General features: G+C 44.0%; 1 protein-coding gene across 3 annotated transcripts; it reads right to left on the bottom strand.

Annotated features, from left to right (window-relative positions):
* Positions 1-12031: 12031 nt before the first annotated feature.
* Positions 12032-66720, bottom strand: ONECUT2 (one cut homeobox 2). 3 transcript variants are annotated; one of them, XR_004273564.1, is made up of 3 exons: positions 65143-66398; positions 21479-26948; positions 12032-19415 (listed from the first exon to the last, which is right to left on the bottom strand). XR_004273564.1 is itself a non-coding variant. In XM_032293575.1 (2 exons), the coding sequence occupies exons 1-2, from the start codon at positions 66368-66370 to the stop codon at positions 26662-26664; spliced, it is 1515 nt and encodes a 504-aa protein (XP_032149466.1). In that variant the 5' UTR covers positions 66371-66720; the 3' UTR covers positions 12032-26661. The 3 variants fall into 3 exon arrangements, 1 of the variants encoding a protein (XP_032149466.1); XR_004273563.1 differs by having other exon boundaries at positions 12032-23865; positions 24512-26948; XM_032293575.1 differs by having other exon boundaries at positions 12032-26948; positions 65143-66720.
* Positions 66721-72089: the final 5369 nt, after the last annotated feature.

Raw genomic sequence — 72089 nt, 5'->3', positions numbered from 1 at the left:
TATTCGATGATGACTGCATTTTCTATAGGTTGAAAGCACAGGGGTAGGAAAGTTTCAAAGTTCTCAAGAAATAACAGGTGAATGAATTAAAAATCATTGCTTTTGCCAACCCACACTCCCTGGCCTTTTTCTTCTGCTGAAGTTTGGTGTCTCCATCCTGCCCTGCCTCTCCTGGACATAGTTTGCAATCCCAGCTACTAATTTGCTTGCTATTGTTTCCCGGTTTAGGAGGGAAAAGAGGCAAAGAGATCCAGGGCTACTGGAGAACAGGCCAGGATGGGAGATTTCATGGGGGACCTCTAGGGAGAGCCCAAAAAGGCAAGTGAGAGGACATCAAAGATAAATTCCTTCTGCTTCAGAATTTTGCTGAGGGTCTGCTCTACATCACACTTTCTGTGTGTGTGTGTGTGTGTGTGTGTGTGTGTGTGTGTGCATGCACATTATTGATCTGATGAATCTTTTTTTTTTTCTTCCTGAGTTCAGGTTTGAAGCATATTTAGGGAATGCTGAACCAAACTACTGAGATTGGGACTTTTGTAGGAACTCTGAGACTATTGTCTCCATTGGAACAGGAGATGTGTAGAGACAGGTAACGTCCCACAAAGGTGTGGCTGTTCCTCCTGAGTCCAAGCTTGGCAAGGCCCAAGTGAGGAAGGGAAGCAGCTTGCAGCTCTGTGTCCTGCAAATGAACTCTTCGCCCTCAGTCAAGATTGAGCTGAGCTGAAGATTTTGAAAGATGGGAAACTCAGGGCAGAAAGTGGGGAAGAAGAAAGATATCCCACCCTTTTTTTTTTTTTTTTTTCAGATGGAGTCTTGCTCTGTCACCAGGTTGGAGTACAGTGGTGCGATCTCAGCTCACTGCAATCTTCGCCTCCTGGGCTTAAGCGATTCTCCTGCCTCAGCCTCCCGAGTAGCTGGGACTATAGGCGCAGGCCACCAAATCCAGCTAATTTCTGTATTTTTAGTAGACACAAGGTTTCACCATGTTGGCCAGGATGGTCTTGATTCCTTGACCTCATTATCTGCCCACCTCAGCCTCCCAAAGTGCTGAGACTATAGGCATGAGCCATCGTGCCAGGCCAGATATCCCACTCTTTAAGTATGGGCTACATATAGTGCCTTCCTTCCAAAGAGGACATTATGGAAGGGGATGGGGGATGAGTAATTTCACAGTGGAGGAAACTGACAAACACTACCTCAGCCAGGTGACCCAGGTCAACGTCAACAATGGAAAGCTATGTCAATAGTGTCTGCCCCTGATATGATGTGGTAAGAATGGGACTTTACTTCTGTGGTCACCCCCAAACCCACAGCCTTACTCTAATCATGAGAAAAACATCAGATAAATCCCAATAGGAGGACAGTCTGTGAAATACCCGAGTGGTACACCTCAAAACTGCCAAGAGTGTCACAAATAAGGCAAGTCTGAAAACTTGTCTCAGCCTAGAGGGGCCTAAGGAGATAGGATGCCTAAATGTAATGTGGAATGAATGAATCCTGGAACAGGAAGAGACATTAAGTAAAAACAAAGGAAATCTGAATAAAATTTGGACTTTAATTAATAATAATGTGTCATTATTGGTTCATTAATTGTAACAAATGTACTGTGCTAATGTGAAATGCTAATTATAGTGGAAAGTGGTTATAAGGTAAGTGTGAACTCTCAGTACAATCTTTGCAATTTTTCTGTAAACCTAAAACTTTTTTTTTTTTTTTTAAAGACAGAATTTCAATCTGTTGCCCAGGCTGGAGTGCAATGGTGGAATCTCAGCTGACTGCAACCTCTGTCTCCCAGGTTCAAGTGATTACCTTGTCTCAGCCTCTGAGTAGCTGGGATTACAGGTGCGTACCACCACACCCAACTATTTTTTTGTGTGCTTTTAGTAAAAATGAGGTTTTACCATGTTGGCTAGGCTGGTCTTGAACTCCTGACCTGAAGTGATGCACCTGCCTCAGCCTCCCAAAGTGCTGGGATTACAGCTGTGAGCCACCTCACCCGGCCAAACCTAAAACTGTTCTAAAATCTAAAGTATATTTTAAAAATCAGTGTCCACATGAAAATATGCTCCACATTATCAGTGCAAATCCAAAAGAGAATGAGATACGGCTTCACACACACTTAGGATGCCTATAATCAGAGAGACAGACAATAACAAATGTTGGCAAAGATGTGGAGAAATTGGAATCCCCCAGCATTACTTGTGGGAATGTAAAATAGTGTGGCCTCCTCTCCTCTCCCTTCCCTTCCCCTCCCTTCCCTTCCCTCCCCTCCCCTCCCCTTCTCTCCTCTCCTCTCCTCTTTTTTTCTTACAAGATCTCACTCTGTCACCCAGGCTAGAATGCAGTGGTGCAAGCATAGCTTACTGTACCTTGAACTCCTGGGTTTAAGCGATCCTCCTGCCTTCACCTCCTAAAGTGCTGGGATTACAGGTATGAACCACTGTGCCCAGCAGCATTTTCTCTTTTCCACAGCTTAATTCCATTTAAAATTCCCTGCATCATCCTAATTCTCTCTTCCAGGCCTTTGTTGCTTCCACTGCACTTATTATAACTTTCAATTATTATTCTGCATGCTTATTCTTTAATGGTTTCTTATATGCCTCTGCACTACTTATCTATAAACTCCCTGAAAGAAAGGACTTTGTCTTATGTACACTTGAATCCTCAGGATCTAATAATCATGATGACAGTTGTGATGATAAACAATAATAGCAATCACTTGCAGAGCTCACACCATGTGTGGGGCCCAGTTGTAGTGGTTTATGTATATTACCTTTTGCCTTATTGAACATCAAGTACTTGGCAGAGAGCAGGTGTTCTGCCTCTGGCCTGAAACCCCCAGGGGGATGATGCTCGTTGGGATCTTCAGGACTCAGCTCAGTTGCCTAATGACCCATGGGAATGGATGAAAGGGATTTCCTAGTGGCTACTCCTTATTCTGAGGTTAAAAAAAAACATATTAGAGGCTGGGTGCAGTGGCTCACACCTGTAATACCAACACTTTGAGAGGCTGAGGCAGGTGGGTTAGTTGAGGTCAGGAGTTCGAAACCAGCCTGGCCAACATGGTGAAACCTAGTCTCTACTAAAAATACAAAAATTATTTGGCATCGTGGCACATGCCTGTAGTCCCAGCTACTTGGAAAACTGAGGCAGGAGAATCGCTTGAACCCAGGAGATGGAGGTTGCAGTGATCTGAGATCACGGCACTACACTCCAGCCTGGGTGACAGAGCGAGACTGTCTAAAGAAGAAAAAAGTATTAGAAAGTAATGGGGCTTTGCAAGGTCCCTTTTCTTACCTGAAGGCGCTGTTTGTTCTAGAGATTTTGTCCTGACCCACCTCTGAGGACATTTGGACCTCAAAAGCACTGCCACTGAGAGCATAAGACCCTCCCAGGGGGGCTCCCTGCTGTCGGTCCAGATTTTCTGACACCCTAAATGGCCTTCCCAGCAGCCCAAGCCCATCTGTCTGACAGTCAGGCTCATTGTCCATCATTTGCTAGCTCAGTAGGAATGAACTTGAGCTTCAGGACATTGGAGCCAACTTCGGAGTCGAATGTTATTGAATCTTCTTTAAAAGTTGCTTTTAAACACTCTTTGCTAATATATTGCTGATAGGCTTGTGTTATTTGTGGTTCTATCTCTTTATTGATCCCTGTGTCCCGCGGGCAAGCTGAATGACTGAGGAAGCAGGAGCAGTGCCACAATGAGCACGCACGCCTCTCACAAGAGTCTGAGCCCTGCGTGCTTCTGTTTCTCTAGGTTGTTCCTCTTGATTTAGGCTGAAACTGTTTATGGGAAAAGAAAACACCCTTCAAGCTGACGTTATAAAAGTTAAAAGAAGTTTAATAATGGAAGACATCAAACAATCCATTAAAATGGATGGCAGCAAATTCAGAAGTGAAGAAAATTTTCCCAAAGGGCAGGAGAGAGTCTGTCTTTGGGCCCACCCACTTTTCTTTCTACTTACACCCCCTACCTGAAGCCTTTCTAGTCTAGCCACCCAGGCCACTGAAGCTACTTCCTGTGACAAAGATGGTCTGATGGATTCTTCTGGAAGGTAATGGTGATTTAATATGCTAATCTTAGCATAGGTTATGTGCATTTTCAAGAAGACTACCTTTTAAATGAGGGATGTAAGAAGCGTCATGGCCTACTGGTTTGAGTGTGGACTGGGAGAGTCTTTTTGGGGAACTGTTTGTCAATACCTGGTCAAGTTTACAATATACCTGCCTGTATGGCCCCCATGCATGGACATACAGGAACATGCACAAGGATGTTCTCTGCAGCAAAGTTTATGATAGTAGACAGTAGGAAGCAACCTGGGGATCCCTTTCTGGAGTTGATGGACGGGAACAATGTGGTGATGCAATGTAGTAATTTGTGGATTACTATGTAGAACTCAGAAGCAATGCATCAGAGTACACACAGTCATATAATATAAATGGACCTCGAAAACAGGGTGATGAGTAGAAACCATAAGGTAGAGTGAGATAATCTAATGCTAGTTACATAAATTAAAAATATATGCACCCAACAATGACGATTTTATGTGAACACATACAAACAAAATGATAACATGGCTATGAGAGAAGGAAATGGGCATGGTGCACTGTCTTATTCTTGGACTACTGACACTCAGAGTTGGAGAATCTTTGTAGTGGGTGGCCATCCTGTGCCTTATAGGATGTTTAGCAGCCTCCCTGACCTCTACCCTCTAGATGCCAGCAACACTTCAGCTGTGACAACAAAAATGTCTCTGGGAGAAATGCCTATTGTCCCCTTGGGAGAAAATCACCCCTGGTTGATAACTACCTATGTAAAGAACAAGGATATATATATGTATATGTATATACACACACACACACACACACATACACACACACACGTACATATATATGAATGAACTTGGGCTTCAGTTCATTCACACATATGAATGAATATATATATGTATATGTGTATGCGTGTGTGTATATATATATATATATATATATACACACACACATATGCAAGAGATGTACTTTAAAGGAAAGATAAACAAAAATGAATACCCAAAGAGGACAACGTTTAATGCCCCTCCCCCAATACACTGTGAATGGTGGGGTTTTAGATCAGAGCAGGCAGCACTTTTATCTCATATCCCATAAAGGCTACTGTCCACTCTCTGTGTAAGGTTTTCCACTGTGCATGCAGGAGTTACAAAGTCATTCTTTGTTCTTAGACTTGTGGTGTTGTGAAAGCTGTCCCTGAAAGGAATGTCTGAGTGTAGCTCAGTCCAGAGTGGCTAGATGGCCAGATTGGGTTTGGAAGATGCAGCTGCTTCTCTGAAGGGACTAGTTGCCTCTCTGATACAGTGGACCATGAATGTCCTTCTTCAGCCCATCAAGGAAGAAGGACCTGGGGCCTCCTGTCTCCTGTTCTGCTCTTCCCTGTGGGTAGAGGAGAGCCTGAGGGGCTGCTCTAATCCTGCTGACCAGAAACATCACATGACCCACTCTTGACTGCTGTTCCTTCTCTGCTGGACCTGCTATAGAACACTGAACAAGAAGAAGCCCAGCCAGAGAAAGGCAGCTGAGGAGCAGCAGGCAGTCATTGAGCGTGGGAAGGAGGATGGTTTCTGAGGCTGTCCATGGTTCTGATTTGACCTTCCCACAGCAGATGTTAGAGAACGTTGATATTTTATATTGCACATTTTTCCTTAGGAAAGGAATGTCTCTAATTGAAGAATAGGCCAGTTTTGGAGAGAGGTGTAGTAAGGGGAGGCATACAAATGGGTGTCTTAGGTTAGGTTCCCTAGGAAACAGACCCTGAGAGGCCAATATTTACATGTGGAGGTTTATTGGAAATGTTCTTGGGAGTAACTCCTCCCCACCTCCCCACGATGGGTGAGGAAACAGTTGGCCTGCAGGTTTGGGGGAAGTTCAACTCGGGGGGAATATATTAGGAAGACTCTTTGGTCACAAATCCAGTCCATATTCTCCAGCTCAGCTTTAACATGAAGCTGATTTTTAAAAAAGACTCTCATTTTTGTGTCTTATTTCTATTTGATATAAACTCAGAAAGAAAAGGCAGTAGTGTTATTTACTGGTCTCCAGAAAATTCAGCCAGAGTGGTGAAGGTGAAGATGATAATGACAACACTGGCAATGATGATTTTTGAGACCATTTAACGCTCACATGAGGTTACCCAAAGTGCCTCTGTTCAGAGACATATTTGTAGCCACTAGTTCATGCTCATACCAGGCTCTGTCTAGTTTCATGATGACAGCTCTTGCAATCCTGTGAATATGCACAGCCAACAATGATATCTTACCTGCACTTCTGTATGCTTCTGTATGGTTTGGGACATCCGAAATCATTGGTTGTAAGCCCCATGGAGTTCCACACACATGTCCTGAATGGAGTTTCCCAAGGGTGAAATGAAAACTTGGAAATGTGAGCAAATTCTGAGCAGCCATAAACCACAGCATCACAGCTCTGAATGCATTTAGAGGAGATGTTGGAAGGGTGTTAGCACTAGTTATCTTCACTTCTACCCATCCCAGCTGCTTAGCAATCAGAATTCTGTTGAAAGAACACAGGAGTCATCGTCCTAAGCAGTGAGTACTAATATAAACTCTGCCATTGGCTGAAGGAAAACTCGACATTAGTAACAGCTTAGCCTCGGAGTCAGCATGTCTAGTGTGTGAAGCAAGTTACTTTATTTCTCTAAAGAGCAGTTCCTTCATGTGTATTGTGGGGATAATTACAGTACTTATCTCACAAGGCAGTAGAACAAGATGAGATAAATCATGAAAAGTTTAGCACACAATACCTAGCACATAGAAAATATCTATACACGTAAGCTGTCATTATTAGATGAGGCAATGGAAACTGATTTAGACCTCTAGCACTTAATTATTCAATGGGAATAATAATGATAATACCTGCACTGTAGGTTACAGGGAAAATGAGATGAATAAATGCACACAAAGTGTCATTATGTTAGAATTAACGTAGAGTCTTTAATCTTTTCTAATATAGGATGGGGCTACGTTTTTTCTTTGTTGCAATGACTGTGACTTATTTTAATAAACTTTGGCACAGATAGCTTGGTGTTACTCATGTGTCTGTTTGTTTAAGCTTCAATTTGGGGGCAGTAAACCACCCTAGCCAAGAAGAGGGAATTGGTGAGCATCATTTCAGAGTGGTCTCACTGCAGGGTGGTCACTAAGAGTGCTTCAGCCATCTGTATCTCAGTCCACTCCAAGACACTCGCCTATCACTGTATAATGGAAAATGTTGCAAATGATTCTGCTAACTGGTAAAATTAAAGGTATTTGAGATAGGTGGGTTGGGGAAGCCCTAACTCTGCTCTCTTGCATGCACAAAGTATGACTTCAGTAAAACCTTTTGCTTCTTTAGGGAATACAGGAGGCGTTTGATCCCTAAAAGTTCCTGTGTTCCATTCTCAGTCTAGAATATCACCTGCTGTCTGATGCTGCCCAAGGACGAACAAAAGCCTGCCTCCAGAATGTTCCTAGGTCTATCTGGAGTATGGTTAGGACTCCCAGTAATACAGAGACCTCACACTTCACAGAACTCCCGCAGGGGGTGGTTTATGTGGTTCTGTGCCTAATTTGCTAAATAAAATGTGTTAAGTAAATGCCTACCTGTGGCAATATTTGGTCTCAGGCTCACTTTCTTCAAATAGGACAGGAAGTTGTGGGAAAGCAGCTGACTTGCCAATCTCAAAACTTTTGGGTGGGTACCATTAGCTACCACATGAACCTAAATGTTGTGCATAACCAAATTGGCTTAGTCGGCTCATGACAATTTTTATGAATAGTCATTTCAGGGCAAAACAAGCAAGTTTATAAATTATTCTACTAGTTGCACTTCCATTGTCAAAGCTAATTGTTAAGTGATGGCTTAGGTCTTGTGGCATGTATCACCACAGTGCCATGATGCAGCTCTCTCCTGTCACTAGGGGGATTCATATTTAGTTGACACTTTCAGGTGGGCTTTGAAGCTGATGATCCTGGGCTCAAGTCCTGGCTCCACTGCTGTGTTACCTAGGCCAAGTACCCTAATCTCTCTGAGCCTCAAATTTCTCTTTTATAAAATGGTGGGTGTCTTTCATAGTGGTATATTCATATATATCACACTGCTTGATTCACACAATAACTTTGTGAACCAGGCAGGACAGTAATACAGTTTTATATTCTTGTCCCCAATTAATCGATGGGAATTTAAATGACTTTCCCAGGGCCACATATTAGTAAGAGGTAGGCCTAGGACATGAATGGACATCTTCTGACTCAAACCGTTGGTTTCTCTCTCAAGTGGGAGTGAGAAGTATTACTGGAGGCACGATTGAAACATTTACACATTGATAATCTGAGGAAAATACTCCTTGGAGTAGTCAGGTTAGTTACCTGGGAGCAGCCACCTGGGGGCAGAAACTAATCTACTCCCACAAAGCTAGATTACTTGGCCACACACTGAGTTATGCTCAGTTTAAATTTAGTAATAAAACTGTAGTACTCGGAAATCTTAATGAAATGAGAGAGGCCTTTTCGGACTAGATCTGTTTAGCATGATCCCTGTTGTTTCTGAACTTGGCATTTTCTTTTTTTGTATGTGTGACTTATTTGCACTATAGCTGACATGGCTCCACAGCAGGGATGACTTAGTAAGACATGCTTTATCACTGCAACCGGAGGAAGCATGCCTTACTAATTTCCAGGTCTCCATGGTGCAGCTCCGAGTGACCCGTTGCCTGGGGTCACTCTGTGCTGACATCTGACAAAACCAGAGGTCAGCTCTGATATCTGAGTTTGAATGCCAGTTCTGCCTCTCAGTCCCGGTGTTGTTGCGTCCTGCCCTAGCCTATGTTTCCTGCATGACTGCTGTGCAGATCAAGGAAAGGGGATTCTAGAGGTGACAGCATAGTGGCTGCCTCTGAGGTTGGCAAGCAACATCATTAATTGTAGAAATAGTTGTGCTCAGTGAACCACTGTGGACTGATCAACGCTTCCTCATGCTTAATGCGTCCACATGGATTTATTCCTCCTTTTAATTTTCTTTTTGCAAGTGATTTCCCCCCTCCTAGTCCCACTTAAGGAGGGAAGAATCCAGGGAGAAGTGAGAGAAGGGATTTGCAAAGGCGGTTACCAATAACTTAAAGCATTTTGACTAAAGGATACTTCACACCATCAAATGGCTTTAACCAGACTCTAAACAAATGGTCTCATGCCAATGAGCTTCTAAAGTGTGGAAGTATTTTACTTCAGTGAGCCTAATCTCTCATTCAAAGGTCCCACATAGGCTTTTACATTTCTCTTAGTTTAGCTATCCTGATGTGGCTAAGCTGAGACCAGAGATCCGTAGCATTGAAATTGGCCAGCTTTAGCTACTGTCTCCTTCTCTGAGTAACAGTGATAGATCATTAGAGGCAAGAAATAGCAAGGTGGACGAGGTTTTGGTGATTATCTAGTTTTGCCTTGGCATAAGCTGAGACTGTTTATGCTACTGTTCTCTTAAGATGCTCCTTTCGGTCAAAAGGTCTGCAAATACATAAGGGCATGACATTCGGGGAAGAATGATGCAAAAACACATTATGGTAAGAAGGATTTCATCGTAGAACCAAAGGCCATGCTGCTTTTTATCCAAGATTTCCATGATGGACCCCAAGGTGGTACTAGGCCCAGTAATGTTCTCAGCATATGCCTGAGACAGCCCAAGATTCCTCCAACAGAAAACCGTGGCTCCTCCCTTCCCGCAGCTTCCCACCCGCCCTGGACATGGGATGGCTTAGTGAGTGGTTGCAGCCACCAGCAGCTGAGGCTGCGAGTTTACCTGCCAATAAAACCAGTGTCTAAATCCCTCTGGTTTGTGGAAGACTTTTTCAACTGTATACATTCAGCCTGTAATGATACCTACTCTACACGTTTGAAAGTTGTAAATTGTTTTTTTCGTAAAATGAGTTCAAGCGACCCAATAAAGACATTTGAGGGAGTTAACACAGATAAGCATTGAGTTGTGAGAAAAAAAAATAGGAAAACAGTAGGTTTTGAAATAATATTTTGCAAACTTGGCTGCACATTAGAATTTCTGGCAGAGCTTTTAAAAATACAGATTGTGGTAGATTGTAAAAAATGGCTACGGTCTTTCACTTCTCGGTATGTGCTTTTTCAGCTTTTCCCATCAAGAAGTGAAATCTCTTTCCACTCCCACCCCTGTGAGGTTGGACTTACGGTGTCCTTCAATCAGTAAGATGCAGCAGAAGTGATTGTACCAGTTCCATGCCTTGGTCTTAAGGGGCCTTGTGTGATTCACTTGATCTCCTGGAACCCTCCCCAGGCCAGTCTGCTGGATGATAAAGGACAGTAGAGCTCAGCTGATTAAACTAAGGCCATCCTAGATTGGCCAGCCCCCACCCAACTGGAGAGCTGACCACTGAGCCCAGTCTAATCAGAACTACTCGTTGAGACCAACCCAAATTGACAACCAACAGAATTGTGAGTTATACAGTTGTTTTTTAAGCCACTATGCTTTACAGTGGTTTGTTCCCACTCACTCACTCTAGCAAAAGCTGACTGATACACCAATGTTTGAGGCCCATCCTTGTGGAATTGGATGAATTGGTCTGAGATGGACCTTAGACACAGCATATTTTAAAAGCTCTGGGTGATTCTCATATGCACCCGGTGTTGAAAACCACCAGTCTAGATGAAGACACTTAATGCTTCATGGGCTGAGTTATAGGTTGAGTTAGACCAAGGGTTAACCCAATGGGACTCCTTTGAAGCTTGTGGATATCTCAATTTTTCCTCTTAAGTTATTGGGGTATAGGTGGTATTTGATTACATGAGTTAAGTTCTTTAGTGGTGATTTGTGAGATTTTGGTACATCCATTACCCAAGCAGTATACACTGCACTATATTTGTAGCTTTTATAACTTGTCCCCCTCCCACCCTTGCCCCCAAGTCCCCAAAATCCATTCCTTGTATCATTCTTATGCCTTTGCGTCCTCATAGCTTAGCTCCCACATATCAGTGAGAACATACAATATTTGGTTTTCCACTCTGAGTTACCTCACTTAGAATAATAGTCTCCAATCGCAGACATCTAAATTTAAAATGAATAAAAAGTCTGGGTGAGAATCCCAGCACTTTGGGAGGCCAAGTGGGGCAGGTCACTTGAGGTCAGGGGTTCAAGATCAGCCTGGCCAACATGGTGAAACTCCACCTCTACTAAAATAAAATAAAAATTAAGCTGAGCATACGCCTGTAATCCTAGCTACTTGGAGACTGAGACGGTGGGAGGACTGCTGGAACCCAGGAGGCAGAGGTTGCAGTGAGCCTTTCATTGTGACACTGCACTCCAGCCTGGGTGACAGAGCGAGACTCCATCTCGGAAAATAAAATAATAAAATAAAATGAATAAACAAACTCATTAACTTAGAGAAAATAATAAGCTAAGATATAATCTGTACAAAAATGTTAATATTTTTAAAAATCTAGGGCAAATGCAAAGATGTAAGGGACTTTTGATAAAAACCATGTTTAACCTTGACCTTGTACAGGTGGAGAAATGGAAGCCCAGAGGGTTTCAACGACTTGCTCAAAGCCATACAACTAATTTGTGGCAGGGTTTAGATTCAGTATGAGGCCTTATTATTTTTTTTCCGTCTATTTTTCTTGATTCTTCCATAGGGTGACAATAAAATGATCCTTCTTTTGACTTACCATATGCGACCTCATATAGAATCTGTGCAAAGATAAGTCTGGGACAGGCTATCTCTAAAGTGTTAACAGGTTAAGGAAAAGGTAGTTTTTATGGAGCATCTCTCCTCTCCTGTGATTTATAACAAGGATGACAGGTTTGCTGAATATAAGATGTGTCTTGTCTGCTGTCAGAGATAGAGCTTGTAGTCTCACTAAGAAGAGCAACTTTTTTTTTTTTTTTTATGAAACCACAATGGGATGTAGTAGGAGGAAGAGTGCTTAATTTCTTCCATGAAAAGAGAAAGAAGGTAACTGAGCCATAGTCAATGAATTAAAGCAGTTTATTTAACATTAATTGCAGAATTTACAGCACTACCATTTAATGATAGGAATAAAAATAGAAATAATCCAGTGTAAGCGATGTCACAGACAAAACATCGGGGTAGGAAATGAGCAAAATTGAAAATGCAATTAACATTCAAAGAAATCTTGCAAAAGGACTGGGAGCTTATCAGGGGGTGGGCATCCCCTTGATGATGAAGTGTGATCCTCATCCCCACCAGGATTTCAGGGCAGCCACTGAACATATACCCTGTTGACTGTCCCTGGAAAGTCTTTCAGCACAGTCTGACTTAACATGTTTGAGATGGGGCAAAATCTGGAATATGCTTTGGAAATATAGCTCAGGGTTAAAAGACAGTAATAGGATTTGTGTATGGGTTTTCTCTTTCAAAACAGAAGGGAGTGCAAATTTTAGGGGTGTGTTTTCCTGATTTTAAACATGAGAGGTGATGTCAAAGGGATCAACTGAAAAGAATAGTTTACAGTTTTCTCCTATGATTTTCTTGGAGATAACATCTGTGAAAGCAAGAAAATAAAACAAGAGGCGTATATGTGCCTCTCTGATCTCTTGTCCTTTTGGAATCCGGAAAGAGACCTATAAAAGGTAGTTGGGTTTCTACTAAAGGGCCGAGTTTCTAGAATAGCTACCTAGAAGGCAGGTGGCAGAGTATGGTCTTTGAGCATATGGTCAAAGGAGGCTCACACTTTATAGCCCCATTTTCCCATAATTTAATGGGTCCCATTTTAAATTTTAAAACTTTAAACAGACCTGGGACAAATTCTTCTCTCTTTACTCCTCCTTTATTCCCTCATTATAGTCACCTTTCAATACCATCACGCAGTCAACAGTATAGAAGAGAGGATGCAAATCCTGCAGGCCAGCAGGTGAAACTTAAAGGTATTTTAAATAGCAAAAGTAAACACATCTGAGGCCAGGGCCTAAAGTGGGAAAAGAGCCAGGACTGACGGATTCTGAGAACAAAACTCGATGGAAGAAAAGACACTAAAACTTGTTTTCACTCACTTTGGTAGAAGGATAGTTTCTCTTGTAATAATTCACTGACCAAGGAAAGATCTACAGTACCTGTGTTAATAAAGTATTATCTTGGTGGAAATATTTGAATAGAAAGAATGAAAAAAAAATGGACAGGCTCTTTCTCTCTGGTTCAGGATAACACTTTTAAGAAATGCAAAGGATGAAGACGAAAACTAATTGAAATGCTGGTCAATCCCTAATTATCTTTTTTCATGAAGCTCTTTGGCATCCTAGACCTGGGGAGAAACGACTGAACTGCTCTTGAATTGAGGGAAGATTAGGTGATTGGAAATATGAATTAGAAGAGAAACCAACACCAAGAATTTGCCTGTATCATCTCAGTCCCTGCATCTAAACTTCAGTGATTATGTGTCAAGTTATCAATGTGAAGCTTGTGTTTTTATTTCAGAAATTTCAGTATGCCAGGTGTTTTCCAACCTTTCATGGTAAGAAGTCTGCTGGCACCACTGGACTTGTGCAACACAAAACAGCGCAGTAAAGAAAGGAAATAATATCCTACCTTCAAGGAAGTATCTGTAATGATATGACTACCCATCCAATCGCCAGAGAGTCTTTGGATTTCTTTTCTTCCCAGATGGCAGGATCCTTATCATAATCTGCAAAAACTTTCCTAGAGAGTAAGCTGACTCTTAAGCTAAAGGCCAAATTGGACCAAAGCAAAGGATATAGGGAAAAAAGCCACAAACTCTACAACTGTTTGAATAGGACTTTCAAGCAGAGATAAAGTAGGCATGGATAAGCCATGTTTTTGGCTGGGACAATAGCTGTGGTTCAGCCAGTCCCCTAAGACACATCAACAGCACAGGCAATGTGCACTGCCCCTGCCCCCTGAGATGGGAGCAAGGCACAGGGAGACAGTGGGGTCTCCTTTTCCCTCTTGTGTTTTCCAGATCAAAGAATTGAGAATAATTAAAATATAACCTAGAAACAAAACAATAGAAAACCCCATTCCATACGTTGCTTTGTTTTCTAAATAATCATCTCCAAAAGGTACAGATGGGAGAGCTAAACAAGATGCAAGTCTGGTGGGAAGGAGACTTCTGATCTGGAAGAGCCTCACTGGATGAGGGGACCTGGACCCTTTGCAGCCCCAAGATGAAGGAAGAAGCCTTCAGTAATGTCCCAGGTGAAGCCACCAGATGGGCTGCAACAGCCTTGACTGGGTAGAGTGCAAGGTGGGAAAGGTGAGTGCCTGGTGAGCCCAGAAGATTCAAGTTACTATTTTCTTTTTCTTGCCTTTCATGTGTGAATTGGAGTCTGCCTTTGTGCTGACACATGCTCAAGACCAGGGGATTGCAGGGAAGTGTTGGTGTCCAGAGAGAGTAAGGTTAGAGAGTTTTGGCCCAGTTCTCTTTAAAGCTGATGGACATTGAGGTCTCTTCCCAGTACCAAAACCTACCTTCCAGCCCATGATCTGCCTTTTCCCAGGCCAGGCCCATGTTTCCCCAAAAGGGCAGAGAGGAAAACCAGGCCAAGCTGAGGTAATTTTGTAGTTTTGTGTCTCCAAGGAAAAGGACATCCACTGGCACAAAGCATTGAGTAAAAACCCTTTAATAACAAAATAACATTCACCATGTAGCTACTTCAGTTGTCTGGAAAACTCAGCTTACACTTGATTCAACATACCACTTTCCACAATGTTAAAAAAAAAAAAAAGGACATAAAATGGCATAACAAAATATACCTTGGATTTCATAAGACAAGTCTTATTGGCAAAGTGTAACGAGCCAGACCCATGCATTGCCTGCGATTAAAAAAAAGCCGGGGGGGGGGGTGGCTGGGTACACTCATGTCTCAAACACCCCTCTGTTTTCTTTGGATCAAAAATGCATTTGAACTTGGTAGATTCTACAATATCTGCACTAAGAGGAACAGTTTGTGGGTTTGTGGGTTTTAGGAAAACTTTGCTGAAACAAGTATCAGTTTTATTGTGGAAGAACACATAAAGCTTTCTGAAGATTAAACACTAGTACAATCATTAACTGTCTTACAGAAGCCGATTTAAAAAATTCGTGTATCTGTTCCCATCTTTGGCAGATTAATAAGGGAAAAAATAAAAAGACTATATGTCAAAGTTTACATTACCACAATCTACTTCATAAGGCCAAATAAAAATATGTTTCTTTGTATTATTCATGACGGTATGTTCCTGATATATCCTCATTGACAGATAATATGAATGCTGTACTGTCAGTGATTTCCAATATTTTGCATAGGAGACTGCTGCTTTTCTACCAGGGGTTCCTAGCCTGTATGCTCCTATGCAAAATAAAGTGTGCTTGGCAGTTGATTTGGCTTTATGTCAAGCATTTTGGTTTGGGAAATATGAAACTTGGGACTGGGTCTCCGAACCCAATTATAAGAAAGAACAAGTTTGCCCAGACGCCCTGCAACTGAAAAATACATTTGACATATAGAGACCTCAGATAACTGGAGGATTTAAAGAAGATAGTTTTCCTAAAGTGGGTTTCAAAACTTCTTCTTATAGTCCCTGGTAGAAGGTAGATAGAACATTGTCAGGTAGGTAAAAATTAAGTTACAGTCACCTCCAAGTCTAGGGAGGGAGAGCCATGAGAGCTGCGCATGTGAAGTTTTGGGAAATGGCTGTGTGTTTTTGTCCAAATCACTGGAACAGTTGGTGGGAATGTCCAGGAGAGTGGACAAAAAAGCCAGAGAAGAATGCCATTTGAGTTTCTACTGGGAACTGACCTGATGACAAAATACTAGAAGAAACCACGCACAGTCAAAAATAGCCATTCCCAAGCAGAGATCAAACAGGGCCAGAGCTGGATTATTTGCACCTCCATATACAGGGCCAGTTAGGTCTAAGTTCATGAGCATAAAGCCAAAATAACTCCTTTTCGTGGAAATTAAATATGCAAAGGTGAGTTTTTCAATACTTGCTCTCAAACCCCTCTCTGATATGGTGATATATCTGGGTTATGAGGATCCCAATTTGTGGAATGCAAATTGGCTAACTCAAAAATTTGGAATAACCTTTCTCATTATAAAGTCTGAAGCCAATTCAATGCGATTCATTTTCAGATCCCAACAGATGTAAAGGGTATTTTCGAGGTGAGACATCTCCCAATAAAACCAATATTACCACCGTCTGGGGCTGAACTGTGTACATTTTCACAGTTTAATGTATACACAACTGTTTCACAACTGCTAACAAACAATAGGCGCCCATGCATAAATAAAGTCCACTGAACCAAAGGGGAAGATCTAGCTCAAAATGAAAAATGTTGCTATTAAGACCACAATGCATCACACTGCTAAATTTTTAGCCTCATGCATAAAATTAGAGCACTGATTGGCAGTTGCTAATTATAATACTACACTGTTAACACAGAACAATTAATTGTTCAGACCAAGTAGCACAAATGTAGAAAATAATTATTCTTTTCAACAGAGCAAATGAACACAGATTGTTTCTTCAGCAAAATATGAAACTGTAAACTTTGGGCTCATTCTGCAACTTTCCCCAATCCAGCATAAACAAAATCCAAAGGGGTGAAAAAACATACATTTTTCTTTTTAAGCGCACCTTTTTCGTCTATTACAAAAGCACAACCTAAAACGTATAAAGCTTTTTTTTTTCTTTTTTCTTTTTTTAAATCACAGTTACCAAAAGAAACAGTGAATTATTTATTACATACGCTATAATAACATTACTCTAAACACTATTGTCTATGAGGTATATCTGAGAAAATTCGGTAAGGAATTGCGCGGTCTGCATTGCCAACGTGCCCGGGTTCATAGTAAAGCTTTGGAACCATGAAGAACTAGAAAAAAGGGAAGAACGAGGGAGGCAGAGGAGGAGACATAGAGAAAGAACCTTTGGTATTAGTACAAATCTTGTTCTTTGCAGGGTTGCATTGCAAAGCACCACAGTACAATAAGCCCACCAATTGACTGTATGGAGGCCCAGTTGAAGCTGAGGTATTCACAGGAAGAATTAAAAAAAGCACAGAGAGGTCCAGACTGGCTAAATCGTTGCTTTGGTTCAAGCAAGGCACTCGTCCCGTGGTTATGTCACACTTTGCAAGTGAAGCATGAGGCTGGGGGGGGGGGGTTGCTGAGGAGGTGTCTGCCAAGTGGGGATGTTTTCTGTGTTCAGGCTGCCATGGCTCTTCCTAGATCCTCTCTCATATGGGTGTGGCAGTAGGAAGATTGGGGAAGGTGATGTTCGCTTATAGGGGAGCTCTGCTGCTCAGTGAATCAAGTCATTTTTGCTCTGTCTCCCAGGGATTCTGAGAGTTCTATTTCCAATAGGAATTTGGGAAGAAAACCAAAACAATGTGTTCTTTGGAAGGAAGGCCTTACAGGTCTGCCTTGTATAGGGGGAAGATGGGGCTTTGAGCTTGTTTAGACAGGAGGGAACTTTCACATCAGGTGGCAATTGAAAACTTCAGAAAGAGGATAACAGTGTTTCCTACAGTTTGTCAATCTATCATCTATATTCCTTTACTAGCTATGCTTTGTTGAGGCATGGAACTGTTGAGTTGATTGGTCTTTTCCTCTCTTTGCTTCTTTGTCTAAATGGTCTCTTTAAAAGCTCAAAGATAACTACATTATGTGAAATGCAAAAGAGTAGCACTCAAAAAGAGCTATATGGACTAGAGGTGGATCTTTGCATGTGTCTAAAACCCATTTGGTCAAAAGCTGAGAGACAGATTCATTGGCTAACACACAAATCATGTTGATGAATGGATCTTAATACTGATTTAATCATTTAATGGAATCTAAAGAAACTTGAAGAAGACCAATTAATTTCATGAGTAAGAAGGAAAGAGAGAAGCCACTTTAAGTAGCCATTTCTTAAACTGGCATATCCATTCCTCTGTAATTTTGGGGTCATTTTTTATTTACCATGAATAACGCTTTGTTATCAAATGATGTAAGGCTTAAACTTCTCTCATAAATACAGAGTTGGCTTACAAATGAAATGTCAACACCTATAACGGGAAAGGAAAAGGCTGAAGAGATTAAATGTCACATGTGCCAATGGTGGTCAAATTCCCTTTCTTGATAAATACTGACTTTAAAATACCCATAATAATCAAATCCAACAAGCCAAGAATGAACTTTCTTCTCCGTCTGAATTAAAAACTTATTTATACAATGCTTTGCAATGGAAAATTTCAAAAGTGATCACACTATTGGGATCAACATGTATTTCCTAGGGCAAAAAGTCTTTGTATTGCAAGGCATGCCACCTTCACAAAGCCACTCATCATATGCGACTACGTTGAGATACTAACGGGACACTGAAAATGCTAGTGACTATTTTTACAGGCTGAAAATGTTAAGAGATAAACCCCAGTCCCTGTTCATTGCTAAAGGATTGCCACTGTTCTATTTGTCCATGTGGGACCCGTCTCATGCATAGGCAGCACTGCACAATAGGTGGAGTGCTGGGACAGGAACCAGGAGGCGTGTTTGGCTTTCACTCTCGAGAGTTATTTGATTCGGATAACTATTTCATTTCTCCAGGCCACCGGGGCTTGGACTAAATGATTCCTAAGGTCTCTTCCAGCTCAACTACTCAATGGTCAGAGCTTCTGAGGTTCAGTAACTGGCAATCTTCACTGTGATAGCTCCCAGCAGGGACAGAGGCCATGGCTAGGACTGAAGGCCATTTCCAAACAGTTTCCTTTCCCAATTTGGAATCAGAATTTAAGGAATCCAATTACAGCAGCATCTGAACTCACATCCTGAACATGCGGAGGGGACAGCAAACAAATAAGACAAACACAGAAAATATCCCTTTCCAAATTAGCAGCCACCGTCACATAGATAATTATTTCTTTGGGGTATCTGAGCTGTGGCTGTACATACCATATGTCAGAGAAAATCGTTCAAATTGTAAAAGAGCACAAGCAAAATGCAGACCGCACAGAGAAAGAAATCTTTGGTATCTTTGGTGTGTCATCAACACGATTAAAATTACAAATGGAAAAAGTCAGTGAGGTAGCCTTCTTTGGTTCTCACTAGAAATAGAAAGTTTTTCCTTTTTTTTTCTTTTTTTCTGCTTTTTTTTTTTTTTCCTTTTTTGTTTTGTTGCTTTACATACACACAGAGTTCATTCTTGGAAGCAGCTAGTGTAAGGGTTTCTCTCTTTTTGCTTAACGATTTTTTTTTAAATTTATTTTTCCAGTTTCTGTATAGAAGCCCCGAAATCCAGGCTGGTGAAGCAGGGTCTCGGCTTATGTTTTCTGAATGCACAGGTTCAGGTTGAATAGTCATTGCTTGTCCACAAAATTTGCTCTGTTGTTCTGACAGCAAACAAACTGCAGTGCTCTCTGTTGTTTTAAATAAAAAATATAAACTATATAGTGCACCTTTCACAGATGCTGAATAAGTTAAATAAATAAGTTACAATATGAAGGCTCTGAGGGCCACAATAATTAAGAGGTGAAGTTCACCTGGTACCAGGTGGGGCTGCGAACTTAAGTTAAATAATTTAATAATTGTTACTTAGATTATTTTAAAAGCTAATTTAAGAGGGAAGAATATTCCAAATTCTCTTTTTGTAACCTGTATTTCTTCCCTGTCTGTAACAGAATTTCACTGCTTTATAAAGCAAACTAAACTTCAAGAGTATTCCAAGTAGAATTTTGCATCTCTGATGCACCATCGGTCTAGGTTTTGATAAATAAGCACAAGGACTAAAATCAAACTAAGAGAGGATGGTCAAATAATTACCCAAATCCTATACATTTATGTACTAGAAACTAATTTAAATAAGTTAATTACATTAATTATACTCAGATTGTTGGGTCATAACCCAAAGAGTCAAGATAAAAAACATTCTGTGGGGCGAGGTGGGGTGGTGTCTCCATTTTTTGACTGACAACATGTATAACCTCTTTTGATAGTCTAAATAAAAATAGAGCAGGAAATTATAACCTCTGAAGCTTTCTCATGTTAAAAGACCACTTAGATGTGACAAGCATGAAAAATATCACCACTCCCAACTAGCTAATGCAGCCTCCCCAGGACCGCAGTACCACTGTCTCAACCCTGGAAACCAGAGCCCACTGTCTCCCCATTGGTTTGCGCTTGACTTTACTATTTTTTCTTCTTTTTCTTTGTTTTTTCTTTTTTTTTCCTTTTTGTCCTTTTTCAGGTCTTTGGATTTAGCTTTAGTTATGAAAGATCCAGAATAAAGCTATTCAACCGAAGTCTTCAAGCATAGGTGTCATCCTAACACAGATGATTAAACAATATAAAAGATTTTTTGAAAGTTGAGTTTATCTTGGATGGGCCCAAATGAAATTAATTCCAAGTGTACAAGATGAAGATGCTGGGATACTTTTGTTTTCCTTGCCCTTTGGTTTTCAATGTCACAATAAATAATGAAAACAATGTACATTGTAAAAGTACCACATAAATGTTAAATGATGATTTAAAATCTATTTATTGTAACAGATTACAGTTTATATGTATGAAGCATGTCTGCACACACTTGTATGTACACAGTCTAGACACCTATAGGTAACGCTTATTGTTGTAAAGATGTCTATGAGAATACATGTTAAAATATGTATCTAAATTTGTATACATCCAAGCCGACAGACTGTATAAGCTTTAGGCAGACTTATCTGCCAAGGTTTATGCGATGATGCGAAATGCCTGCTGCTAAAAATGGAGCAGAGTGGAAGACTTCCATAGGATGAACAAACTGGTAACAATGTGTTTTTTTCTTACACACATTTTCTCCACTAAAAAAAAAGTATTAGCTGGTTAATTCCAAACAACTAACTCCAAAACCTCTAAGGAAAGCTTGGGCTCTAGCAATAACTGCTTCTGGCTGTCAGTCATTTTGGTATCTGAGAATAACGAGCCTCATTTAAGGTCCTGTGTGATTCACAAAACAGCCCATTAGCCTCAGTGGTAAGTTCTGCATCTACCTATGTGAGGTCCTATATATTTTAATAATGACTTTTGTATTTTATAAGTATTCTGAGACTTTCTAAAACAGATAAACCCTCCCCTCTTTCCCTCCCTTACCTTGGAAACAAACAAATCATTGATAGAAAATAGGCATTGAGACATCCATATTTAAAGCCAACATCATTATCCTATAAGACTTATACAACCAACTGGGGTGCCATTCTTTATTCAGTAAGGATTTTTGTGGCCTTATTTTAAAATTAGAATCTCCTGTTGTTTCAGAGGTGACTTGGTCTTAGCTAAAGATACAAAATTACTAATCTATCAAGTTTGGCAGACAAGTATCAGAAAGTTATAGGTACATCAGCTCTATCACTTCTTCTACCATTTCCACTTACTCTTCCTGGTTAGGCTAAGAAGTCCGAGTCACACAGCATCAGCAACAACAAAAACAAAAAGTCACTCTAACCTGTTACGAATCTAGAAGGTTATCGCCAAGGTAGTTGTGTCTGGACCTTGTGGGCAACCTCCACCACATGTATCATCTTTTTCTCCACTTTTTGATAAGAGTCCATTATTCTTCAACAACATTGTAAACAGGCCTTTTCTTCTTAGATTTTAAAATATCCAACTAGTCAAACTCCTGAAAATCCGAGTTCACTACAAAGGCATACTGTCATGACACTTTGGTAATGATAATCAAACAGACATTCCTATAATCCTATAAACATTTTCAAAAGTGGGGAAGTTTCCCCCTCTACCCAGGTAACAGTGATTTTAAAATCTGTTCAACTTTAATTTACTGGCACTAGTAGGTGGATGCCCAGTATAGACAAGGGAAAATAACTGATTATCTAAAAGTATTTATTTTTGGCTTTGAAATACGTTGGTTGACTTAGAAAAGTAAGTGTGTGTGTGTGTATCAGATTGACATTCCAAATTTTTATTTTATTTTAGCTTGAATTCAAAATTATTTTGGACTTCCTAAAGCCTACAACTGCCAAGAGCCTGCAGGGGGAAAAGGCAGCTTAGAGGCAATTCTTTCCGGATTTCTCCAGAGGAATTGCCATGCTTTCTGGCTCAACTAGCCTGTACCTTTATACATGGTGCAAGCTAAACACTTCTTTTACATTTTGGAAAAGCTTTTAAATATTGGTGTTGAGTTTTTATTGTTGTTACTGTTTCCTTTTAAAAAAGAACTGTACTCTTTTTATTATTATTATTTCCTGGAATGAAATAACTACATCCCCAGTACCAAAATCACACTAAAACAAAAACAATGCAAGCCTATTTGTGTAAAGGAATGAAGGCAAGTATTTTTCCACTCAATTTCTGTGAGAGTTTGCATTTCTGTTGCCTCAAGAATGTGAAATTTGGTTAACTGTTCCTTCACACCATCCCTTTTGCTGATGGCTGAGGAATGCCTGGAATTTTCCTTGGATTGAGGTAATGGATCCTAAACTATGACCAAATCCAAATGAGTATTTTCTCTGAAATTATTAACTTAAAATAAAATTTAAAAATCCTTGAGTAAACTCACTGGGTTAAATTCTATTACCTTTCAATATAGCATCTTTTTCTGTTAGATTTCTAACACATTGAAATTCTGCAGGGCTTAAAATTTTGACACATAACTGTATAGATACACACATATATTTATATATGTATGTAAATAATTTTTTAAAAGCAAGCACTTCTCTCTGGTATGACATTATCTGGTATGAGACATTTATTAAAGCTCCTGGGGAAAAATTCTTGCCTTTTTTTTTTTTTTTTTAAATATTATGACATGTTCTTCTGATCACCAGAGGACTGGTTTGACCAGTGTTGAAATATCAGGTCACAAAGGCAGCCTCTATTGGTCTAGACATCTTCAGAGGATGCCGGAGACCCAAATGCTGAGATTAGAGTGCCAAAGGATCCCTAACCAAATCAAGCAGGCTCCATTCCTCAATCCAGTCTGGAAAAGAGCAATCATTTCCATTGGCTACATGTTATAAGGACTCGTTTAGAAATACCCAAGTTGAAATCAACCCACCTGGGAACATTACTCTGTTGAAATATGCTCTTTTCTTAGTCCTTTGACAAAGGAAACATGGAGGATGAGCAAGGGACAAAGGGACACAAGGGAAAAGCCAAGGAACAATCTCCCAGGCAGGATGAATTATAAAAATTGTGGAGAGTTGTGTTCTCTCACAGCACAGGGAGACCTACATAGTGAGAATCAGGAGGTGGCACAAAGATCAACAATGGGGCTCCCCAGGGGCAGGACTCTGGGAGTCTCCCCAAAACCTGCTTCATATTTTCTCTCCAGGATTGAGACACTCTCTCCCACCCCACCCAACACCACTGCCCACCCCAGTGCCAGCTGTGGTTGCACATAGGCTTGTCAAAATACAAATTGGTAATTACCACCCTGAGGAAATCTATCAACCCATTGCAACAGAAGCTGGACTTCCCCTATGAGAAGTCCCTTTGATGGATCTGCTCACCGAGGGGGTCTGGCACACCTAGATGGGACAGGGAAGCTCCTGGACAACAGATTTCTGGGCTGGTCTCATATTCTATAACTGGTGAAAATGGATCAGTGAGCCTTCCCAGCAGTTACAGAAGATGAGCACCCCACTGTCAGGGCCCAGTTCTGGGCCGAGTCTGGCGGATGTACCTCACTCACCACCTTGTCAAGGCTGAGGCATAGAATAGAGATGACTCCGAATACAAATAAAACTCATTTACACCATGGATCCATTTATCAACAGGTTAAATGCTGAAATGCTTGATCTTGACTTTAAACCTTTCCCAGAAACTTCCATAGAGATCTGAATACTTCAAATCATCCACAGTGGCAAATTAACTCTGAAATGGCATGAGAAATGAGAAAAATTCTGAACCGAATACTTAGCAAATGAAGCACTGGACAAAAACAAGACATGAATTTGGACAGCAATAATTTTGGGTTATCACCAATGTCAAGTTGATCTATATATGTATTTATATATTATATATATCTTTCTTTAGAAATGCAACTTTACAGCTGATTTTTAAAAAGCTAATAGAAAAGTAGAAACTGGCAATTATTTTTACATGTTTCCCCCCACCCCCAAATGAAGCCCTGTTAGGATGTAGCAATCACGTGAAAACGAGGCTGTAAATTCCTCTATAAACTCTTTGGTTCTGTGGCTCAGGAGAGGATGCATCACCAAGACCCCTATCCCTGACCCTTACTCCCTTTCCCTCCCCTGATGATGAGACTCTGAACATAGAAGGAACCAAGTCTAAGGGTTAAGCAAAGAACATTCAAGTGATAATGTTATTCCCTACCCTCTGCTGAGCAGAGAGACAAGAACTGTTCAATATCCCAACATCTTAAACTTGGAGTGCATGGAAACTTCTGAGAGATTCCACGTTGGGGTAAAAAGCTATAAAACAAAATTAAAGGGAAACAATAAAATCAAATAAATGGCCCTTTCCTTTTGTTGCTCAGAGAAACATAATTGATTACCTTTATACAGATCAATGGCGCTATTAGTATTTTAGCCAGGCAAGAGGAGATAATGAACTGAAACAAAAGGTGTGAGAAATCCTCATCTTTGGTATTGTAGCTGTTGAGGTTTCTGTTGCTCTGTTCCGTGTTCTTTTGAAAAACTGCATAGGCACAAATTAAAGACAATCTTCAACTTTAAGATTACCGTGTGAGTTGTCAAATGAAGCAGCAGCCACTGAGGCTCTTCCTTATTTCTATCTTTGTCTCAACCCTTTCTTTAAAATCTGCTTCCAAAAAATGTCCCAAGAGGTCTGTTTGAACAGTATGTCTCGCTGTTTCTTTGTTTTTGTTTCTGTTTTTTTTTTTTTTTTTTTTTCTGGCGTGCTTCCTTCTTATTGGTGGTGATTTCCATTGATTTACAGATTTATTATTTATTCATTTTTAATGGGACAGTTTTGTTTGTTGCAGAAGTAGGTGCAGAAAAAGTTTCTTTGGTTTCGATTAAATAATTCATAAAAAAGTTCAGTCTCAAGTGTCTGTAAAGAATCATTGCAGCGTTTGGCTTGCTTTGAACACCCCCATGGTGCCCACCTGGGGCCATTCACTGGTAAATATGCACATTGTGACCTTCGCAATCTCCCAGAGTTCTGTAGGCGCTCTTCCACTTGCTATGGGAAGGTGAGAGTTGGCATGGCAAAGCCACTCCACTGGGTGGCTTGGCTAATGTCTTTGGCGTAGCTGGTCCGCTCAGCCTGATGGTGCGCCAAATGCAAGAGCTGAATGCCATTCGGAGTTGCAGAGGTTTTCTGATTTCTAAAAGTAATCACAGTATTTTTAGGCTAGAAAATGACAAGTCATAAATGTCTTTGGTTTGCAGTATTCTGCTTCTTTGGTGTGCTGTGTTTTCTCCAGATTTATTCAGCTGTTTTGCAAGGATGATTCAACAACAGAAGAGATTTAGGACTAGATGACAGTCATGAGTAACATGTATGGAGGTTTGATTGATTTTTTTTTTCTTGCTAGAAAACACAGAAAACATCCCTACTAATGGTATAGATGAGGAAAAACCCCAAATCAGAAAGAGTGAGAATGGATTACGTGGTGGTCATAATGTACAGTAGGAGGGACCAGATGACTGATCAACCATGAAGGACATATTAATGATCTAAAAAAATCTAGATCTTTTAAAATGCTGCATTTGCTCCATGTACCATAACAGTTAAATTGGCCTCCTGAGTGTGCGTCTGCATTACGTACAACAGAATTTGTAGCAAACTGCAATGTGCTTGAAGCCATATTCTCATCAATTCCCTAATGACTTAACAATAGGTGTCTTGAAAACCTAGATGCGGTGAACCCAGAACTTTTCTTACTTCTGTTTATCTTTGTTGTGCTTGATACTTTGAGCTCAAGTGAACCGATTGGTTTTTTGACGGATCCAAGACCATATGAGATTTTCAGGAGGTAAAGAAAAAAAAAAATTGTAAGCTGGATCAACTTGAAGCTTTCTAAATCATTCAATGAAAAGATGTCTGAGTTGGAAAAACAGGTCCTTGGATTGTTTTTCTAATGTCCATATTTAAAACTTGTGCTCAGTAACTACCATTCTGATGTTTTTTATGTTATGGCTGTGAACTTGGATGTACTGTGGTATAATGAGGCTAAGCACGTGGAAAGCAAATGAGGTCACTCTTGTTGCTAGATTCTTCTCTTATTGTTGCATCTTGGAAGCCTAAACTCAGAGTATTTACATAGGCCAAATTCCCATTGTTACTCATAGGAACTCTGACTGCAAGAAACTGACAGGACCCGAAGTGGGACGGATAACATTTTAAGTAATCCTGAGCTTGGGCGACACCATACTGGAATTAACTTGCTTCAGGAAGGCCCCATTTGGGTTTCTGGGATGCTTAGCATGCTCAGAGGACAGTGTCTGATTCTAAGAGATTAATTTTTTGGCTTGCACTTGGACTCCATAGCCATTAAAAACAAAAAAACACCTGGCCTATGATTACAGCTAGAATAGAAGCTTCTTTGCAAGAGAATTGTGCTTTCAAATCACCAGTGAAGGGCCCCAGCTAGGAATCCGGTGTCTTTTTCCTTTGTTTGCTTTTGGTATCTGTTGTCCTCGTTTGGAGGTGACTTGTGCCCAAGTGAGAGTCCTTCCATCATGCTTTGGTACACGTGCTGGAGGCGGATGAGGAGCCCCCGGTGCTCAGATCGTCTTGCCACTTCTCCAGGCTGCGGCGCCGGGCGTTCATGAAGAAGTTGCTGACGGTCGTGAGCTCCAGGCCCAGCTGCTGGGAAATGGTGATCTGCATCTCCTTTGACGGGCGTTTGTTCTCCTTGAAGATGGCGAAGAGTGTTCGGCGTTGGAGGTCAGTGAACACCAGGCGGGATTTCTTCTGGGAATTGTTCCTGTCTTTGTTTGGTTCTTGCTCTTTGCGTTTGCATGCTTGAAGGGAAAGAGAAGAAGGAGAGGAGTCAGTGGGCTCACCCGAGAAGGTGATCCATGGAAAACATTGACAAAGCTGTACAGAGAGATGTAAACCATTAAACTTTATTGTGCAAACTGCCCAGCTGTCAATAACCAGCCTTTCCCATCATCCCGGGGTGATGGAAGGTATCAGCGAGTGAGTAGGGGATGGGAGAAGGGAGAAAGCTGCAGGGCTGTTTCACATAGTCTGGTTTTGAACTAGCTGCACTTGTCTTTCCCTTGCTCTAGCATATCCTTGAAACTCTTTATCTCTGAAATCAGGTGCTGTGAAGGCAGGGAGGACTCCAGACCCCAGGGTGGGGGAAACCTGGTGAGGCAGTTCCTCTTTCATATTCATCCTCTCGAATTGTTTACAGCTGACTTGAAATTACCTTTTGGAGTCAAAACATAAAAGTACATAGTTTTTCAAAATCAAAGCTTCTACCCACGTGACTCTAAAAATTGTTAACAGAAGGAAATTAGAAGTGAATGATGGTATCATCCCAACCCAAATTCTTTTCATCCAGACTTTTGAAAAATTAGAACAAAACAAAACAGAAGATCAAGGGAGGGAAAGACTATAGAAAAATTGGTTTAGCCAATTCTCATTTGGCTAGTTTGAAATTGGAAGCCAGTACAAGACGACAGGGGATAAGGGTCGGGGAAGAAGCGCAACATTGCAATAGGACTTCAGGCTTGTAGATATGTCAGTCAGTATATGCAGAGTCTCTATTTAGCAGAAATGAGTATCCATGCCTGGGCTGACATATACAGTCAAGGACATTATGAGTCATGACCTCTCCCTTAGTCTAAAAGTTCCTAGAAGGCAGCAACCAGGTCTCTGTAGTACTCCTGACTGCCTCTTTTTGGAGTGTTTGGGACAATGAGGACAAATGGCTTCTTGACTCTTTCAGGGAATCTGTACACTTCACAGACAGGTTTGATGTCTCAGAAAAGTGACCTGTAAAGGTTAAATAATACAGTATTACAAATTGCAATGTTAAGAGATGAGAATGTGTGTTAAAATCACTTGAAATGGCTGGGTGCGGTGGCTCATGCCTATAATCCAGGACTTTGGGAGGCAGAGGTGGGTGGATCACAAGGTTAGGAATTTGAGACCAGCCTGGCCAACATGGTGAAACCCCATCTCTACTAAAGACACAAAAAATTATCCAGGTGTGGTGGCATGCACCTGTAGTCCCAGCTACTCGAGAGGCTGAGGCAGGAGAATCGCTTGAACCCGGGAGGCGGAGGCTGCAGTGAGCCAAGATCGCACCATTGCACTCCAGGCTTGGCAACAGGGCAAGACTCTATCTCAAAAACAAAACAAAACAAAACAAAACAAAACAACAACAACAACAACAACAACATCACTTAAAATAAATCCCAGCTCCCCCTAAGGGTGTGGTGGGAGTGTGGCCTCAACAGAAAGAATTGGGGAAAGGCCAGGAAGGAGAAGAGGCCCAGATGGGGCAGTCACCCTCAGAATCAATCCTACTGGATATTCTGTTCGGAAGTTGAGAATCCCTTTGCACTGGACTGGCATTCTCCCAAGCCTGGCACCCAGGGTACTGCTCAGATGATTTTCTATGCTTCTCAAAGCCCTGGCTTGCATATTTTGTTTCCTGGCCTTCAGTCACAGCATTTCCTACATATTGAGTTCTGCAGGCAGCATCTTATGTGGAGAGTCTGCGATGGTGTCTGAATGTTTATGTCCCCCCCAAAATTCACATGTTGCAATCCTAACATCCAAGGTGATGGTATTAAGAGGTGGAACCTTTGGGAGGCAATTGGGCCAAGAAGTTAGAGCCCTCATGTATAGGGCTAGTGCCCTTATAAAATAATCCTGAGAGAGACCTCTTGCCCCTTCCACCATGGAAGGCCACAGTGAGAGAGTCTTCTCTATGAACCAGGACACAGACTATATTGCCCGACACTGAATCTGCCAGCACCTTGATATTGGACTTCCCAGCCTCCAGAACTGTGAGAAATAAACTTCTGTTGCTTATAAGCACTAAACTGTGGTATTTTATTGTTGTGGTTATTACTGCAGCCTTACCACACAAAGACAGGATTTAACCTGAAGACAAGCACTTATGGGAAAGATATTTAGAAGCTGAATTTCCTACCTAACTGGCCACCCTCCCTGCTGGATGCTGTATATGAAGTAATATGAAGGAATCACTTCTGAAATAATCAAAATGCACTGATAGTCTCAAAGGGCAGAAAGAGGAGAGCCCCTAAATGGGAAAACTGCTAGGCTGTATCAGCTTTGCTGAACTCTTTCTTCCAGATTTTTCCTTCTCTCATTTCTAAAAGTATTCATATTGTCCTCAAAAATTAAACACACACACAACACATCCACATAAAAACAATCTGTTTTTATCTTGAAACTCATTCTCTTGGGGCGTTTGGGCTTTCTTGGATGAGGAGTGCTTCCGCTGCAATGGGAGCTCAGACACAAAGGGCTAAGACTGGTCACTGCCATCCTTCTTTCAACAGCTTTCTGGTAATGATTTCTTCTTTGCTCATTCCTGTGAGGACTGCATATTTTTGTTGGATTCTGATGATTCCTGTGTAGTGGTAACATACAGAAATAGCCTTTGTAGGGTAACCTTGTTTTGAGGTCTACTCTCTCTTGCTCAATTTGAAGTCCCCTACAGAAGTGCTGCTAAACTTTAAGGTGCATAGGTATCATCTGGAGGGCGCATCAAAGTGCAGACTCTCATGCAGTCAGCCTGGAGAGGTTCTGGGATTCTGCATTTCTCATGAGCACCCAGGTGATGCTGATGTTGCTGGTCCACATGCTTCGGTTTGAGAGGCATGGGTCTGCCTGATTTCTACAGTCTCAGAAGAGCATGTTACGCAATGGAAAGGTCTGGATTCAAACCTGGGCTTCCCCACCTCTAAGACCTGGGGCCTTGCAGATTACTTAACCTCTTGGTGCCTGTCTTCCTCACGCGAATAAGGAAATAAAAATGCTCAGTTCTAGAGAGGCTTGTGAGATAACAGGCACATCTTCACTTCACACTTTCCTTCCCATTGTATTACCCCAGTAACTCTGAGCTAGGCAAATCAGGTAAAATGATTTTCATTTTAAAAGGAAACACATGGAGACCTTGGAGTGTAAGTGATGACACTGACACCACATCCCAGGTTTGCTGCAGACCCAGGGAAAGAAAGAATGAACCCTTCTCCTGTAAGGAATGGCATCCACACCCGACTACACATCAGAGGGGACCTCTTTGCAGGGCAGCCTCTGGGTCTCCACCCCTAGATATTCTGATTTTCATCATGTGGGGCCAGGTTCTGGAATCTGTGCTTCTATAAACCTCTGCAGGCCCTTTTAAAATGTAGAAACCACTATGCTTGCCCCTACTGCCACCTCAGGTGCCTGGACCACCATTCCTGCCCCTATCCCTGGGACAACTGGTACCAAACCTTCATCTGGAGGATTCTGAATAAACAGTGATGCATGATAATCTCCTGATAACAAAATCCAGGCAAATATCTTCTGCAAACATTGGCTGAGGTCTTCTGTCAATTCATGCTCCTTTGGATCAACCACATAGCTCTCAATTTTCATACTGATATTGATTATTCCTCAGATAATGCTGTCTTTGTGCTTTTAATAGGGTGATGAGACAGTGTGGGCATATACGTCCACATTGGCTTTGAGATTATATTTTGTGTGAGATATATATATATTTAACATTATATATATATATGTATTTAACATACACACACACACACACACACACACTTCAGAGAAAAATGTTAAAGACTTAATATGAAGCAAACTGCACAGAAAGAACAGGTCAATACATCCTGCCTATGCCCTCCCAACAGCTTTCAGAAGCCACCAGATGCCACAGCAACAAATGCAAAGCTGCAGCTTGGAATCTAGAAGTGTACGGCAAGTCCAGAAGCCCCAGATAGCCAGGCAGTATGTCCTTATGTTACCCCAGATTTTTATAGCCAGCAATTGGCAGTCATTGATTCTGACAAAAGCAGTTGGTCAGGAGCTAAAGGAAAATAAAAACAGGAGGGAGAACACTTGCCTTGAAAGTCTAAGAAAAAGTAGACAGATCCAATGACATCTGGGAGCTGGTGTGAGCTTGTGACCTCAGCATCCTCAGACCCGGGCTGAGAAGCCAGGTGTGCCAGGAGGCACAAGCAGAGTGCAAATGACTTTGGTGCTGGTCAATTGCTACACTCTATAATCAACATGTGTCCATTTCTTAAAATTCAGGAAAGTGCCAAGTAGCTCCCTCCAACCCAAGGATGCATTAGAAACCCAACGAAACAGCTGATGTTCCAGTGCCATTGATTGATTCAGTCTTGGCACAGCTACATGCTGGTTAAGGTCTCCTGGACTCCAGCTGCTCAAGGCCAATTCTGCCGTGGAAGGTGTGGTTAGCCCAACCCCGTCTAGACCATTTGGATCTGTTTCTTCTCCTCTGGTCTTTTAGGAGGAAAGCAGGGAGGGCATGCCAGGAACTGATATGTCACTACCTGATGGAGAGGTGGATGTAGACCTTGAAAGCCCTCAGCCATTCTTGACCTCCCTCCCTCTCACAGGGAAGCAGGTCCTATGTAAGACCATGTGGAAGGCCAAGAGCTTGCTTCCATTTTAAAGATGAAGAAAAGTCATTTGTTTACCTACAATAAGTCTACCTACACAGATTATAGTACTTTTCCCCAATTTTTGAAAAAAATATTGACTCAGATTGGTCACGCTGACTGTGTCCTGTGACCCAGGACCTGGTACTGGCAGGCATGCACACATCTGTGTATAATCCGTGATTAACAAGAAGGATGGCAGAGAGCTACTGCCTAAAAATACAGGTTCCTTGGTAGAAGAATTTTTCAAATGACTGGGTTTCCAGGGTAAAATGAGGAAAGCCCTGGCTTGGGGCACAACCTGCCTCTGAGATCTTGAGATACCAACTTGCTTTTTCCCTGGTGGCCACTGGATTTTTGTCCCTCAGGAGGTCAGAAACAGGACAAAGAAAGTGCATCTCCAAGGACGTGCTGCTTCCCATAGCTGATCGTCGCCAGCTCTAACCTGGAGAGAGAGAACGTCTCTCCACAACTTTTCTCCATGCCTCCCCTATCCCAACCCAACTCCCTGTGCGGTCAGGTCTACTTTGCTTCCAGAGTGGCTGCTCCTGGGCATTCTAGGAGCTCAGCTGTCCTCTGACACCCAGACTAACCGGCCCTGGCCCTGTCCATTGCCTACCCATGGGCAGCACCAAGGTGTGTGGTCAGAGTCATGCAGCAAAGCTCATCAAGCCAGGGAGGAGTCCCATCCAGAGGGGACGCAAAGGGAGGCGGCACAGGGTGAGGGACCATGTGAGACCGGAGAACACCATGGATGGCAGGAAAGGCCACGTGGTGTCCTGTGCTCTTCCTTCTCCCTCAGCTTGGGGAGGGGGACTTGCTGCCGACTGCAGAAGTCAGTAACTGAGTAGCTTCCCTGGCCAGAAAGGCTGCTTTTCACCCATCATGCATTTTCCTTCTAGTGACAAAGGTCTTTGGATATTTGCATGCTGAGCGATGATGGGGTGTTGGAAGCCAAGGCCTCTGTGCTGGTGGGGAGAGGAAGCAAGGAGAAGGTTGGGGGAGGGCCGATTCCCGGACACAGGGTACAGTGACCTCGGATGTGTGTGTGTGTGTGTGTGGTTTTGAGTGTGTGGTGTGGAGGGTAAGGTAAGGAGGACAGTATCTGGTTGGTTCAAGGAGGCAGATAAAGTTTGGGGAATTACCCTGGGACCATGTCACCTTGACACCTTGTTCCACAGGTGCAGTGGTGTTAGCTCTTCAAGGCACCTGAACATCTTTTGTCTCTCTTAGCAGCCTGCTCACAGAGCCATAGAACCTTAGTGTTTTGTCCAGTCCAGGGTTTCAGTTTCACATAGGGAGCTAAGGCACAATGAGGTGAGTCCCTGCAGAGGCCAAAGTCTGGATCCCCCACTGGGACTTTTTTTCCACAACATCTTTAAGAGGAAGGTGGGGCAGAGGTATGGATTCCCAGTTTACCCTTGGCGAAGGACACAGGTTTGTTTAGGGTGGCCCAATTAGCACTGGATCCTGCATTTGATCTTGAAAAACCCCTTCCCAGCCTCCACAGTTCCTGGGAAGCCGGTGAAGTAAGAACAACTCAACACAGGGTCAGAATCCTTCAGTCCTCCCGGCCCTGGAACTGAAACTCCTCACTTAACTTGGATAGGCTGTCTTGGCCCAGGCCATCCTAGACAGGGCAGCCCTAGCTGACCCAGCAGCTGACTGCATACGCACACTTGAGTCCAGCTGAGATCGGCCAAGCCTGGCCTGTATCAGCAGACACACCCCGCCAACAAACACGCTTCTGGGCAAAAACAGATGTTTATTGTTTTACACCACCCATGTTGTGGTTCTGTGTTTTGCAGCATTATTGTGGTAACAGATAACTGATACAGGAGACAAGAACGACCTTTGTCTTCCTACCCAGGGGTTAGTCAAATGTACTGTAAGGAGCTCAGATGGAAGATAAGACCCCGTTTTCTACTTCCCGTCAGTCACTTATCAGCTGTAGGACTGTGAGCCTCAGTTCCCTCACCTACAGAGTGGGGATGCTAATGTCCACCACTCCAGGACATCAAGAGGCTTGCTGTAACACTTGACACTCAGTAGACACTCAGGAAATTTGAACATTCATTCTTCCTTCCTTAGAGAAAGCAGAAATAAGGTGTGTAAGGTGAGATTAAGAATTCCTGATTCCAAGTCTTTCTCAACAGTAGACCAACTGCCCAGAGGCCTAATGGCAAATACAAGGTTAAAGATGTTTGTTTTCTTTGTGAGGTTGTCTCATAGCCTACTCCCAGCCTCATATAAGAGGTAAGACTACGATGTGTTTTTACATGTGTCAGAGATCCTAATAGGTTTTGGACCACTGGAGCTTCCTAACATCACTAATTTATGTCCAAATACATTCTACATATGATGGGTATTGTTAGCCCCTAATAAATAATGCACAAGTGCTCTAGTCTCCTTGCATTCAGTAAATACTTTCCCTGAATAGTTCAAAGTGATCTTGCCAGGGCAAGGGTGGGGGTGGGGAGAAAGACCATCCAGGGTGTGCATTTGTCAGCAGACACTTAGCCTCCAAGGATACAGGTTTGAAAAGCATGCCTGCAGAAGAGGCCTTTTCACCTTTCAGCTGAAGAGCTTGCAGCTCCCCTCCTAGGAGGGCTTGTGCAAAGTGGGGAGCATGACCCTTTCCACTAAGGAGGGAACACTCCTCGGAGGACACAGGGGCTGCTGTTCTGTTGGAAAGATTCACTAAGGCAGACAATTGGGGTTATGTTGGAAAAATCAATTACAAAAGTAGGTTCACATTCGTACCTTTGGCCTTATTCCCTGAGAAACCTACAGGTGCTTGAGGTAAGAAAAATGGAAATAAACCCCCTTTACTTCCCTGCTCTGAACTGGTGGCCCCTTCAGTACTGACAGAATGGCAAGATGATGGGAGAGGTGATGGTGTCCAGGAGAGCACCTTCCTCTGGAACTAATCTGCATGATCAAGAGCCTTTAAAATGAAAGCAGTATAAATTCCTTGAATTCAAACAAAGAAAAAAGACAATAAAAGAACCGTACACTGCTAATACATATTTGATGTCCAGTAAGCCATAAATGCTGGTAAATAGCAAGGCATGCTTCTCAGGGCCAGCACATAATTAGGTGTCAGCACGTTGCCACAGGGACCTGGGAAGTGGGGGCCTAACACACCAGACTTGAGGCTCGGGCCCTACGCAGCTCCCCTAGCCACTCAGGACCAGCTGGTACCAGAAGCACTGATCACCCACCTGGGAGGAGCCAGGCCTTGATGAAGGGGGAGGGGCTGTCTTAAAATCATTATTCGATTCTTTTGTGTTCCCTAAATTTTCGAAACTATAAAAGTTCCCAGTTAGATACCTTGCAAGTTTCCTTCTCCACTGTGATTTCTGCTGCATCACCAAAGGCCACTTGGGTTCAGATGACTGTGGAGCCAGTACCATAAGCCTGCCCGCCACCCCCAACCACCCCTAGAGCTAAACTCTAACTTGGCTCTCGTTTCTCCAAACGTGCCTGGTCTGAGTCAAATGAGAAACTTAATGGCTTTGTCTCAAGGTTGAGAGCTGGCTTTCCTCAGAAACTTGACCTTCAGGTACCAGATGCCAATCCAGGCATGCAGTGGAGCCAGTGACGTCCAGACCAACATCCATTTGGGAGGCCAAGGGCAGAGACAGGGTGAATGCTGTGCAAATGGATATGGAGCCGTTCTTAGTGGTTGGGTTCCCCCACTCCTTTCACTCCCTTCTAATTGTGGGTGTAGGCACAGCCCTGGCAAGACAGACCTCTAACCCATCTGGCAAATTATCCTGCACAAGGTACTCCAGCATGAACCACCTATGGGCTGGTTGGAGCACTGCCGTCTGGCTTAGTAGAGCAGATATTGAGGGGGATAACAGTGGAGCAAGAAGAAAAAGGAGAGAGGAGGGAGAAGGAACAAGAGGGCAAGAGGGGCCATGCATGATGCATGTATGCACAGTCCCCTCATTCTGGAGATGCTGGAGAATGGGGGTAAAGTCCCCAAGTTCAGAGATGCCCGGAACCCTGGGGGGCTCTGCACTGCCCTGGAATGTCAGTGGGAGCCGTGTCTTGGGCTTTACCTCTGACACAGGACAAATCTCTGACCCTGGGGAGATTTCCTGTAGTATGCTCTTCCTCTCGTAGATGATAGGCCAGGCATGGTGGCTCATACCTGTAATCCCAGCACTCAGGAGGCCAAGGCAGGCAGATCACAAGGTCAGGAGTTCAAGACCAGCCTGGCCATTATGGTAAAACCCTGTCTCTGCTAAACCCTGTCTCCACTAGAAATACAAAAAATTAGCTAGGCATGGTGGTGCGTGCCTGTAGTCCCAGGTACTTGGGAGGCTGAGGCAGGAGAATCACTTGAACCCAGGAGATGGAGATTGCAGTGAGCTGAGATCACACCACTGCACTCCAGCCTGGGTGACAGAACAAGACTCTGTCTCGAAAAAAAAAAAAAGAAAAGAAAAGAAAAGAAAAGATGGAAAGGCAAATCTCTGTTCTTTCTCCACACCGCCACCTCTGCTTTCACTTGGACATTGGCAGGGTTATGAACAAGCTGGTCTTGACAAGCGGTAGAGCAACTCCCCAGTGTCCACTTACTGTCGGATGGAGGCAGACCGCACAGCGACCATTCTGTGTTCCCAAGCTTCAAAGACATTCTCTGAAAAAAACAAGTTTTATTTCCTGTCTCTCTATTTTTACTTTCAATACAAAGTCACTGAAGGGGACTCAGGAAATGAGGGCTCTTGGATGTCTAACAACTTTTGTATGTGGAGGTAGGGCCTGACAAAGGTCCAGAGTGCCCCCAGTGGGCAAATCTCCCAGGGGGAGGTGCAGGCCTCCGAAGCTGCCTGTAGGTGCTATGTGTAGCAAGCACACTGGAGCCTGCACACCAAGTGGAGATGTACCGCTCACCTCTGCTTCCCTCTAGCAGAAGCTAACAAAGATGAGAAGCCTCACAGAACAGGCTTCTAATGGCAGATGGTCCAGGCCAGCTGGTCAAACCACAGAATCCTAGAAAGGCAGGATTGGCCTAACCTCGTTTGTAGAGGTAAGAGATCAGAACTCCCAGCAAGGACCACCTATGTAGTGACACATCCCTAAGGACCCATATTCCCTCCTGGACTAGACAGGAGGGGCTTTTACTTCCCACCTTTCTACTAGAATAAATCATTTGGGGCACTCAGCCTTTGAAATCACAATTCTTGGTCATCTCTTCTGCCTATGCAGGAGCCTGGCAAAGAGGGATCTTTAGCTCTATTGCCAAGCTGCATTCCTACAAGCCATCCAGGAAGTCATGAGTTGCTAAAACAAATATTTAATTCCAGATACAAACATCTGGCTTAAGATGACTAGGAGAGGATGGGGCAGTTTCTTCAACTTTCTACTAAAACCATCTCGAAGTTCTATAATAAAACATGAAACTAGCACACCAAAAACTAGGACTGCAATCAGCCTGTTTTGGGGGTTTCTGGAGAATTTTCACTTAAATGCAAGGCCAATGGAACTAGGTTGAAAAGGGACAGCAGGATTGAAAATTAACACCCGAGTCCTCCAACTTTTGAGAAATATAAATTCAGCAGCCATCCATCTACTTGGTAGGTGCTGCCTTTTGAAAGAGCCAGAGTGGTCCCCACTCCCTTCCAACTGCAATTAAGAACTGCAATTCTCAGAAAACAATTAGAAAAAAAAATTGTGGGGTGGAGGAGGGACACCAAGGCTGGTATATCACGCTCTTGGAGAAGTAGTTTCCAGAGCACTCAGGGTGAGTGCAGGGACAAGAGGAGCCCTCGATGTACTGTATATCAGGGGTTGCGCGTGTATTCCATTTGATCAGCTTCTCGGGAACCCAGGATTGGATGCAGGAGAGGAGTGCACATCAGTCCAGCAGGGCCACATGACAAGGGAGCTGGTTAGATGGAGGCTTGCTTAGGGGTATCAACTGGAGATTTAGTATGGGGCTTAGAGAACGAGTGCACTACCATCCAGAAAGGAGGTCATGAGCAAAAGGTACACCCTTTCGATTGATCATGCCAAGCCAGAATGAGTCTTGTCTCATTTGAGAATGAATAAACAGGACAAAAGAGACAATTGAAAAAATAGTAGAAGACACAAAGAAATCATTATCTGAAAATCAGAGAAAATTTAACAGATAATATCATCTAGAAACATAAAGAACATTTTAGAGAATCATCTGATAAAACAATATGATGCAAAAGAGGTGGCTTTTATGAAACAGGAACAGAAAATTATTAAGAAGAAAACAGACAGCAATTTGTAAGTAACCATATGTCAAGAAAAAGAAGTAAGATAAAAGATGGGCTGGGCAAGGTGGCTTATGCCTATAATCCCAGAACTTTGGGAGGCCAAGGCAGGCGGATTGCTTGAGCCCAGGAGTTTGTGACTAGCCTGGGCAACATGGCAAAACCCTGTCTTTACAAAAAAATACAAAAATTGCTGGGTGCGGTGGCTCACGCCTGTAATCCCAGCACTAGGGAAGCCAAAGTAGGCAGATCACCTGAGGTCAGGAGTTTGAGACCAGCCTGCCTAACATGGTGAAACCTCGTCTCTACTAAAAAGACAAAAAGATTATGGCAGGCACCTGTAATCCCAGCTAGTCGGCAGGCTGAGGCAGACGAATCTCTTGAACCCAGGAGGTGGAGGTTGCAGTGAGCCGAAATCGCGCCACTGCATTCCAGCCTGCCCAACAAGAGCGAAACTCCGTCTCGAAAAACCAAAACCAAAACAAAAAATTAGCCAGGCATGTGTGGTGCATGCTTGTGGTCCCAGCTACTCAGGAGACTGAGGTGGGGAGAACTATTGAGCCTGGGGGGTGGAAGCTGTGGTGAGCCATGATTGTGCCACTGCACTCCAGCCTGGGTGACAGAACGAGACCCTGTCTCAAAACAAGCAACCCTCTCCCCCCACAAAAAAAAAAAAAAAAAAAAAGGAGTAAGATTTTAAAATTTGCAGGAAAATGAGAAATACAGTAGTAGCACTGGGGGAAATTGAGAACAAAACTGACACTGTGGTGGTAATGCTAGAATGCTTTGCAGTTCAAATGGTCTTTCCTGTAGAAAGGCATTCTTAGTTATTTAATAACTCAAAAATTCTATCTATAGGCTTTCTATGAAAAGAAAAATAACTTGAAGACATACTCCAGCTTACTAAGAATTTAATCAAACTTAAAAGCTCAAGAATGTGATATTGACTTAAGAAAGAATTGGCTAACAGCCCTATGTGGCTATGAATATCCCCGAGCTCATTGCAAACATACTAAAAAGTTTTATTACATGAATGAAGAGCACCTCTTGGTTAAGACTATACTAATGAGTCTGTAGGAAGGGAGAAGGGTCGGTGTCGCCATTCCCAACCAAATCCTGATGTTTAAAAACAAATTGTTTCATGATTGTTTTTCATCTTTACGTGAATAATATAGTTTGAACAAAAGATACGCCTTTGGAAAGTATCTCTGTCTTGCACAGTTTACCACCAGATTTGAAAGTCCAGTCAAAGACGATTTCAGATGCATCAAACATGAAAAGCAAAACAAAACATGCCTATAAAAAAAACAATCTAGAAAGAAATGTTTCAAAGTCTTGACATTTCAGATGAGGTATATAAGCATTGCTATGATTCAATATTACATTGGAAAAGCAGCCAATACAATAAAATAAGAAAAAATAAATAAGAAGTGAAAATTTAGAAAGAAAATCTATAAAGGAATTTAGGAAACCAAGTGCTCATTATTTGACAGGCACAATTCTAAGTGTATAAACTCATTTTATTTTTACAACCACCCTATGAGGCAGTTTATAATTAATGATACCAAGGTACAGAGTGTTAAGCAAATTACTTCAAATTATACAGTAAATAACAGGCTAGGATTCAAATTCAGGTCATGTGACTCCATACTTCTGTTACTTAACAGCATCTTCAGGCAGAAACAGAATCCTCATAATTGTAAGTTAATATGAGGTCTTTTTTTTTAACCTAGAAAACTCAAGATTTTGAAAGGCAAATTACTAGAAAGAATAAAAAAAGTTCAGTAAGATGGCCAGTTTCAAGATGAACACAGAAAATCAATATTGATTTTGTGTACCTAAAAATCCAAGAGAATACATGATGAGCTGTGAGAAGTAGTATGAGAATTTAGTAAGATTCTAAGACTCAAGTCAGTAGACAAAATTGATTGTATTTCTCTATAACACACCAAACAGTAAATGAAAACAGTATCATTTACAATAGGATCAAAACATCAAGAATGTACATAGAATAGATCTAGCAATAGGTATACAAGACTTTGACAGAGAAAACTACAAAATTTTGTTAGAGAAATTAAAGGATATCTAAATAAATTGATTGGAAGACTCGATATTGTAAAGAGTTTTAATTCTTTCCATATTGATCTACAGGCACAATGCAATCTCTAATCAGAATCTCAGCAGATTTCTCTCCCTCTCTTCCTTCCTTCTTTCTTTCCTCTCAAGAAGAAAGGAAAGTAAGTTTGAGCTTGAGAAGCTGACTCTGAAATTTAACTGGGAATGCAAAAAAATCAAAGAATAGTTAAGCTATTCTAGATGAAGAAGAACAATGTTCTTCTTTCTGTTTCAACCTACCAAGATCTTTAATGAGGCTACAATGGTGTGGTACTGCAACAAGGACATACAACTCCAGACCAGAGGAAAAGAACAGAAACCCAGAAATAGATCCATACACATACAGAAAATGAATTCAAGGCCAAGACTGGATATGCAGAACATGAGCAACATGCGTTCTCTCCAATAATGGAGAAAAGAAAATAGGGTAATTCTTCATAATCACAGGAAAGATTTCTTAGTTGTCGAAAAGTACCAACCCAAAGGAAAAATATTTCTATACTGGGGCCCATTAAAATTAAGAACTTCTGTGCAACATAGTGAGACCCTGTCTCTACAAAAAATAGTTTTAAAAAGTTAGCCAGTAGTGGTGGTGCATGCCTGTAGTAGTCCCAGCTACTTGGAAGGTTGAGGCTGGAGAACTGCTTGATCCCAGGAGGTGAAAGCTGCAGTGAGCTATGCTGTGCCATTATACTCCAGCCTGGGTGACACAGAGAGATCTGTCTCTTAAAAAAATATTTAAGAGGCCGGGCGCGGTGGCTCAAGCCTGTAATCCCAGCACTTTGGGAGGCCGAGGCGGGTGGATCACGAGGTCAAGAGATCGAGACCATCCTGGTCAACATGGTGAAACCCCGTCTCTACTAAAAATACAAAAAACATTAGCTGGGCATGGTGGCGCGTGCCTGTAATCCCAGCTACTCAGGAGGTTGAGGCAGGAGAATTGCCTGAACCAGGAGGCGGAGGTTGCGGTGAGCCGAGATCGCGCCATTGCACTCCAGCCTGGGTAGCAAGAGTGAAACTCCGTCTCAAAAAAAAAAAAATTTAAGAGCTTCTGTTTCTCAAAAGACATCAATGATAGTAAAAAGGAAAGCCAGATATTTTTGACATATATGACTGACACAGGGCCTGAATCCAGAATATATACAATCCTCTGGAAATCAATAAGAAAATGCCAAGCATTCCAATAGGAAAATAGGCAAGAGACTTGAACAGGCACTTCACAGAAGAAATCCAAATTTTCAAAAATTACATGAAAAGATGCTCAAGGTTATCAGTAATCCAGGAATTGCAAATCAGACAACATTACAAACCTACCAAAATGGCTTAAATGTAAAGGTCAATACCAAGAGCTGGCAAGGACACAGCCCTGTGGGAGTTCTCCAAGGCTGCTGGTGGGAGTGCAAACTGGGACAGCAGGTTGGAAGACTGTTTGGCAGTAACTGCAATGGTTGAATACATATGTGCCATACGTACGACCCAGAAATTCTCCTCATGGAAATACTCTCTTGTAGCAGATTCTGTCGTGTGCTGGCACACTCTCTTGGCCTTCAACACCGAGGAGCACGCCAGCCCAACTTCTAAGTGCCAGTACCTTCAGCTCTTTGCTTGAGGGCTTTCTCTGGCTGCCAGATCCTACCCTGGCCCCATGCAGTGCAGGCCAGAAGGGCTGCGGAAGGGTCCAGGAGATTCCCTCAATTAGTAAATAATTGGAGCTGCCAGATAAATACCCCAGCCCAGCAATGTTGTTCTCCAGCTGGAACAACACTAAGGCATGTTTTCTATGGTGTTTCACAGAGCTACTCAGCAGGATTAAGCTCCAGTTGCTCACTCTAGTAATGTGCTTCATGAAGTGACTCTTACTGGGCTTCTTTCTGTCTCTGTCTGGCTTCTCTACTCTTTTACTAGTGTTTTCTGGAATCATCTTTCAAATGAACTACCCGTACTTGAATTCTTGTTTCAGGGTCTGCTTCTGAGGAAACTCAAATTAAGAAAACCCCACAGAAATGTATGGTTAAGTACATTAGGATGCATGTACATGTACCAGAATGTTCAGAGCAGCTCTGTAATAAGACTGGAAACAATCCAAATGCCCCTCAGCTGGTGAATTGATTAATGGTGGCATATGAGTTTAATGGAATATTATAGAGCAATGAAAAAGAAGGAATGACCTACTACATGCAGCAACACACAACATTAAATGTTGGAAAAAAGAAATCAGACACAAAGGAATACACATAATAGTGAGTCTATTTATATGAAGTTAAAAAAAAAACAGAAATGCAAAACTATAGTGGTTAGGATACTTGAGTATCAAGAACTACAAAACCAAAATGCAACAGAAAAAAACCTTCACTATAGTAACAAGTAACTAGAAATAACTCTAACCAAAAAATAAAAAGGCCAAAATTAAAACTTATTTTTCCTTGCTGAGGATGTAAATAAATATTTGGGGTCCAGGTGTGGTAGCTCACGCCTGTAATACCAGGGAGGCTGAAGTGGGAGGATCACTTAAGCTCAGGCATTTGAGACCAGCCTGGGCAACATAGTGAGAACCTGTCTGTACAAAAAATACAAAAAATTAGCCAGGTGTGGTGTGTATTCCTGTAGTCCCAGTTACTCAGGAGGCTGAGGTAGGAGGATCCCCTGAGCTAGGGAGGTCAAAGATATGGTGAACTGTGATTGTGCCACTGCCCTCAGGCCTGAGCAACACAGTGAGACCCTGTCTCAAAAAAAAAAAAAAAAAAGATTAGAATAAATAGAACTCTGTGCTCTATGTATAACTGAGAAGATCAAAATAATATATAAACTCAAGCTAATTCTATAATTTCTATGGAAAAGTGAAAATACAAGGAAGGCTAAGAAGATGTAGAAACAGAAGATGAAGAGAGAAAATGTGTTCTATCAGAGCTCAAGGTATATCATAAAGTGAAAGTGATTTAAATAGTACGATGTTGACACAGGAATTAATAGATCCATAGAACAGAATAGAGTGCAGAAACTGACCCAAGTATATAAGGGAATATAATATAAAGAAAGTATTGCATCCCAAATAGTGAGAAGAGATGAATTATTTAGAAACTGTTGGATTAGTTGGCTATCCATTTGTAATTTAAAAAAAAATAGAGTCCAATTTCACATAATTTACAAAAAGAAACTTCAGACAAATTAAAGAATAGAGATTCAAATGTTTAAAAATGACACAAGGCCGGGCTTGGTGGCTCACGCCTATAATCCCAGCACACAGGCTGAGGCAGGAGGATTGCTTGAGCTGAGGAGTTTGAGACCAGCCTGGGTTACACAGCGAGACTCCATCTCCATTTTTAAAAAATAGTAAAATTAGCTGGATGTGGTGGTAGGCACCTATAGTCCTAGCTCCTTGGGAGGCTTTAGTAGGAGGATTGCTTGAGCCCAAGATTTCAAGGTTGCAGTGAGCTATGATTGGGCCACTGCACCTCAGCCTAGGCAACAGAGTGAGATCCTGTCTCTAAAAAATACATAAATAAAATAAATAAAAATGACCCAAGAAGCAAAACACATAAAGTAAAACAACAGCAACAACAAAAATATTAATTTGACACGTCAGAGTTAAAAGGAGGCTTATTAAGTTTCAAAATAATACCATGGGAGAAAATATTTTCAATATATTATAGTTTATCCCTCCCTTTAGATTAACGTTTGCTTTATATACCTGGGAGCTCTAGTGTTGGGTGCATAGATATTTATAATTGTCATATCCTCTTGTTGTATTGACCCTTTTCTCATTATGTAGTGGCCCTCCTTGTCTTTGTTTACAGTCTTTGATTTGTAGTCTATTTTATCTGATATAAGTATAGCTACTCCCACTCTTCTTTGGTTTTCAATTGCATGAAAGATTTTTTTCTACTCCTTCACTTTCAGTCAATGTGTGTCTTCATGGGTGAAGTAGGTTTCCTGAAGGCAACATATAGATGGGTCTTGTTTCTTTATCCATTCAATCACTTTATGCCTTTTAACTGGAGAACTGAGACCATATTTGCAATTTATAAAGCAAAAGATTTGCATCCAGAATATATAAAAAACAATCCCCCACCAAAAGGATATGAACAAGACATTCTCAGTAAAGGAAATATATATATGACCAGCAAGTATATGAATATATCAAGGCTCACTAGAAATCATAAAAATATAACAAAATAAAGCAATCACAAAATGCTATTTTTAAATCCAGCAATGATGCCAAAAAAGCAAAGTGGCTAATATATTAACTTGTGGCAAGTGTGGGGGAAATAGGAGCTCTCTCCTCCATTGCTGATGGGGAGCCAATTTGGAAGACAGTTTGGTAGTGTCTATCAAAATTATAGTATATGCATCACTATGACCTCTCACTTTGCATCTCAGTGTTTACCCTAGGAAGCACTCCCACAGGTACACAGGGAGGAATGTACAAGGATGTTCACTCATGATTGCTTAGCAAATAACGAAAACAACCAAAAATGATAAACGTTCTGTATGGATGGCCTAATTGTCCATCAATACAGAAATGGCTAAATAAATGAAAATCGCCATGCCATGGGACACCCCACAACAAATTTGGGTTGGGAGAACCTCAATTATATGTACAAGCTGGGTAGGCATACTATGGAATGAAAGAAGGGAGCTTTGGAATGATGCATACAATGTGATGCCACTTATGTGAAAAAAAATGCACAAACTATGATATCTATCCATCTGTCTTTCTACCTATCTATTTCTATATAATTTATATGAGTACATATGCTGGTAAATAAATGGACTGGAAGTACCTAGATTTTCAGACTCACTCTTTGTAGCCAGAAGAGTGGTACTGCTGGGAAGTAATGAAGAAGACTGGTATTAAAGGAGATGGGCAAAGAGGACTTCATTCTGATCATTAATGTTTTGATTTTTATAAGTAGAATGTTTTAATGCATTGCTTAAATAATTAAAAATAATTTTAACAAAAGCAAAACATTAATGTGGCAGAACTTTTATAAAAAATGTTTTTAAGAGATGGGGTCTTGCTCAGTTGCTCAGGCTAGAGTACAGTGGCTATTCAAGGCAGTATTCCACCACTGAGCAATATAAGAGTTTTGAGCTGCTCTGTTTCCAGTATAGGTTGTTTTATTCTTCACCAATCTGGTGGTATCCCACTCCCAGGAAGTCACCATATTGATGCTGAACTTAGTGTGGACAATTGATGGGCACGGTGCACTACAGTCCTCAACTCAGGCTCAAGCAATCCTCCTACCTCAGCTTCCCCAGTAGCTAGGATTGCAGGTACATGTCACTGCACTCAGCTTTTTTTCTATTTTTAATTTTTTTTTTAAAAATTGAGCAAGCAATATAAATAATCTTTCTTTGAAATTGTGGTAAAATATACATAACAAAATTTACCATCTTCATTACATTTAAGGTTATAGCTCCATAGTTTTAAGTATATTCAAATTGTTGTACAATCTCCAGAACTTTTATATTTTGCAGAACTAAAACTCTATACCCATTAAATAACTCTCCATTTCCCTGTCTCAGGCACCTGGCAAGCACCATTGTACTTTCTGTTTCTATGAGTTTGACAATTCTAGACACTGCATATAAGTGAAATTATATAGTATTTGTCTTTTGGTATTGGCCTATTTTACTTAGCATAGTATCCTGAAGACTCATTCACATTGTAGTATGTGTCAAATTTTCCTTCCTTTTTAAGGCTAAATAATATTCCACTGTATAAAACCTCCATATTTTGTTTATCCATTCGTCTGCTGATGAACTGTTGGGTTGCTTTCACCTTTTGGCTTCTGTGAATAACACTGCAATGAACATGGGTGTACCAATATCTTTTTGAGACCCTCCGTTCAGTTCTTTTGAAGTATATACTCAGAAGAAGTATTTCTGGGTCATGTGGTAATTCACGCTTTAAAATTTCTGAGGAACTGCCATACTATTTCCGTAGTGGCTACACCATCTGACAGTCCCACCAACAGCGTACCAGGTTCCAATTTCTCCACATCCTCACAAACATTTGTCAGTTTTTGTTTTCATTTTGTCTGGACAGCAACCATCCTAATGGGAATGAGGTCAAATAAACTTTCAATTGGAAGAACTGGATGTCAGAGCTCTGAGAGGGAACCAGGTTTCCAAAGTCCAGCTCAGTGTCTGGCCACACGTCTGACGAAACTGAAGAGACTCCACCTTCATTACTCTATGTGCAAGTTCTCAGGGCAGATTTTGCTCTATTCTGTCCTTACCCCAGGTTCCAGAATATGTTAAAGTGATGTTCAAATCCCTGAACTCCCTCCCCTGCCCCTACTTCCTTTTCTTTAAGACGACCCTCCCCTCTGCTTCCCTAGACCCCTCTAGAAGACCAGTCCTCACTGCAGGCTTCCCTTTCTCCCTGCATCCAAAGGGCAGGATGAGGGTGCAGCTGTAACTAGACCCCTTCAGAGCTGCTCGAGATGCTCCTGTGGATCAGAACTAATGGCATTAGGCAATCACTCAGGGAACAGAGCTGCAATTACCCTTGGATGCTTTCTCCAGGATGACCACATGCAGAACACCAAGAAGGAGAGAGTAATGAATCACCAAGTGAATTAACTGGAAGCCACTCTAATTAGTGTTATAATTTTTCATGAAAACACTAATGAATATGAAATAATGTGGCCATGAAACCACTAGGACAATTAATGCTTGAAAGTAATTTGGGGTCAGGAAAGGATACTAGAGACTGTTTAAATAAACTTTTATATTGAGAATTCAGTGGCTCACGGCTTCAAAATATTATCAAATAAAGTTGCTACTTCAGAAAAAGCAACATTGGGATGTCTATAGATTTTCTCTCTTTTCTCTTTTCTTGTTAAGGGTCTTCATTTGGGAATAAGATAATGGTGTGAACCAAAACAGGAGCTCTCCAGGCAGTCAAGTCAGAATCTAAGTAAAGAGATTTGAGGAACAAGATAAAGAAGCAGGGCCGAGACATATCAAACACAGAAAAGAGGGTAAAGAGGAAGCCATTCTCCTTAGCATGTTTAATCTCATGACCACCTGTTTGTCTATAAAAATAACTTTCTGATAAGGCCCCTCAAACGTGTGATCATTACAGAGACAGATGAGTTGACCCTTGTTGGCTCAGCTGCAATTTTTATATGTGAACTTCCATCAGATATAGGATGTCTGCTCAATACATACCAGACTTGCAAAATGGACTCTATTCCAATGTAATCCTGTAGGGATTCAGTCAGAAGCTACTGTGTGCACAGTCAACTTCTGGGTTCTAAGCATGAGCCCAGCAAAATGTCCGTAATTATTAAGGGGGTCTTGAAAGGACACTGGGGGTGGGGAGTAAACAGTCCGGCTGCATGGTTGGCCAGTTTGCAAAGAGCATGCCCAGTGATGAGCGTAGAGTCTGGGAATCTTGCTCATCCTAAATCTCACCTGAGAAAATGACACAAAAATTATGTTAAAGTACAGATGTGCCCATGTGTAACCAGAACTGAGGAGACAGGAGGCAATGTACCAGGTGCCATATATCCTTATGGCATCTCATTTAATCTGTACACTAACCAGATAATGTCGGGACCTACCTTGTCCTCCTCCCACAGAGGAGGGAACTGAGGCTTTTCAAGATTAGACCCCTACCTGACATCACAGAGCTAGTAAATGGTGGGTCAGATGCAAACTGGATCTGCTGGACTCATGCTGTCATTGAAAATGCCAAGCAATATTCTTAATACATAAAAGCTATGAGAATGTTGGTGACTCAGGCCAAATTTCCTGCTGATGTATGGAGAAGCTACAAAATATTAATCAATCAATAATAATAGCAGCTACTTTAGCAAGTATTTACCATTTACCAGTGGTTCTAAGCATCTATATGCAATTAACTTACTTAAGGCTCACGATAACCTTACAACGTACCTACTGTTATTTGAGGCAAAGCCATAAACAAGAAACCTTAACGACCTTGGCAGACCTTGAAGGTTCTAACGAATTCAAAAATTTTCAAAGGCTCATTAGCAATGCAACAAAAAGCAGTTCTTTGGAACAATTTTTTTTAAAAAAATTATTAAAGCAGCATTTATGGAATGCCAATTATTCAATTACAGCTTGAACACCATAGGTTCTCTTGCCATAGGATTTAATGGAATAGGTGTTTCAAGGACAGGCAGGATAAAAGATGAGGAGGGCTTGTTCTTCTGTCCTCAGTAGCAGAGTGAGTGGAGTTGAAAAATAAGGAATTGTTCCTATGTCTTATTTCCAAAGATGCATATGGGAATACATCTTCTGACTATTTACCCTATTTGCTTTCAAACCCAAGTTGGAATTCTACCCCTTTGGCCATGCAAATAAGACTTCGGTATGCCCCCAAAAAAGCTAGCCACCTTGAGCTGGACTGGGAGTCTGTAAATAAGAGTCCTATGATTCCAGCTAATGCATGAAAGAAGTTATGAATTTAGTTCACAATGCTCAGCATCTGAATAAATCAGCTTGCCAAACCATAGGCAGAAAAACACAAGGACTTTCTGGAATTACAGGGTAAACACGTTCAATAACTAGGGAGAGCTTGTTATGAATTACAGGAGACTACAACTGCCTACTAAGGGTGCCATTTCTTAACATTCAGGGGAACTGCGAGCACTGAGTATCGATTCATAGGATGCCGTTTCATATGTATGCAGGACAAATCTAGCTAAACAAAGTTATCTGCCCAATGGAACTCAGAAATATTTCTCACTTTAATTTTAAACAAACTTCAACGTGAAGGAAATTTAATTATGTGAGTAATATAGAACACAATGACATGTCCATCAAAATTGCTTCCAAAGGCTTAAAATGTTTTCCTTTTCAGACAAAACAGTCAGAGCAGCTAAGATATCTATGTGAGTACAGTGTCTTAAGAATTGGGGCTTGGAAATCAATTTGCTCACCTCTCTGAGTTACATATGCACAAATTACAGCAACTGAGATCCATATAAATCAGCTGAAGTAGCCCTCTGTGCACCAGATCATTAGAGGACAGGCAGGGAAGAGGGAGGATGCAATAATCACATGATCTGGGTCAAACTCACTAATGAATGGCATCCCTTAACACCCACATTAAGAATCAAGATAAAACTGTCAAGTATTTTTTAATATTGCTTATGATTAAAAACAAAAAGCATGCTGCAGATGTAGAATCTAAGGTTAAAAAAACTTAGACATCCTTAAAGTCACAAAGGGGCAAATCTTTTGATCTTTTTGATATCACTTGCAACGTGCTTCTATACTCATTGGTAAACACTAAGCAGTGTTCGCCTTGTTTAGATTTTCTTGACACAGAATAGCTGAGATCTGAATTGGTGCCTCAACTTCTGTAGGCAACAGACTTGGACCTTTGTTCCTCTGGAATATGATAATTATTGTAGTAGAACAAAATTTAAAAGTTTAAAGTGAAACCTTATTTAAAAATACAGGTCGAAGCTAGCTGTGGTGGCTCACGCCTGTAATCCCAGTACTTTGGGAGGTCGAGGTGGTTGGATCACCTAAGGTCAGGAGTGCGAGACCAGTCTGGCCAACATGGCAAAACCCCATCTCCAACAAAAATACAAAAATTAGCTGGAAGTAGTGGTAGGCACCTATAATCCCAGTTATTTGGGAAGCTGAGGCAGAGAATTGCTTGAACCTGGGAGATGAAGGTTGCAATGAGCCAAGATTGCGCCACTGCATTCCAGCCTGGGTAACAGAGCAAGACTCTGTCTTGACAAGATAAGATAGATAAGATAAGATAAGATAAGATAAGATAAGATAAGATAAGATGCAGGTTGAGCTATATGCAATCACGTGGTGGGGCTTGAAGGGATCTCCTACTGGGACACTAGAGCAGTGGGATGCTGGGGATCTTTTAGCCTTGCATATTTACTAAGTGCAAACTATGTGTTAGTCACTGTGGTGGGGGCTAAAGGGAAGATGCAGCAGAACAAAGCTCATGGTCCCTGCTTGCTATGATCTAGCTGAGAAGATCAAGAATATCACAAACAGTCACAGTACAAAGAGGCATGGTTCCTGTCAAGGTGGGCATAGGTTTGTTACTTGTGAATGTGAAATACCCCCACACTTATCTTCTGTCTGTTGCCAAAATTATTCCTACACTATTGGACATCCTGATGTCTGTATATCACCACAGCAGTGGTATCTTCCAATAATAAATGAGTGAAAATATGTGGCATGAGGTAGAGTGCAAAAAACAAAACAAAACAAAGCAAAACAAAAAACCCTCTGATTTCTCAACCCTGTCTTTTCTGTGCCGATGCTTCCTGCCATGTAACTTTGTAGAGCCTTTCCACCCTGTTTCTGGGCTCGGCCAAGTGACTTGCTTTCACCAATGGAACCAACTTGCTTTCACCTCTTGCTTTCCAGGGGTGGAATACTTGGATTCTTGAGTTCCTGTAGCTTACCCAATCAGAAAAGCCCACTTATCTCTGCTGTGAATTTTCCTCTTTCCCCTCAACCCAATCACCTATTTACTTCACACCCTGCCCTTTTAATGGACTTTCCAGAATCTGCCTATGCAAGCCTGAATCTAAAGCTCTAGATGGAGAACTGGTTAGGGAGGAGTGGGGCTAGCAATATGGATTCCTTCTGGGCCCACCTGTTTCCTTCAGAACGAGGGCAGAAAAGGAGGCTGAAGAAGGAAGTATACAGCCTTTGGTGCTAGCCATGTCTAGGCTATGGTGCCCTAGTCAGACAACAGAGTGGCCTCTGACTCCCTTATTGGGAGTCTAAGGCCCTTCGGGGAAGTCTCAGAGCTGCATCCTGCTCAGCCCAACCCTGCCTGTCTCTGCCTCAATGTCAGAAGAAACTTGGTTTGGCTATGCAAGGCACAAAAATGACAGTCATTCATGTCGATTGCTTACCTAGTTATCATGCAGCACAGCAATGCATTCAATTAAAGGCAACAGAAAATAAGTCTGGAATGTTTTCATTTTAACACTAAATTCTGTTCATAAATGCTTTGTCTTCAAATTTGTTACTCATGTGATATGAATGTCAAAACATAACTGTTAAAAAAGATGAAATATCACAAGGCAATATACAGTTTACATGTAAAATGTATGGCAAATAAATGATCTTAGTTTCAGTTTCCTACTGAAGTTGAGATAATAATAAACTCTGTTCTCACTCAATTCCATAGGGATATTGTAAAGGTAAGTGAGGATTTATCCATTCAAATCTTAAATGTACGGTAAAATCAAAGAGGACAAGGGTCGTTCATGTTTTCTCACACTAAACTACTTAGTTCAGTACAGTGTAGGCAGCAATATATTCATCTAAGGAAATGAATAAACATAAAAATATTAACCTCTGGCTTTTTTCTTTACAGGTAACTTTAAGTTATTAACAATCTAAGCACTTATAGTATCTCAGGTAATGGCCATTTAAATGCAAGTTTAGTTTACTGATAGTTAAAATGACTTAAAATAGGAAAGTAGTCCCTCTGATCTGCTTATATGATTGCTGGCACAACTGCTCTGAGGTGGGTAAAATTTTCCACTTTGTATGAAACAGAACAACCTTTACTATTAGCCAAGATATCACAAGCCCTGTTTTCTCTATATTAAGCTTATGACTCATTTCAGATTAACATAGAAATCCATTTTAAGTTATGTAAGCCAATATTTCTATCAATGACCAAAACATTTATAGAAAAGAATACCTCTTTTTAGATTGGGCACAGTGGCTCACAACTGTAATCCCAGCACTTTGGGAGACCAAGTTGCAGGGATGACTTGAGGTCAGGAGTTGAGACCAGCCTGGCCAACATGGTAAAACCCCATTTCTACTAAAAATACAAAAATTAGCCAGGCATAGTGGCTGGTGACTCTAATCTCAGCTAGTTGGGGGGCTGAGGCAGGAGAATCAATTGAACCCTGGAGATGGATGTTGCGGTAAGCTGAGATCACACCACTGCACTCCAACCTCGGTGACAAAGTGAGGCTCTGGCTAAAAAAATAAAATAAAATAAAATAAGAAAAGAATACATCTTTTTAAAGAGAAGAAGCTAAAAAGAATGACTGATGTAAGTAAACATACCCAATCTATTCTGCCACTGAGTGACTGAAATTAGGGTCTTCTATAAAGATAGGTAGGAGGTCATCAGATGACTTACTCAAAAAAGAATGCCTGGTATGGTTTCAGCTGTGAATCAGCAGCCATGGGAAACCCGAAGATATGTTATCTCCCCTCCAGAGCCATGGGGAAGAAAGGGAGACACAGAAAAGAACCAGAGAGCAGTGTAAGACCAGAGTCAACAGGCTATTCTGTCCTTTGCAATGATTGCAAATCAAGTTCAGGAAGAAAGAGAAAGGAATGGGCCAAAGTTAGCTGGAAAGACTTTGGAGAAGGAGGGTTGGAGGTAACTAGGAATAATAGCACCTGGAGAGGGATGGATGAGATAAGAAATTCCAGGTAGAAGGAACAGCATGTGCAAAGACATGGATAGGACAGTGAGGACAACATCTGAGCAGAACAGTGAGGATAACTTCCTGACTGGGGTGGGTTACCTTGGGGTACTAGAGCCAACTGGCAAAATGGGTCCCTAGTCTAGAGTCTAGCAATGATCATTTCACATCTCTTGCTCCACTAGTGATAATCTGAAGATCTGGATAAGACTCAATCCTACTTTGAGATTCCCTTTAGAATTAATACATGGTTACAACATTGTGATTTGGGAGGAAAATGACATTGATGAGAACTTGACATTGTGAAATTCTTCTCCTAAATGATGTGCAGGGGCTGATGATTCTTTTTCAGATGCTGTCTACAATAATTTAGGGAAATACAATGGGTAGAAATAGTGTCATATAAAAGAAACATATTTGTTAACTTATTCACAGATATTTATTGGCTGCCTTCTGTATGCTGTATCCAACCTCCTCTTCTGGATCTTAGTCTAATGGGCTGACACTGACAAGTCAGCACATGATACCTATCTATGTTCTAAATGCAAAGGGAGGGAGGAAATCCCAATTTAGGAGGACAGAGAATACTTCACAAAGGCAGGGACATTTATATGTATGGGAAGAATGGGATCCTGAGAAGGATTTGGTCTTCAACAGGAAGTCCATCTCTTCCTCTTCAGAAGAATGAAAGAAAGGACAAAAAGGGTTAGTTATTCAAAGTGAATAAAGAATTCAATCTTGTCCCCTGAACATGAACTGAAATGAACTCTAGTATACATTAGGAGGCAACTGCATTCCAGAAGAATTTTTCCTCTACATCTTTTAGATTTGGGCATCTATGGCACTAACTCAGAAGACCATCAATTTATCTTACTCCACATATTTTTCAGTATTTGGAGTCAAAACAGATAACAGAAAAGGTCTCGTTTATGTGACAGTTCTGTCAAAATATCTTTTTAAGAGCATACTGGGTTCACTACAAAGGAAATGCATTCAATACAAGTCCTTATAGAATTTAATGCCTCATTTTAATAAGATGCAGTGATGCATATAAAGTAGGCCAAAAAGGCTACACTTACTGTTGCCAAATCCGTGTTTTACTGGAAAAGGTTTTGAGAGTATCACCCAACAACTCCTGAGAAGGGTATGTCCGCAAATTCAAAGACCACAGCTGTAAGAAGCTTCTTTAGTAACTGCTTACCACGTGTGTTTAACATCCATTTTTAGACCTGTTCCTGCTCATTTTTAGAACAAAATTTGGGGTATCTGGACACACAGAATTTTTTTTTCAACATCAAATTTGAATGTTCTACCAGGTTTGTTTTGTTTTAGCCTGGATTTTCCCTCCTTTTACACAAGAGCCACTTGGATCTTAAATTGACACAGGGAAAAACAATCTCACTTATCATACCCTTGACTTTTAAAGGAGACATACTTCTCTGTTCCAATGCTCCTCCTCCCTGAGAACCACTTTAGCAATAAATTAGGTCTGAACTAAAGTTCTTTGAAATAAAGCAAAAATTTTATATTTGAATTAGCTTTGGGAAGTCAAGGCCATTTTACTCAAAACCCAAAGAAATATGAGTTATGCTCAATCATCAACCAAAAGGACCCATCTGCCTTTTTTCTCTGGAATAAAAACAGAAATAAAGCAGAGCAACTGATTGAAAAAGGCCAGAGTCAGGAGTCAGTGCCTACTGTCAGCTCTCACCCTGGCCGGTGCCATATGGCTGCTTGGAGGAAGTCAATCAACATCTCTGGCCCTTTGTAGGGTGTCAGGGGCAGAACAGTGGCAAGGTTTTTCTTAAAAAGTGCCTCATCACTAGGCTCTCAAGAAATCAAGTCCAGTTTCTAGATTTATTGAAGGTGGTGATGCTCCACAGTTTGGCTCTCCCTGTGACATTACTGCTGATATAATATGAGAATAGTGTTTAATGTAATGAAAGTCATGCTTTCCAAAATCAGGAGCATGCAACTGGGGAAACAAAGCATACATTTGTGTATACCTGGGGGTGGAGCGTGGGGCAGGCAGACAGTACTGCTTGAAAGGAAATCCTAAATCTAAAATATCCTGTTAAGTGTGGCAATCATGCCTGCAGAAGGCAGCAACATGGAGAAAAATAGTTCAACCCCCCGCCCCACAGCGGAGGTAATGCGCTTCCTCTTCAGAAGGAAAGAGTCTTTCAGCATCTTTTGTCTTCTTACCCAGACACCGCCTCCTCTTCCCTTTACAGTATTATCGCTGATTTCACACAGAGAACCGAAAAGCCACAGGGCTCCAGAGGAAAATATGAGGCCCTGCACTGGGGCGCTGAGTCCCACAGAGCTGGGGTCACTGGTCAACCTCTTTCCTGGATTTAACCTCGGAAGAGGGTCCATCTCCCTTGTGTAGGCTGAGGTGGAGACTCGCTCAGACAGCGGTCCTCCATGGCGCTGTTCGTGGTGCTGAAGCTCGTGCCGAGCCCGGAGGCAGCAACCCACCCACAGGCGCTCTGCTACCAGGGACTCCAGGCAGGGGTCCATGTGAAGCAAGTCTGGAAACAGCTGCTCCCTCAACAGAGCTGCAGCCAGCTCCACAGGCTAGCTCCAAGTTTAGCTCACTGGCTCACTTCTTTGCAATTGCAAAACGGCTGGTTCACTTTATCTCTTCCAGGGGATTTCACAAAGCCCTTGTGGAGTTTGCTGATTTGGCATATTTCTTTCTCCATGTCCTCCCTGTAGATGCTAATTCTCTCCCATCCTCTCTCCTTTGTACAATATTTTACCTTTGCAGAGCACCTTACAGTTGGCACAGCCCTCACTGGCACAATCAACTGAGCCATTTTTCTTCCACACATAACCATTCCTTTTCCCTCCCACAGCTATTTTTTGATTTCTTTGCTTCTCCTCCCCCAAATACAGTCTAACTAAGCAGGAGACTATTGCCTCAATGTGCAGGATGGGCAAATCACCTCACATATGACAGCAGAACTGTTGATTTCTTGGCAATGAATTAGAAGAGGCAGAGGTTAGCATTTCAAAGGACCAGAAAAAAAGCGCTTTAAGCTATTCCTAGGAAGATAACGTTTGTATGGGTGGTGATCTGGAGGGTGGGGAATGGGGACACAGATACTAGGAACAAAGTGAAGGAAGGGGCTTGGACCTTGTGGGAGGTGCAGGGCTTAGTGCAGTTAGAAGACTCCCGGCAGGTGGCACTCTAGTTCACCTGCCGGCAGTGGAAGCCTTGACTATGCTCCCACTCCAATTCAAACCTTCCTTCTGCCAAACAGCCCCCCAGCCAAGTTTGGAAATCTGTCTTCCGCCTGATCCAAGCACTTATCCGAACTATAGTCCTGCTAAAAGCACCATTTGCACAATTCTGTTTACTGTAATGCATAGTAATGAAGGGAACATAAATAGAAAATAGAGGGGCAGTGGGGGCATTTTGTGTGTATGTGTGATTGATGGTGCTCAGATCAAAACTGTTTAATCATCAAAACATGATACAGCAGTCGGGAAATGTAAACAAGTTGTGCAACTGCTTGCTTTAGTCAAAACCCTGGAAAGGGCCCAGAGGGCTGGCTCAAGCCCCTGGGAGGGCAGTGCCAGCAGGATGCGTCCCCACCCTTCCTTCCAGGGCAGAGCTGCTGAGCCTACAGACTGACTGGCGTGACCTTTGGCTTTTGCAGCACACAAGCAGTTGGGCCAGGGTTAATGGCACTTTGCAGGGAGCTCCAATTGAGTAAACAAAAAATGCTTTGCCCTGTCCTAATGGAGCACATTATTCTGAGGCCTAAGCCTTCATCCAGGCTCCTGCAGCTGCTCTGCAGGTCAGTGCTACCAATAAAGCAATTAGCCAATAAGAAAACTCTTCTTCCCCGAGGGGGACTCCAGGGTTTTGCTGCAGTTACTACGCTTTGCTTTGGTTTTTTAAACAAGTGATCCAAGTTGATCTGAGCCTCTCACATCAGACTCTAGGATGAAGACAGTGAAATTGTGTGTTTGCTGAGTGTGATGTTTTAAGGGACTGATCCCTTGTTCAACACACCCTGGAGAGCTCACTGCTTCCTGTTCAATTAACCTGAACCATAGCTGAACTCTGCCCTTTGAACTTGCTCAGCAGATAAATACATTAGCTCACCTACGGAATCATTAATATTTTTCAATCACATAAAACAAACATGAATGTCCAAAAACAACCCAAGAGATAGCCAATTAGGATAGCTCATGTACCACGTTGAAAAAAAAATCAGAAATGGATGTTATTTAGAGAGCAAAAAAAGGGTCAGGGAAGAAATGAAATGGATTGTGCTGATGGTTCTGGAGGCGAAGGAGACTTTCATTTTCAAATCTGCGAGTATGAGGGATACTGAGCAATACCTGGCAATTCCTATCCCATCCACTCTGCTCTACAACCAAAGTTCTACCCCCTGCTTCCCACTTTCAGCAGAACACAAAACTCCAAACCCTCTCTCTTTTTAAGTGACTTTGGTGTTTATGCTCATATACACAGTCCAAAATACTGCATTTCTGGGGACAATTCTTTTTCTGATTTGCTACAAATGAACCAAAATAATTGTGGAAACATCACTGCTTTTAAGTGAACTAGCTTAAATGAAGCAAACTAGTGGTTTGGAAATAATTTTATGTAGAAAATGATGTTCCTGAGACATTTTTACTCTAGGAATATAAACAGACTTTCTTTGGTCAAAAAAAAAAAAAGAAAAAAAAAGATACCAAATGCTTCTATTTTGTCTTTATCCCTGCATGTCATTTTAGAAGAATGAGAAAACATCCCCAACTGGGTCATTATACATTTCAGTTTGATTTAATTTCACTTCCCACAATTCTGCCTCTTTACCCCCCTCTCTTCCCACCCCTGCCTTTTCATTTCTGTTTGGTTTGGAGTGTGAGCTTAATGCCCAGCTATCCTAGATGAGAACACTTAAAGGAATATCACAAGCACGAAGGGTAAATCTATTGAACGAGGGTCTTTAACTATGTGGTTTCCTTAAAGGGAAAGGTTGGATCAATAGGATCAATATGAAAGGTTTCCCTGGCCCTGCATAAAAGGGTAAGGGCTTTTCTTTTCACTGGTTTAACTTTACTCTCTGACAAATGCAAATCAATGGATCTGTGTTTACAACAGATTCCCTAACAGACTCAACTTGGGCAAAGCCCAGAACCTCACCCTGGGGGGTGGGGACTCCAAGTTTGCTCCAAGGGGACACGCTAGGGCAGAGCTTCCTGCCCAGGGGCCCTGGGGTGTAGTGTGGAGCAAGCTGGCAATGGCTGCCAATCACCTTTAAAAGGAGGGGCTTGCTACCCATCCAGATCATGCTGGAACTGAAAGAGTTGCTGCTGCCTTTGGCCTCTCCAAATAGGGCAGAAAAATGAGCCATCAAACAGGTCCCTTCAAGGATGTCAATGCAACATAAGCAATAAAGCCCACATTCTAGAATTTGGTAAGTCAGTCAACCTACTTTCCTGTCCATAGTGATCTACGAGGCTAGCTGCACAGAGAAAACTGTAAATGAAATATCTACAATTGGAGCAGCACTAGTATTTGTGCTCTAGGAATGCTTCTTCTGCCCTTTCTTAAGTGGTAACTGGCTCTTCTTAGTAATAACAAGGCAAACCACTAACACTGTGGGTTCTTTTCCCCTTAATTTTACCTTTTCCTTTAAAAATGTGATGCTTTCCAGAGATTACACGACTTCAAGTCAATACCAGTTACAGAGAAATTATTTTTCTTCCTGAAGGAGAAAGTATATGTATATTTGATTACAAGAGCCAAAGTCCAATGCTGATTAAATTATGTTGGAGGTGTGCTTCCAACCCAAACAAAGTCTGCTTTCCACAGAAGAGAAATGGATCCTCAAATGGTGAAAGAGGCGCCAAGTGGAATGCAGAGCCTCCCTGCCCTCTGGGACAATTTGTGTGGGACAGTTTTTCATAATAAATGTCCATAGCTTCTAGGAATCCTTCTCCCGAAGTAAGGCTATCTCTATCTGCACAGTCCACAGCCTGCCTCCAAGTCTTGCCCATCTGCACCGCGTCAGGCATTAGATGCGCCTGGGTCACCCAATCCACTTCCCTGCCTCTTCCCCACCTGCCCCTACAAAAACCTGTGCACATTTTCAGTTATTACCTTGAATGAGACTGGGAAATCAAAAAGCCTTTCCCCCAAAGGCGCTGAGGTTGGTTAGGGAAAAAGCTTGGGTGATAAGATGGGATGACAAGGCCCCACAGGGTGAGTTAATCTGATCAAGCTCTGTACCTGACAGCATAAATCACCCAAGGGCTTCTTCATCATAGACTCTTCCCTCCAAAAATAGTTAACTCCCTGGAGGAAGTAACTTTTCCTAAGTCAGGAAAAACAAAAGTTCCTAAAAGGGTCGCAAGTCAGCACAGGGAGTCTAGATGAAGTTTAAGGCTCAGGGTGCCTCCAACTTCACCCTCCTCCCCAGGGCCCTTTATCCAGGCAATTATTTCTATTTATTCCCTCCTAATTTCCCTTCCTTTGGCAAGAGCCCAGAAACTAAATCTCTCTGCTTCTCCCTTGAGGTTTTCCTTCCTCCAGGGATCCCCCTCCACCCTTCACTTTTATGAAGACAGTTTCTGCTAACTGCAGCCACTAGCCGTAGAGTGTGGAGCCCAGGACTTTCTTCCTGAGGGTTCTTCAGTCCTGTTCCTCTGGTCTTCCTTTAAAAGAAGAGGGTGTCTAAAGGCCAGAAAACCTGGTGGGGAGGGTGTCTAAATGCCAGAAAACCTAGTGGGGAGGCTGTCTCCCACATCAAGGGGTAACCCTAAAATGAAGCCTTGGTTTGAAGACAGTAGGAGAGGCTGGCTCTTCTTCACACAGGGCTGAAGTCTGGCACTTGGGATGGTAAAACTGGACCAGGGTGCTGTTGCCTCAGGGTAGACCCGGCTCAAGAGGAGAGTGAAGCAGCTTCTGGTGCTTTGTGGAGACACAGAGAATCTGGGTAATTAGTTTATCCTTTGCCATTCACCAGGAATCCTGCCCAATCTTGGAATTCTAAGATGGGAGTGGGAGAGAGTCTATGATTCTACTCTCTCAAGGCCCACTCATCCCTCCCAGAGCCTAGGAGGACTGTGGGGAGGGAGCCAGTTGTCTGCTATACCAAAGGGAAACCACCTACTCACCTCACTTTACACCTCTGATTACCCAACTATCTTACTGTAGTTTGAAAGGGGCCAGTAGGGCACTTTCTGACTAGGAACCAAGGTGGCATTCCAAAGCTCCCTTCTTTAAGGAAAAACACTGGTGGGCAGATGAGGAGGAAATACCAGCCTACTCTGTGCCTCCACTCAAGGCAGAACAATGCACGATTTGCTTTCCCATCGCTCCTTTCCTTCCTCTTATTAATTACTGTTCTTGGAGAAGGAAGGAAAACACTGCTTTCCCTACAGATTGAGAGACCCTCTTGGAAAAGCTCAGCCTTCCACGATAGGAGGGATTAATAATTTCAAAAAAAAACACAAAAAACAAAAAACAGAACAATTAGTTCTCATCCCACCCCCACTTCAATCCCTGCTCCTTTTATTTTTTTCCATAAAATTCACCTTAGTGGTCCTTCTGGAAAAACAAGCCACCATTTGGCCAGGGAAGTGGTTGGCAGGGTGTGGTGGTATCCCCCACAAGCAGAAGGAAGAGCTTTAGAGTTCTTTCTTTTACCCGCGATGGGCCCGTGACCCAGGCCTCTGCTGAGGAGGTCCAGGGGGTGGAAAGGGGTGGAGCAGGAGTTCCCCACTCTGCTTCCCTTTTTTCCTGTCCCAGCCAAGGTAGGACACAAGATTCTTCTCCCTGGTAGACTCCACTAGCCCAGCGCAGAGCCTGCTATTCGGAGGGATGAAGCTCAGGATTTTGTTGCTAGGACCACGTTTAACTGTCCAACAAATTCATCTGCATAAAAAGTCTGCGCGTGAGACTTTTTAGTACGAGAACCGATGAGGATGGGAGGGGATCTGCAGCTAATTAAGCTCCGCCGTTAGCAGGCAGCTTTAGCCACGTCATTTTCAAACTTGGGCTTAGTCACGAGGGTTCAATGGCAATAGCCAAGCACTGGAGAGCTAGGCACCGGTCTGCGAATTGGCTAAGCGGACCAAGCCACCCAGAGGGACCACAGAAAGTGCAAGTAGCGGTGTGTGCCTGCAGGAATAGGAGGAGAGGGCGGGGAGCCCCTCGAGAGGAGAAAACCTCAGGGAAGTGGCTGGGGGCACGCAGGGGAGGAGCTGCGGTCAGACGCGAGAACGTGCGAGGAGCTGGCAAAGCAGCACGGCTGGAAAGCTCGCGGGGCCGGGTCGCTGGCGAGCGCTCTTCTGGGAAGAGCGTGCCGTTCGGCTTACTGGAAGCCCACCGGATCAAGTTCCAGATCAATGAAATCTGGGTCCACACGTTTACGTTATTGTTGCCAGCATTAATGCTCTTTTAATCTTCTAAACATTATCAGCATCGATCTCCCTCCATATACACATTTGTTTGAGAAAGTGACATAACCACACAGTGGAAAGCCTGGAATAAAAATAAATGCCCAGCCTCTCGCGACGAGGGCGCCTGGCTGCCTGGGCTGCAACTCCTGCTCAGGTTCACTCTCCTCCCTCCGGTCCCGCCTCCTCTGCCGCTCCCACCCAGCCTGCTGCGTGTTGGGAAGGTGTTCTCCCGGCACCCGGGACTTGATGAAGCAGAGACTGAGGCGAACTTTTCAATTATTCATCCAGGCAGCCAGCAAGCGAACATATCGTCTGTTCTGTACTGGCGCGGGTGGTGTTCAGCCTCTCCAGCTCGGATCTCTAACTAAACCGCCAGGAGACGTGGGCTGAACCCGGAGACCGAGCAGCTAGAGAGGAGGTGGGAGGTTGGGAGGTGGCGAGAGACTGTGCAAAGGGGTTCCGCTTTCTTCGGTCTGTGTCATCCAGGAACGTCCCCGGCGCAGCGGGAGACAAGTACGCACGTGGTGCCCCTAGCAAGAGCCGCTGCACACTGCCAGGGCTGTGTCCCCCCACTGCGGGCTTCAGGTGGCCCAGGCGACATCATGGTGGGTTGGCTAAGGGCCCTCAGCCGCCTGAACAGAACTGGCTTCAGACTAGCCGCTAGAGGCTTGCTGCCAGGAGTGGGCCGAGTGTCGGAGTACGGACCTCTATTGGGGGGTGTGGGGGGGGGGGCAGGCCGCTGGGGGATCCCAGCTCACTAGAGGCAGAAACCTCCGCAGGGAATCCAGCTCGGCGCTCCATTCGATTTTTGGGCATTGGAAGAAACCACGCCTGCCACGGAGGCCTCGTTTTTCCTCTATGGGACCCCTGTTCAAGTTCTAGCCTGGGTTCTCTCATTCCCTTCTTGCTTGTGTTTGTGCTTGGTTTAGGGGTCTCTGGGGCCCAACGCCGGAGAGTGTGCGCTCGAACCTGCGGGAATTTGTCCTGGTCGCCTCTTGTCAGGTTGATAAAAACCGCCCTGCGAGGGCTGGTCTTGGGGAACATCTGCGGAGGTCCGACCGGGCAGGGTAGCAACCACTTGCCGCCTAGCCGCCCTTTCCGAATGAATCCGTGCATTTGGAGTCAATTCGTCTGAAATCTAACGTTGGGGCAATCTGAGTTTCTCCGAAGTTTTCTCCCTTTCCCTTTCAAGTGTCACCCTTGGCTGTGACTACACAGGCAGGTTGGGAAGGAAGGACCCGCCTCTGTTGCGACGGGCAGTACCTCGCCTAAGGGTGAGCTTTGCCGGCGCTGGCCAAATCAGACCTCTTCATTCTCAACCCCCTAAACCCCAGACTGCTTGGCTCTTTGGCAGGACCGGGGGCGGGGCCAAAATGAAAGAGAAAGGGAACCTATAATCTATGAAGGAGAGAGGGAGGAAGAGAGAGGAAGAGAGAGAGAAAAAGAAAGAGGTGGTGGGGGGTGGGGGGGTTGGAACAGCACAAATTTGGGAGTCCAGCAGAGCCGCCTGCGGAGCTGCTGGGCTTGTTAAACCTCCGGGGGCCTACGGTGAGGGCCCCCCCCAGGCGTCCCGGCAGGGGATTCCAATCGATACTCCGGGCGGAGAAAGCCTCCGCTTTTCTTCTCCATTTGCTCCTGTCCCCTAGCGCTCCGAGCACATAATACCTACTTACCAGTCTCAGCTTCTGCGTCAGTGTCTGAAGAGACTGATCTACTGACCTCAAACTGAAAAGCCTCCTATGTAATAATAACCACTCAACACACTTGTAGTTGCTGATAAAATGGCCAGATAAAAAGGCTAAAGCTCTTGTCCCTTTTCAACCCAAGGTAATAAAACAGACACACATTTGAATGCTCGAGCAAAGCGGGGGTCCTCAGCAGGCCTTTCCTACTCTCTGGAGGAGGCATTGTGTCTCCCACGAAGGCGGCCTCAGCTCTCCTCTGCAGAAAATCTAGCGGCGTGGGCAGTGCTCTCCCGGATCTGCCCCTGGGGACTTGCACTCTGGGCGTGGGTGGGCTGAAGACCCCCGGGGATGCCACATGTTCTCATCTCAGCAATGCTTGGCGTCATTGTAAAAGCTGAAACTCGCTAATAGGCAAAGCATTACTTTGCACATCACTTTCAGATGTATATGGGCATAAGGCAGTGTTTTAAAAAAGCTGTGTTCTTTGCGCGACCGGCATGAGGGGGCGGCAGCGCTCTGAGATGAGCAGGAGTAGAATAGCTGTCATCCTGCCTTTAACTGTACCCCTAAGACCAGCTGCCAAGTTCCTTCTGGTTCCCGGTGCCCAAGAGGCTGGCGGGTGCTAAAACCCAGCGGAGAGGGCCTAGGACATTTGGGGAGGATCTGTGACAAAGGGTTACTACAATGTTAAGAACTAACAGTAAGCCTCCAGTTTATTTCTCACTGTTATTATTATTACTCTCCACTCGCTTTCTCTTGCCCCGAACCAACAGCAAATCAGAGAAAACTGTAGGAGAGGATGAAGAATAAACTAAAGAAGAACGATTTCATAGATTTCTAAATGCACTCAAAGTATCTGGAGTCTACTGATTTGGGGGAGGTTCTTTTCAGGAAAAGCTGGTTTTATTTACCTTCTTAGATTAACACTGAGGGGTGATTACGGACTGGGAATCGGAATCCACCAGGAGCCGGCAAAGGAAAATGCTGTCAGAGAGGAAACGCCCCCCTCCCCAAGCCGGGGTGAACCTGCTGCCAGTCACATTCCCCAGTCCTGTCGGACGTCAGTCGAGTGCACCCCACAAGCCAGGCTCAGCAGTGCGAGGAAAGCCCGGGGTATCAGGGGTGGAAACCTGAGCTCGCAGCTCCGGAAGCGAGCTGTGCGTAGCCAGCTCGGAACCACGCGCATCACAAGATCCACGCTATGCAAACAATCACCACCACGAATGGTTCCCCTAGATCGCCCGCCGATCCTGAAAGATACCCCCCTCCACCCGGTTCACGAGAAGCAGCTCACCCCGGCACGTGGTAGGGTATAGTGTGTCCTTCCCAGTGGGGGGCCTGGACATTTTTCTCCTCTGGGTCTGTAGCTGGCTCCTAGGGGCAGCGCAGTCACCACGCACACCGCGCGGGGTCCGTGCGCACAAAAGCGCGCAACTGCATGCCAGTCGCAGTACCTACTGCATCTCTCCCTCTAGCTCTCTCACTCGCCGCCCACATAGGAGGTTTCTGAGCTCCTAGAACAATAGAGGGCTGTACCTCGCGGCTCCGCCGCTAGAGGAGGCACAAAGAGCCGAGCCGGCTCCAGAACAATGTAACCCGCGCCTCTACCGGTCCCCTCCCGCGGGCAGCCAGCCCTCCCCTTGGCCGCCGTTTGCGCACAATCAGCGCCCGCTTAATGCAAAGGTGGATCCTGCCGCCCGCGCCCAGGATGCATTAACTAATCTGAATTTTTAATTTCTCAGTACCTCTTTCCTCAAGTGCCCAGGATCTCCCAGAGCCCCGGCAAATTCTGCCAAATCCCCGCAAACGCTGCGGGGCAAGGGCGGCGCGTGAGCAAGGCAAAGCGCTTTCCACCTCAGTCTTTTCTCCACTGTCCACCCAAAGCGGTGAATAGGACCGTCTCAACCTTACACCCCGCCCCTCGCCGTAGGTAGCGACACTGGAGCGGGCCCGAGCCCGTCAAGCCATGTCAGAAAGTCCCTACGCCAACGCCAAGACCAGAGTCGGGCTCCGGGAGCGCTGTTGTATCCCGGCCACCGGTTTCCCGCGCGGGCAAGGCTGTGCCTTCGGCCAATGACCAAATAAGTTTGTCTATATGGTGGGTGGGAGAGTAGAGTGCTCTTTTCCCTCTGCAAAGCAAAGCCTCTCAACTGCCTCTGCACAGGGAGAGTAGGCAGCCGGAAAATCGAAATGTGTTGCCTAAAAAAGACTTGAAGAGCACAGGGATTTGAATAAGGGCAGGTCCCGGTTTCCGTGAGTCTTGGAAAGACAGGGCTCCTAGAGGAAACCGCACACCCCCATCCCGCCTCCCCGTACATGGGAAGATGGGAAAGAGAGCAAAGGTTGGCACATTGAGAGGAGGGCGAATGAAATGGGGGGGGGGTGGGTATCGGTCAATGAAAGTTTAGGGACAAGAAGAGAATAAGGAAGGAAAAAAAAAGGAGAAGGGAAAGTAGGGGAAGAGCAGAAGAGAAAGAGGAAATGGAAGAAGAAATTAAAAGGAGAAGAAAGAGGAAGTGTGTGAGAAAGAGAAGGAAAGAATCATGAGAAGTGACTCGGCGCGCAGCCCTGGGCCACAAGCACCGGAAGCCCTCTCCCCCGCAGCCTGGCCCCTGGCTAGCCCCGGCCTTACCTGCCAGGCGTAAGGCGGACATGCGCTGGAACTCGGGCTCCTGCAGCCACTTCCACATCCTGCGGAAGGTCTCCCTGCCAGATTTGAGTTTACTCCACGGTTTTGGATTCCGGAGCAGGTCGGAGAGAGTCCCCTGAGACCGGCACAGCACCCTCTGCGCGAAGATCGCCTGCGGGATGCTGTAGCGCTTCAGCTCCGCGGTGATGCGCTGGGCCACCTCTTTGGTGTTGATCTCCTCCAGCTGGCCCGACGTAGCCACCTGCGAGCCCGATGAAGACGAGGGTGGCCGCTCGCGACTGGGCGCCAGCACCGGCCCGTGGGACTGAGTGTGGCCCGGGTGGTGTAGGCCGTTGAGGTGCGACATCATGGCCGCAGGCGGGGTTCCCAGGCCGCGGGACAGGTGTTGCTCACCGCGGGTCAGCATGGCAGTGTGGTGCGCGTCGAAGTTGGGACTGAGCATTTTGTCGTGGCCCGGCGGACCGTAGTTGGGTAGACTCTGCTGCGCGTTGTGGAGGCCGCCTAACCCGTTGCCCAGCGGCGTCGCGGCCAGCGGGGACAGGCTCTGGCTCATGCCGGGCATCTCCTTGTAGGGGCTGTAGAGGTTGTTCATGGCCGGCAGCCCGCGCTCGTCGCGCATGAGGGTGAAGCTGCCGCTGACGTTGCCGGACAGGCGCTGGTGGTGGTGATGGTGGTGGTGGTGCGGGTGGTGGTGCGGGTGCGGGTGGTGGAACTTGTCAGACACGGTGGAGATAGGTGGCAGCGGCTGGAGCGGCGTCAGCGTGGTGTAGGTGTTGCTCATGCCCATGCCAGGCGGGGACGAGTCGCAGGACATGCTCATGGCGTGGTGCAGCGGGATGGAGAGCTCCGGCCGGTAGTCGCCGCCGTCCAGGATCGAGGCCATGCTGGTGACCATGGCCGAGCGCGACGCCGCCGCCGCCGCCGCTGCCGCCGTGCCCAGCTCCTGGTGCGCCGTTGGCGGCGGCGGAGGGCCCCGCAGCGAGCCAGCGGCGCCGCGGCCCGCGTGGTGGGGGCTGGGGCTGGCCAGCAGCTCCTGCTCATGGCCCGGGCCCCCGCCGCCGCCCCCGCCGCCCCCGCCGCCGCCCCCGGCACTGCCGCCGCCGGCCGGCCCGTGCAAAGTGCCCAGACTTTCCATTGTCAGCTCCGGGTTCATGGCGCAGCCTTCTAGGTCTTTGGTGAGGCATCGATAGGCGGTGTAGGCAGCCTTCATTCAGTCCATCGGGGCCCGGGGGCGGCAGGGGCGGCGGGGGCGGCCGGCGGACGGGCAAACGCGCGTGGCGGGGCTCGGCCGCGGGAGCGGGGGCAGGCGCGGGAGTGCGGGGGTGCGTGGAGGGGAGCGCGCGTGCGGGTGTGCGCCCCGGGCTGCGGGCGGGCTCGCCCGGGGTGGGGGCGGGGTGGGGGCGGACAGGGCGTGCGTGTGAGAGAGGGGAGGGGACGGGGAGGGAGGGAGGGATCACCTGGCCCCGCCGCTCGGGCCGGCGCGCTGCCTCGCCATGTCCAAGCCCGCTCCGGCGCCGACGTCTTCTGTTTGGGTGAGCGGGAGCTGTCCAGAAGGGCTCTGCCGCTCGCCGGGGCAGCCAACCTACCCTCCCGGACCTGGGGCGGGGCCGCGCCCGACGGGCGCCACGCGCAGCCACTCCCAGGCCACGGCTGCCCCGGGGGGCGGGCCTTCTATGGGCAGCTGCCAATGGCTGTGGAGGGGGCGGGGCCGCACGTTTCACGTTTGGCTGACGGCTCGGTGCCTTTTTTCCTCCTTTGCTACTGGAATCAAACGTCAAGGAGAGGGAGGGAGGGGAAGGGGGGGCGCTGGGGAGAGGGAGGCTGGAGTGCGAGCGAGTTAGCGAGCGAGATGCGGTGAAAGAAGCCGCGCTGTGTGCCCCCCTGGGCAGCTGCGATCCAGGGGAAGGGGCATTGCTTCAATCGCCTGCGCCTCACGCCAACGCTTTCCTGGAGGCGAGTAAGCCGGGAGCAAAAGACTCCGCTGTGTGCCGGTGTAGACAAACACTCGTGGCTAGCAAGCCACTTCCCGAGAGTCCCTAGCTGGGAGCCAGTAGTTTTAGCCTTTTAAAATGCAGGCGCTAGCTAATATATTCTAATACACGGTAAATTCCCGAGGCAGAGGCGTGCATAATCTTTGCGGCCAGAGCTACCGTAGCGCCCTCACCGCCAGCTAGCTGCGGCCGGTCGGCGGCCCACGGGTGGCGTGGGCCGCTGAAATGCATGCAAAGTTAACACAATAACATCATTTAATTACCCCGGCGAGCACATACATCTCAGTTATGAGGCTTCCGAAGGTCCCTGATAGATTGCAAAACAAAACTAGAATTCCGCGAGCTGGCGTTTCAAGGTGACCAAGTGCTTCTTCATCAGCGACTTGGAAGAAGGAGGAGAGTGTAGAATCGGTGGGGTGGGGGTGAGGAAGGTCGCTGGTGTTCCTAGTGAGCAAACTTCTCCTGGGGGCAGACAGTAAGCACACCCGCGGATCTATCTTACTCCTAACACACGCTACACACACACACACATACACACACACACACACACACACACACGCTTCTCTCGGGGGCAGACAGTAAGCACACCCGCGGATCTTACTCCTAACACACGCCACACACACACACACACACACACACACACACACACACACACACGCTTCTCTCGAATCCCGGGAGAGGAACCGCGGTGGGCAGAGGGCAACGAGCCCAGGCTGACATCTCCTTATTCAAACCTTGTTTCTGAAAAGACTAGCGCCCTGGCCGGCCCGCAAACGCTCCGTAAGCCGAGGCTTTAAAAAGTGCACCTAGGTCTTCCTAGAATTTCCGTTGTTTGGCAACCCCAGGTCTGGAGGTGGGAGTGGAACTGGGGAACAGAGGAGTTGGAGATTTCTGTAGCCCGAGTGGGGGTGGAGTAGTGGTTGAAGACAGCCATAGAGGCCAACCCCCAGCATAAAGCCTTAAAAGTAACAGATTCTTCCAAAGCAGGTTGCGCTCTGTTTGCCTCCGAAGATTCAAGCTAGCTGAGGTTGCGCAGATGTTGCCTTTGTTTAAAGAGACAGTAATTAAGAACAGGGTGGACATAAGTTTGAGAAGCGTGACCTATTTTCTTTTGATCAGCTGTCAAAAGAAGAGCAGGGGGTCTCCTTAAGACAGCCCCCTTCAACCACTTCCAGCTGTTAGAGAAAACTTGATAAGAAAACAAGGGCACAGCCCAGAATACTGTATGTCCCTTCTTGGTGAATTAAAGGAAGGTTTAATTCATTTGAAAAACAGTTCTTAGTCTCTCAATGACCTTTTCTGCTGCCCTCCTCTCCCAGCTTCAGAGGAACACCCCCACCCCCACCCTGTCACATGAATGTACAGTGATGTTATTCATAGATCAACTTTATTGAGCTCTAGCCAATACCCTGCCAATTATTCTTTCAAATAGCATCTTCTCTGTGTTATCAAAGCCTGAGTAAGAAAGCGACAGATCCCCCGGTTTGCCAGACAGACTTTTCTGGCAAAGAGGTTGCTCACATCTTTAGTGTCACAACAGGAGACAGGTAAAATAACTCAGGTTTTGGTTTCTCTGTTTTGCCTCTACTCCTCACCCCACTGTCTCTATCCTACTGTCTCTCTTTGCACTTCCTACCTTATCTATGGCAGCTGGACACTTGGGATGATTTTAATCAGTTAATGTTTGAAAAATAACACTGAGTTGAACAGAAGTTCACAAGAGTGCAACCTGCTCTTGGTCCACGAGTGCACAGGGACTGAAACACAGCAGGAGAGAAGCAGAACTAGGAAGTAGTGGGTCTGATATGCCCAGTGCTAAGGTAGCCTCCACTGCTACGCAGACTTCAGGCTCAACGAGCAGCCAGCTACCCTAAGCTGACACTTCCTTCATACAGAAACCTAGGCATATAAATTGCCATTTAAATAATTTTTTAAAATGATAAACTCATTTGCCAGGACACTGAGATAAATCTGCTCTTGGGAATTATATTTCCACGAGCCTGGGAGCAGAAAGGTGAGTTGCTTTTTCTCGCTGCCTTGCTTCCTTCCTTTCTCCCTCCTTCCTCACTCCCTCCTCCCTCTCTCCCACCATCCCTCCGCCTTCCCTCGATCAATATTGGCGATCTCAGGGAAATCATGAAATCGTATTGGTTTCTTTGTGTATAATTTCATTGGGCTAGATTAAAGCAGATTTTTCACGTTGTTTTTCTAATGGTGGTTTGAGGTTTTATGTTTCAACCCAAAATCCATTTAAAAGGAAAATGGATGTGCTTGTTTAGTGAGCACTGTAATTTTTATTGAATTAGGTTTGGATGCCCTTTTCTCTTTCTTTCTAAAAAAGAACAATATTTTCTACTTCAAAGCAATTTTTGGAATATCAATACTAATACGATTTTCAAGTATGCTTTGAAATATTTTTGGTGTTTCTTTCTTTATAGTTCTTTAAGAAAATATAAGAGAAAGTTGCTTTCTAACTGCTCCTTGTTTAGCATCCATACTTTAACCTTCAGAAGTTCTGCAACTTGGAATTTTTTTATTTTAATTTGAAGTTACACTCCTCTTTTCCCTCACTCCCCACCAGCATTTAATTTACAAACATGCTGTATAGAAATGTGGTGCGGTAAGTGCTAGTTCACGGCTATTAGAATCTGGACAAACAGTTGTACCAAGCATATCAGGACTTGAATATTCACTTAGCATACCACATTCACAGGTCCAATTTTCTTCAAGATCAGAAACTTAAATGGGTCAAAAGAAGCATGAAAATAAAATGCAGCTTCGACAACAAGGCTATTATAGGCTATTGCACTGTAAAAGAATAAAACTCAGAACTTGAGTAAAAGACTAAAAATATTTACTATCAAGGTGTTCATATGTGTTTTATACATTAAAGTTGTTTTTAAATATAGAGAAACACACACAGAGGTGAACATTCAATTAAAAGAGAGACTTTATAAATTATTCACAGAAAAAGATAAACAGACCACAAGTAAACCCAATCTGCATAAGGGGCCCAATGGCTTTGTTTTTACTATACAACAGTAACCACGACCCAAATCTAGGGTAGAGTAGGACTGCTCCTTTCTACCCCAATGCTCAAAATCTCATCCTGTTTTGTGTTAGGGTAGAACACATTTGTGCTACAGCTAGGTTTATCAGAGCAACACACACACACACACACACAAAAACATAATGGTGGGTAGATTTGGAATATTTTATTTTTGTCCTTCCCCAAACCATCTGGCGTGTGAGTGTAGGGGTATTGATCAGGGATCTGTGAGCTGCAGACCCCATGCCAATCCATAGCGTTTCTGGCAATCAGCGTCGCCCATGAATTGCAGCTGTCTGTGCAGTTCCCCAACAGAAATCTTCAAAAAAAAAAGTCCCCCCCTTATCAAACACCTCTTTCGTTCGGGGGTAAGTCAATATCATTTCTTTGTCATTCTGAGAGCGAGGATTATGCGGGAGAAAGTTTTTTTTTTTTGTCTGTTGTAGCTGCTGCTGCGCCTGCCTTTTTTTTTTTTTTTTTTTTTAAAGGAAGGAGAGCAATTTTCTAGCCATTGAATGGTAATGGTTTTCCAGAAAGGCCTCAAGCGTTTGTAAGAATGGGAAAACAAATGCTGTTTCAATATTGTGGGGGAATTTTAAGAGGACAAGGAAACTCTTAGGTCGCTATACGGAAATAATAGTAGTGACAACACAAGGTTCCTTTTCACGACAGAGCATTTTCTTCCCTTTCTTTGGAGCCCCTGGTGATGAAGACACGGCAAGTCTCTGTGATTACACGTACATACGGACGGTGGGTGCCTGTGGCGGAAAAGGGGCCCTCGGAATTGCGGCAGTGTTTGAGATCTTCATTAGCTTCAATTTTCTTCTGTCTGAAAGCTCGGGCTGGTTGAGCCTAGGGAGAAAGAAACTACGTAAAACTGAAGCCCGGCCTCACTAAGTCTTTTCGGCCTCTCAGATCAGAAATTCACCGTCACAAGTCACAATTCACCGTCACAATTCACTGTCACCTTCCAGATTTGCAGTTGGATCTTGGAAAGTTTTTGTTTGTTTGTTTGAAGTTTTCTGGGTGGTGAGGCCAAACGCGCCCTTTTTCGTCTCCTTCTTCTCCGTTAATCTTGTTAAAATTCAAAACGCCAGGTTAGCAGAGCTGGCAGAGGATGCGGGGGTAGGGAGAGATACGGGGTTGTTAGGCTTGTTCTAACCCTCATCCGGCCTCTTAGGAAAAGGAAAAAGAAGCTTCAGGAGCCCTATCCGCTGGGGGAAGGTTCTCTCCGAGTCCCAAGCCCAGCGCCTTGCTTGTCAGGTGGGGAATGGGGCTGCGGGAAGCAAACTCTACAATTTCCTCACTAGTCCAGAAGCCCGGAGTGGGCAGGCTTGAGGGATGGGAAAGGCGAGGAGATCCCACCCCAAAGAGCTTTGACACCTGCTCTGGGGAATGTCAGTCTGCAGCGGAAAGCAAAATCCCAGCTCTGCCTAGCTAAGCTGCTAGCCCGTCCACCGGTCTAGTTTTAAAGAAAACCAGGGCTGCCGACCTTGATCGCCCTCCTCTATCCATATAGATAGGGGACTGTTGAAGTTTCTGTGTCTTCAGGAACCGCTTACTTCTCCGACACACACACACACACACACACACACACACACACACACACACACACACGCGCACGCGCGCGCGCGTACATTTCTTTGCGACTCCGGCTCCCTGCCCTCTTTGGGTTCCCACAGCCCCCTCCCGTGAGAGTTTGGGTGGAAGTGGGTGGCCGGGCCTCTGATCCCGGCCGGTCCCCGGAACTGAGTGCTGGGACTGCGGTCTCTGCCAGGGACTTTTCTTCCTCCGAATTCGGGGCCCACTGCACACCCTTTCTACAACGCCCTATCCACCCGTCTTTTCGGCTGCTAGGGCTGCAGAAGCTGATGGGAGAAAGAATTCTC

Source organism: Sapajus apella, unplaced genomic scaffold (assembly GCF_009761245.1).
Source record: "Sapajus apella isolate SASKATOON/1434 unplaced genomic scaffold, GSC_monkey_1.0 scaffold30, whole genome shotgun sequence".
In the NCBI taxonomy this organism is placed as follows: Eukaryota; Metazoa; Chordata; class Mammalia; order Primates; family Cebidae; genus Sapajus; species Sapajus apella.
Note: the sequence above shows the minus strand (reverse complement) of the source record. Positions and strands in the feature narration are given on the sequence as shown.

What these genes read in the sequence shown, in the direction of transcription:
- ONECUT2 (XM_032293575.1), bottom strand. Translation starts at nt 66,370, where the DNA reads ATGAAGGCTGCCTACACCGCCTATCGATGCCTCACCAAAGACCTAGAA. An exon ending in GTCCGCCTTACGCCTGGCAG is followed by an intron (nt 26,949 to 65,142) that starts GTAAGGCCGGGG and finishes TTTCCCTTCAAG; the next exon opens with CATGCAAACGCAAAGAGCAA.